We start from the raw sequence: 72,089 nt of genomic DNA, 5'->3' as shown, positions 1-72,089 counted from the left end.
AGGTTGCACACAAGGTTTTAGTATCAGAATATAGTAAGTGCAGAAAGCAAAGAGGAAGTAAAGAGCTTCTTGATGAGGGTGAAGGAAGAGAGTCAAAGAGCTGGGTTAAGACTAAATATTAAAAAAAAAAAAATCTAAGATCATGGCATCCAGCTCCACTACTGCATGGCAAATAGAAGGGGGAAAGATGGAAATAGTGACAGATTTCCTCTTCTTGGACTCCAAAATCACTGTGGACAGTGACTGCAGCCATGAGATCAGAAGACAATTGCTTCTTGGCAGGAAAGTGATGACAAAAAAGCAGAGGCATTACTCTGCTGACAAAAGTCCATACAGTCAAGGCTATGGTCTTCCCAGTGGCCACAGTTGTGGCCAAAGAAGGCAAAACGCCAAAGAATTGATGCCTTTGAACTGTGGTGCTGGAGAAGATTCCTTAAATTTCCCTGGACAGCAGGGAGATCAAACCAGGCAATCTTAAGGGAGATCAACCCTGAATATTCACTGGAAGGACTGATGCTAAAGCTGAAGCTTTAGCATTTTGGTTATCTGATGCGTACAGATGACTCATTGGAAGAGTCCCTGTTGCTGGGCAAGATAGAGGGCAGAAGAAGAGGGCATCACAGGATGAGATGGGTAGACGGCATCATCAATGCAATGAACACGAACTTGGGCAAACATGGGGTCGGGACGACTGGACAACTGAACAACAACAACAAATAGTAAGTACAACACTGCCATTGCATCCATGTTATACATTCTACTACTAGTTTTGCTACAATCACTAGTCCCATTCCTATTTTTCCTGATTTGTCTCCAAAGAATAAGTTTCTCGATCTACCTCTCTCTGTGTATTTATCTTCAAATCTACCATTAGAGTTGTTAAAAATGGTTTATTTAAAGGTCTGGGCTGGATGATCTTGTCCTCAGAGGCTATGCTGATCTCAGTACTCTCCATTCCGGGGGAATCTGAATTGCTGACACCCACGTTCTTATGGTATGTTCCTTCATAAAAAGCAGGGCACCTTGCTGTATATATTTACTAAGGTAGTTCCTTAGTTGCCTAGAATATTTCACTATTTGGATTTGAACAAAACAAACTCTATTTTCTTACAGAACACACGACTCACATTTTACGATATTTTAGCAGATGGATGAACGTGGTTTTCCAACTGCAAATCTAGAAGCTTGCCTAAACATAAATACTTTCTTACTCAGATTCAATACTCATATCTTGGTTCAGATTTAGTTTTAATCATTTAAGCTTATTCATTTTCTTTTTGGGCTTCCCTAGTGGCTCAGTGGTAAAGAATTGGTTTGCTAATGCAAGAGACACAGGTTCAATATCTGGGTTGGAAAGATTCTGTGGAAGAGGAAATGCAATCCACTGCAGTTTTCTTGCCTGGAAAATTCCATGGATAGAGGAGGCTGGTGGCTATAGTCCATGGGGTCACAAAGAGTCAAACATGATTGAGCACAGCAAACACACACACACACATACACACCCGCCACACATTTTATTTTAATTGTATGTAACAACCATACTTTTTCACAAATATGTTCTCAAAGACACAAAGTGAGAATTTTATTCAGGAAACTTTCTCCTATCTTGACTTTCCTAATGTATTTTATCTACATCTCTTTCAAGATAAGGGTCCATCCTATCTTGTGTTGTGTTTGTTTGTATGGTTGATCACTCTAGCTTTCCACATGATCAGCATCATCATTTGGTTGTCTATTTGACATGTAGCTTTCAGCCATTCCCTTGGAGACTCTGATACACTGGGGTTTCGGTTAGTGCTGGGGAAACAATATTTAGACAACTATTTAAGGATATTTATGAAATACTGGTCTATTTTTTTCTGTGGATTTTAATTGCATACAATGTGTGTCTTCACCACTAGAATAACCAGCATACTTTGTGCACTGGGATTTCCTGGAGTAAAAGAAGAATAACCACAACAACAATAGCTAGGACTCATTACATACTTACTATATATTCCATTCTTTAGGCACATTACTAAATCTCATAATAATATACTATATCAGAATGTAGATCTCCAGTTTAGAGATGTGGGAACTGAAGCTCCAGGTAGGGGTTGTAATTATCTCAGTATACACAGTTATAAAGTAGCCAAATACATCTTTATATCTAGGTGCATCTGACAGTGAAGCCCCTGTGACTTGTGAAGTGGATTGGACATATTCTCCAGCTACTGCCGCTTGCCCTAGTTAACATTCTCCTTGAATGACCTACAAGGTCCTTAACTTCTCACTGGCATAAATGTCTCTGATGCTCCCAGTTTAAAAACTGCAATACACACATAAATAATTCAAGCAAACAACTTGATATAGTGGAGTGCATTAGGGCTAAAATAACCCTCCCCTTTTTGACTAGTTTAGAAAACCATCATCATTTTCTAGAAATACTCTCTGGGCTTCATGTGGTACATGGTACATTGAATTTGTTAGCATTTTGCCAGCTCTGCCATTCAAAAGGAAAAAAAAAACACTCTGGAATTGCTGCAAAATCAGCGTAAATGCAGATTTAATTGGCTTTGCCTCACAAATAACCTTCTTCATGCCAGCTTTATTTCAATGGCTGGAGAAGAGCCTATCTTTTTCATCAATATACTGGCTGTTTCTGTTAACAACATTCATAGTCAAAATCTGAGAGGTATTTACTGGTAGGCTAAGGGCTAGGTGGTTTGTCTTTAAACAGAGGTATTTTTCTCCCCATCTACCAGAGGTTTATCTTGATAGATAGATGGGTGGATAGATTGATAAATCAATCTGTTTTTATCTCCAACCTCATGTGTCAACTCCTCCTTCCTTGATCATTCCCTCTACTTACATAAGGTGTCATCTCTGAAGTCTTCAAACATCCTAGATTTTTCCAGCCTCTAGTTTTCACTCCCACTATTGCCTATTTCAGGATGCCCCTTTGCCCTCATCTATTTATGGGTGACTTCTTCCCATCCTTCACACCTCTGCTAAATTTCACCTACTTGAATAGGCCATTCACTCCTGGAACTCTCTCTCAGATGGTCTACTCTCCATTGTTTTGAATCTCTACTTGTTTCATTCATAGAAGGGGTTGGTAAACTTTTTTTCTGTGTAAAACCAGATAGTAAATAAAAAAGGACACTGGCAAGATTCAGCTGCCCAGTATAATCTCCTGACCCCCTGCTTCATGGTATCAATCACAAGTTTCAGTTGAAACATTTATTTTGTTTTATGTTTGTTTATGATCAGCATGCCCATTATGGACTTTCCTGGTAGCTCAGACAATAAAGACTCCACCTGCAATGTGGAAGACCTTGGTTTGATCTCTGGGTTGAGAAAATCCCCGCAAGGAGGACATGGCAACCCACTCTAGTATTCTTGCCTGGAGAATCCCATGGACAGGGAAGCCTGATGGGCTACAGTCCAAAGGGTTGCAAAGAGTTGGACACGACTGAGCGACTGAACACAACAACACATGCCTATTATAATAAAAGCTTCATGAGGACAGGAGACATAGTGGACTTGTTTATTATTGTATTAACACTGAACACAGTAGATGCTCAATAAATATATCTTGAAAGAAATAATTAATTAATTAAAAGTCAAGTTTGGTTTAAATATTTAGCCTTAATATTTCTCTATAGCCTACAAGATTAACCCTGATCTATTACAACACATATTCCCATAGATTCTTGACCCAGTGAAATTTTTAGTGCTAACATTCACTACCATCTTTACTGTCATAAGACAAGAATTGCAGTTCACTCTTCCATTTACTCTTTCATTTAGTGTCATGCACAATAAATAAGGTGGCTCATGGTAAAGAATCCACCTGTCGATGCAGGAGACACAGGTTTGATCCCTGGGTCAGGAAGATCCCCTAGAGAAGGGAATAGCAACCCACAGTAGTATTTTTGCTGGAAAATTCCATGGACAGTGGAGCCTGGTGGGCTATCGTCCATGGGGCCACAAAAAAGTCAGAAACCACTTTGCAACTAAACAACAGCAACAACAAAGTGAAATGATATTCAAAATCTTGCACTTTGGGGTCAATCAAAAGTGGAGACGTGACCAAGGTGGAAAACTTATTAAAAATAAAATTATATAGTGATGCTTTTCAATGAATTAGTGAATCTGACCTGGTGCCTTGTTCTCTGGTACAGAAAGTCATGCCGATTTTATTTCAAATACATTATATTATAGGACTTTCTGCATGGGATTAAAAGTTTCACTGACTTATTTGATGTATCTGTTTGAGGACTTAAGTACTAAACACACAAAAGTATAAAATTCTACAAGTCAAAATGACCCTTTAGAAAAGGCATAAAGCTATGTTTATTTATACTTATATATTGACTTCAAAACATTTCTCTTGTAAAACTGTCACTGCTATACAAAATAACCCTGGAACCATCTGAATAATCTCAGTATAATACAAAATAATGTGCAAATGAAATGGTAGAGTTTCAGAGACAGCATGAGCTGTTTTTTTTTTTTTTAAGTAAGTGATAGAAGGACTGCAGATATGAGAGAGAGCCTACTCAAATGGACAGTTTTCATGTACACTCAGTGATTTTGTAGAAAAAAAAAAAAAGACAAGTACTTTAAAGCAAGTGGCAGAGTTGAAATTCTGCTAAATTTTCCTTATCTATTTTCACTTTTCCCAGAACATATGTTTCACAATAGTTTTATTAGCAAGTGGAGAAGACGCTACTGTCCAAAATATGTGGTGTGATTAGCGTTATTGAGTGGCACGTTTTGTGTTACTCATGTTTATTTTATGCCTTTCCAAACCATCTGCTTTCTTGCGTTATGTCTTACTAAGATAATGAGAAACAGTGACTGTGGAGGTGTACAGTGCTACTACAACTCTAACATTTTCTGACATTTTGGGTTTAGGTTTCTCTTTTTCTGAGAGTCCTAAGGAAAACTGAATCATGTGGTCACTTCTTGGGAAACAAAGCCTACACATAATTCACTCATTCATTTGACTCAAATCTGAGTATTTATTCAGTGTCAGGTAGTAGACAAGGACCTGCGGTTACTGAGATGACAGTCTAGTCAGGGAGATAGGGAGGCAAACATTGTAGTGTGAGAAGGACTATGATAGCGTTAACAGTATCATGGCATCAGGAAGAGAAAGTGAAAACATTTATTCCAAGTATACACTGGAATCTTGAACAGTTAATTACCAATATAAAAAGAAAAAAGCTACCAGAGAGTATTACAGACCAAAGCACCTACATTGGCCATGGTATTCATAAAACTGTGAGAAAAATTGCTGTGGATAAATTTTAGTTACTTTGGTTTCACTGGAATGCAGGGTATGCATATGATATCAAGAGAGGATCATACTTTGCAACTTGATAATAATCTCTGGTACCTATTGATTCTTTAGTACCTAACAACTATTGTACACTTTGTTTTAAATTTAATCTTTCCAACAAATCATTTGATTGAAACAATTTTCCCATTTTTCTTATATTACACATTAGAAGGACGAGTTTCAGAGAATTTAAGCAGCATATTGACTCAGTCAGTGCCCCCACAGACAGTCAAACTGAGTAATTCTAGAGTGTTTAATACTGATACTACTTATAAAGCTGTAGACATGGTTTAAAGCAAAAAGAAGAGACATTACTTTGCCACCAAAGGTCCATCTAGTCAAGGCTATGGTTTTTCCAGTAGTCATGTATTGATGTGAGATTTGGACTATAAGGAAAGCTGAGCACTGAAGAATTGATGCTTTTGAAGTATGGTGTTGGAGAAGACTCTTGGGAGTCCCTTGGGCTGCAAGGAGATCGAATCAGTCCATCCTAAAGGAAATCAGTCTTGAACATTCATTGGAAGGACTGATGCTCAAGCTGAAACTCCAATACTTTGGCCACCTATGGGAAGACCTGACTCATTTGAAAAGACCCTGATGCTGGGAAAGATTGAGGGCAGGAGGAGAAGGGGATGACAGAGAATGAGATGGTTTGATGGCATCATGGACTCAAGGGATATGAGTTTGAGTAATCTCCAGGAGTTGTTGATGGACAGGGAGGCCTGGTGTGTTGCAGTCCATGGGGCTGCAAAGAGTCAGACCCAACTGAGCAACTGAACTGAACTGAGACATGGTTTAAACCAATGGATCTTGAAGTATTGCCCCTAGATTTTTGTTTTTTGCATCAGATAAGAATCTGTCAGGAATGTAAATTCTCAGGTTCTATCCTAGAGCAAGTGAATCCAAAACTCTGGGGATGAGGCCACACAATCTTAAGTCTCACAAACCCTACTGGTGATGCTGATTCATCCTTAAGTTCAGAACCTCGGATCTAGAGAAGTCACAATGGACGGCACAGTGCTATGGAGCTGGTAACACAAGGGAAGATGCATCACCCTGATTCCTAGAAGAAGAGAAGGTAGTTTTCAGAAGCACAGATACTCTTAAGCCTTTTGGAAATAACCTTTGCTTACAAATATTACTAGTTGTGATTTCCATGACATAGTTTACTTTTTTTTTCTTTCCTTATTTCTGACAATAAATGTAAGGTTTCATGGATTCAGTAAAGAGATTCGAATTTGAAGTTAAATTTAGCATGTTACTAGCTATGTAATCTTAAAAAATCTCCTTATCCCCAAGCCTAAATTGTTGTTATTTTTCATCCATTAATATTAAAATAGAGCTTAATAGTAGCTTACTGCATAGAGTTTTTTTGGTAAAACTTACAAGATTTAACATTTAGAAAAAAATTTAGAATTTCCTGTGTAAAATGCATGTAATATGTCACTTGCTATTAATATTAATTCTTTATTGCCACTGTTGCTATTATCATTATTCTTTTTTCCTCTGTTTTTCTAAGGATTTTCTACTTGTGGTATTTCACTTGAAATCAGTTTCAGCTTTTCATTTTACAGACATAGCCCAATTATTTTTACTAGTATCTTTTCTGTGGTATCCCTTAAGTCATTATCTTCAGCCCCACTTATCTTATCTTCTAAACTTTTTTTGTATAACAATCCATTAGACAGCTGACACTGCTTATAAAATATGCAGCAAAAAAAAATCTATAATCAATCAAGTAATCAACAATAAATAGTAAGAAGAATCCCCATTCACTTACCTGCCACCTGTGACACCAATCTGGGAGGCTTTTCGTGCTCCTTCTTCTGCCTACAACTAAGTAATCTATAGATTTTAACAAATAAGTCCCACAGATTTTAATAAATTAGCCTCTTCTGCTATCTTTATTCCTGTAGCCAGAATGTTTTGTTTTGTTTTCATCTCTGCTGAGTTAGCACAGAAGATTTAAACACTACTTTCTTCCTCTTCCTCAGAAATATTTCCCAGTCCTACTGGTCTCCATCCTTCACTCTAGTTAAGTGTACTTTTTTCGCAATCCAAAACAAAATTCAGACAACCAATACTTAAATAGATAAGAATATAACTGCACTATCTAAAACTCACTTAGGGTCCATATTACTTGTAGGATACATTCTCTACTGCTTAGTGTGACTTAGAGGGTCTTTCTCTGACCCCAGCCTACTAATATAAGAGGTTGTATGGGGTAATGGTCGAGAGAAGGCTTCCAGAGTCATATTGCCAGCATTTAAAACATGCCTTCACCTCTTCTTGCTTGTCATCTTGGGAAACTTCTGTTTATCTCTCCTGATCTACATCACATCCTTTACTTGCTCTGTGCTAGGAGGCTGATATGTCTGGACTTCAGCAGTTACTTTCTGTGTCCTCTGGTATCACTTGGACTTAGCCAATAAAGGCCACCATCAGGAACTCTGTAAAATAGCAAGAGAGGATTCACTTCCTATTGTGTTGCCAAAGGTTGATAGTGCCTGTCTACTGAAGGCTATGGCCCTTGTAATATAGACCTCCCAAAACTGCCTTTGCTGGGTTCTGTTAATTATCTTCTTTTCTTTAGAGCCTAAGGGTTACAGCATTTTCCCCTAGGTTACCAGACTCTATTCACTTTGAGTTTTTCTTCAGATCTGATTTTTCCTTTTTCTCTGGGAAATAAATGGGTTTCTGATTTAGAACAATGCCCATTAAACTGTTTTGCTTTTGCCATACTTTTCAAGAACCATATTCTTTACCTTGAACCATAGTTCCTGAAGTTCATCATTTGTTGTGACCCTTGCTATGAGGCTGACTCCCTGATACAATGACAGTCAGGTCAATTAAGCTGTTTAATAGCTGTGATACTGATCCCTGACATTCTTGGCCTTGTTCTTGTCACCTCCCTCTAGGATAACTGAGCAATGGTTTGGTTTCAAAGTCTCCACTATTAAATTGTCTAAAGTTGTCATGTTAACCTGCTGCTACTGCTGCTGCTAAGTCGCTTCAGTCGTGTCTGACTCTGTGCGACCCCAAAGACGGCAGCCCACCAGGCTCCCCCGTCCCTGGGATTCTCCAGGCAAGAACACTGGAGTGGGTTGCCGTTTCCTTCTCCAATGCATGAAAGTGAAAAGTGAAAGTGAAATTGCTCAGTCGTGTCCAACTCCTAGTGACCACATGGACTGCAGCCTACCTGGCTCCTCTGTCCATGGGATTTGCCAGGCAAGAGTACTAGAGTGGGTTGCCACTGCCTTCTCCAGATGTTAACCTAGTCAAGTTCTAAGCGTGAGAAACTTCATCTCTGGATGATCTTTTTTTAAATCATTCATTAGAATTTTGTTATTTTTTAAAGACTTTATTGACTATGTGTATACACACACATACACACACACACACACACATACACATATGCACGTGTTTTTCCCTTGAGCTCTCCTTAAGGAAGGTAGAATTTTTTTTTTTTTTTTGCATTTCCTTCTCTTTTTCCTCTCTTCCAATAAACAACTTAGTCAACTTCCCAAGGGAATTTTGGAATTATGAGAGTCACCTCACTTCACCTTAATCAAAAACCTATTCTGTTTTCTACAGATGTATTCCCAAGCCCTTTTTATTCACTTTATATCATTTAATCTCAAAGAAATCCCTGTGAGATTGCCATCACTAGTATCCCTGTTATACAAATGATAAAAGTGACACTCAGAAATGTTATGAAATTTGCCCATGGGCCCAGAATCAGCTAATGACAGAGGCAGAATTCTAAGCTTTCTCTGTTAAAGACCAAAGTATGAGATATTTTAATATAGTACTTCTGTTTAAAAGAATACAAGCTACAATATTTCAAACCAATATGCAGCTTTACATGTTTAAGTCCAAAATCATCTGGCTCAAGTCTGTTATAAAGAGTAAACACTCCTTGTATTTAAAACACTGAATTCCTTCTTCAGTTATGGGATGTTCAGGGTTCACAGAGAATAATCCAATGTGTCATTTGTTTCAAATTGGATATGAAGTCTTGGTGTTATATTTTATTCCTAATTCCAATTTCTTTTGGTCAGCTCTGCACTTTGCCCTGAGTTAGGCACCATCAGAAAAATGTCTTTGGCACTCTCCCTCCAAGAGTAAACAGCTAAATGGGGAATATGTTTATGGTGTGGAGCCTCATCTTGGACATGTCTGGCTCATTCCATAGGTCTGGGATTCTATTTAAGTCTCCATGACTAAGGTGATGGTTCTTCTTTATTGTAGAGATCTATCCAGAATTCTCTCTAATACATGCTTGTGGCCCTCAAGCATTTTGCCTATCTTTAAAAAATTCTCACTACAGAAATGAATGTTTCCTGTTATCATTGAGTCCCTCCTCCAAAGAAGTTGATACTTAGAACTATGGAATTTCACCATTTAACCAACTCTGCAGATGATTTCATGTCACAGTTGGTTCAGTAATCATATAAATCTGGGAATGGAGGAAAGGAATAATTTTCAACAACATTCTACCTTTCCCAGAAAAAAAGAGATGTGTACCAGATCCAAAGCGAATCCATCTAACCAACCATTAACTTCTCATCCTCTTCATCATCTTGTGTGTCAGTTGTCTTATTTTCCTGTTATACAGGCATCTACTCTTCATTTTTATGTCTGAACTTATAACTTGTATGCATATTCTATTTTAAAAACACCAGAACCCACAACAAAAGTATTTCCTTTTAACCCTGAATCCTATTAGCTTCTGCCTCATCTTTTTCACTTTGTTTACTACCAATTTCTTGAAAGTACTGGTTGAAGCACAAGCTGGAATTAAGATTTCCAGGAGAAATATCAATAACATCAGATATGCACATGACACCACCCTTATGGCAGAAAGTGAAGAACTAAAGCGCCTCTTGATGAAAGTGAAAGAGGAAAGTGAAAAAGTTGGCTTAAAACTCAGCATTCAGAAAACTAAGATCATGGCATCTGGTCCCATCACTTCATGGCAAATAGATGGGGAAACAGTGGAAACAGTGACAGACTTTATTTTTTGGGCTTCAAAATCACTGCAGATGGTGATTGCAGCCAGGAAATTAAAAGATGCTTGCTCCTTGAAAGAAAAGTTATGACCAACATAGACAGCATATTAAAAAGCAGTAACATTACTTTGCCAACAAAGGTCCATCTAGCCAAAGTTATGGTTTTTCCAGTAGTCATGTATGGATGTGAGAGTTGGACTATAAAGAAAGCTGAGCACCAAAGAATTGATGCTTTTGAACTATGGTGTTGGAGAGGACTCTTGAGAGTTCCTTGGACTGCAAGGAGATCCAACCAGTCCATCCTAAAGGAAATCAGTCCTGAATATTCAGTGCAAGGACTGATGCTGAAGCTGAAACTCCAATACTTTGGCCACCTGATGGGAAGAGCTGACTCATTTGAAAAAAACCTTGATGCTGGGAAAGATTGAAGGTGGGAGGAGAAGAGGACCACAGAAGATGAGATCATTGGATGGCATCAATGGCTCTATGGACATGAGTTTGAGTAAACACCGGGAGTTTCTGATGGACAGGGAGGCCTGGCCTGTTGCCGTTCATGGAGTCGCAAAGAGTTGGACACGACTGAGAGACTGAACTGAACTGAATTGAACTGAACTGTTTGGTTGAAAACTTGGTGTTTCTGCTTCCTTTTCATGTCAATCATCTCAATACCCTCCTGGCTCCCCTCTGAAGATATCCCTCAGTGCAGACACTTCTCATCTAGAGCTCTTTGAATTTACTGTTTTCAACAACACTAGCCCTGGGACACACTGCCTTAGATAGGGCAATTAGAGTGCCATATTCTTCTGGATTGAGTGGGACACATTTGGAGCAGTCTGGACTATGTGATAATATTTTGAGTCCTCTCTTTTGCATTGCAACATATTTCTATCAACAAAAACTCCTGCTGAGAGAAATGGGAAAATTTGAGCTACATGGATTTCAGCTACTTATGTTCTACCATCCTCGTTAACTTTCTGTATCTTATATTTGAATGATTTCATGTATTTTTTACTAGAGTACAAACTATCTTCTTAACATCAGCAGTAACATTACATCTTAACTTCAGTAAATAGAGCCCTAAAGAAATCCAAAACATTGAAAATAAACATCTTGCTGAAAATGTCCAAGATAAATAATGATATTATTCTTTTTTAAATAACAAAAACAATTGGCTTCCAAAGCAAAATAAAACAGGCCTAAGAGGAGATGGTTAATCTGCCTGCCAGTGAAGGAGACATGAGAGATACAGGTTCAATCCCAGGGTCAGGAAGATCCACAGGACTAGAGAATGGCTATCCACTCTATTCTTGCCTGGAGGATTCCACGGATAGAGAAGCTTGGCAGACTGCATTCCATGGGGTTGTAGAGGAGGACACAACTGAGTGACTAACACTTTCACTTCCAGATGAGGTGAAGGAAGTGAGAAAGTGGCTATCATATAAACCCTTATGACCAGCATTCGGTTTCAATATTCACCATGATTTCAAATTTCTACTCTTAATAATATTTCCCCCAGTCCTATTTTCTTACTCCCATTAAATATATATATATATATATATATATATATATATATATATATAGCAGGCCTTTCTGCTGTAGCAACAACACTCACTAGGGGAAAGTAAGACAATGAACAAATAAATACATAGTTCAGTTCAGTCGCTCAGTCGTGTCTAACTCTTTGCGATCCCACGAATCGCAGCACGCCAGGCCTCCCTGTCCATCACCAACTCCCAGAGTTCACTCAGACTCGTATTCATCGTGTTAGTGATGCCATCCAGCCATCTCATCCTCGGTCGTCCCCTTCTTCTCCCTCTCCCAATCCCTCCCAGCATCAAAGTCTTTTCCAATGAGTCAACTCTTAGCATGAGGTGGCCAAGTACTGGAGTTTCAGCTTTAGCATCATTCCTTCCAAAGAAATCCCAGGGTTGATCTCCTTTAGAATTAACTAATATAAATGGAAAGTTTTACTCTTCTAAACATCAAAGCAAAGTGACTTATGGCAGCATCTTCCTGGGTGGGTTTGAGGAGTGAGTCTGAGGTGGTCATTTGAGGAATATTTGTATGAGGAAATGCCCTGGGTGGATGTGGTGCTCACTTTATAGGAACAGCAAGAACACAGAATAAAAATAGTTGGGAGGTTGAGGCATTTGTGTCTATATTTTTTACATAGCAGCTCTGATGTTAAAACTAAGCATAATGTTATGAAAATCACTTACTTTTCTTGCAATAATTTGTTTTCATTTATTTTCCCTCTTGGCTCTAAGAAGGTACCTACTTTTTATTTTTTAAGCTGCTCTGAGGAATCTTGCACCCCAGACCCCAAAAAGGTGGTATTGCTGAAATGCCTTAGAGTTGCCCCCCTCGTGTTGGGAGGGGGAAAAAAAAATCAGTATTCCAATCTCAAAGGCCTATGAGAGTAAAAGCTTTACTATGATTCATCAGCCAGGCCTTAGATTAAAATGTGGGCCTGTTTCACCATTTCATTCTTATCTTTGAAAAGACATGGAGAGGGCTGTAAAAGTTAGTATCCAAATGAAATCCTGAGTTAAAATTGTGGAGAGTTACCTGGTACAGTAATTAATCTGAAATCATTACTTATCATTTATCTGGTTCCCTGAGAATGCATTCAGGGAGTGCTATTAGTACCATTAAATATTTCTCATAAATTCAATTGGCTAAATCTGAACACTTCATTTTAATAGAGTCACTGACAATTGAAATGTTTCCATAGGAAACAGTCCTGTGATCAAGATACCAAGTCTTATAAAGAACAGGTTAAGGGAATTTGCAATTTTGAATCACAAAGAGATTAAATCTCTTATCAACACTGGAAGACGGAAGATCAACAAAAAGAGAAGGAAGTTGTCCAGGGATGTGGTGCTAGTGATGGCAAATCTAGAAACAAATTACAGAGTTATAAAAAGGCACACTTAAAATCACTGAATGATAACCAACTCTCTGCAATGTGATAGGCTGACTCTAAGTCTCTGTCCCCAGTGGATGATCCCAAGACAGTGGTGTCAAAGAATAACTCCCACTCCAGTAGCATAATTGCAGATGCCAGTGAACCTCGGCTAGGGGCAGACCTGCCCATGATAACTGTAATATTCTCCCTTTGATGGTCCAAGAGACTAGATTCACTCAATAATATAAAAGGCCAAAAATCACTTCTATCAAAAGGGTTTATTCATTCATTCAGAAATAGAATGGCCTATGCCAAAAGAAAATGGTTTTCCTTATTTGTGTAGTATTCTTCATAGATGGATTTAAATTGACTTTCTTTTTTTTTAATTTAAATTTATTTATTTTAATTGGAGGCTAATTACTTTACAATATTGTATTGGTTTTGCCATACATCAACATGAATCTGCCACGGGTGTACACGTGTTCCCCATCCTGAATCCCCCTCCCACTTCCCTCCCCATACCATTCCTCCGGGTCATTCCAGTGTACCAGCTCCAAGCACCCTGTACCCTGCATCGAACCTGGACCAGTGATTCGTTTCATATATGATATTATACATGTTTCAATGCCATTCTCTCAAATCTTCCCACCCTCTCCCTCTCCCACAGAGTCCAGAAGACTGTTCTATACGTCTCTGTCTCTTTTGCTGTCTCGCATACAGGGTTATCATTACCATCTTTCTAAATTCCATATATATGCAATAGTATACTGTATTGGTGTTTTTCTTTCTGGCTTACTTCACTCTTTATAATAGACTCCAGTTTCATCCACCTCATTAGAACGATTCAAATGTATTCTTTTTAATGGCTGAGTAATACTCCATTGTGGACTTTCATAATGTAAACTGAGACTAACAAGGAGTCTAATTCCAGTTATTCTCATTAAAGATAATTATCAAAAGTCACAGTTTGGCAGAAAGTTGCTTATTCAGTGAAGAAGTTGATGAGGTAAAGAATGGCATGACCCAGGAGGCAGGTGAATGTGCTAATTATCTATGCTTTGGCCTTGTTAGAAAAACCTCCATTCATTTTACAACTATCTTTTCACAGTATATCCCAGACACCGTGATGTGTTGGGTACTAGTCTGTGCACCTAATACAGGGATAATAGTGTCCCTTCTTTCAGGGACTTACCACACCTGAGGGAGAACCCTGCATGCAGACATAAAATTTCCACTGAAAGAAATTGCTGAAATTTTAAGTGTAGAATGAGCAGTACCTTGCCCTCACAGTACCTCAGTTTTTCCATTTGTAAACAGAGTATTGGTACTTTAAGAAGGCTTTCCCGTTCTGAAATGATTATGACTAGTACTTGATCATCAGCTACCTGGAGCTACCACCTGAACCCTCACTGTTAGGTGGGCTTCCCAAGGTAATAGTAGAATCCCACCACAGCCTCCAGGCACATGCTAGAACAATGAATCTCTACCAGTGTCATAAACTTTCTGTCTGTTCACAATGGTAAACATCTCACCACAACAGTTGACTTATGCCTGCTTTTTTAACAATTGCAACAGATGGTTGACACTTGAACAGAATATATAACTAGCTTTGCAATCTAACACTTCATTCTTATTTGTTCTTTCTCAAAGGAGAGAAGCTGTGCCTTATGCCATTGGGTCTAATCTGTTAGTTTAATCAGAAGCAACACTAGGAAAGCTCTCAAGAGAGATGAGCTGTGGGAGGATTCCTAATCCCAGCCTTTCGAGGACATTAAAAAAAGCTGGGAGAGGGTGGAGAGAGAAAGCTTAGTACTTTTTTTTAAAACTGACGCCTCATTCTCATTTGTGTTCCAGATGAGGAAAGTTTTTATACATGTTTTTCTCTCATTTCTTCCACTTTACCTTCCTTAGCCTCAATTGCTTTATCTGGGTTTGCAATGCCTAATTCAGGGGCTGCTCTGATAAGTAAACAGAATAACTCCTGGGAAGACTTCGCATAGAGTTTGGCACATAGTGGACACTGCACAAATATCGTTATAGATGAATTTAGGTGAAACTAATGGGTCCTCACTTCCTATTTGTTTTGACCCTGTTAATATGATTCAAGACCTTGCACCTGCCGATAGAATCAGTGACCTTTCTCAATTGCACGTTTCAGGAAGAATCCTCCATCAACATTTCCTTCCTCTTTCATGGAATCTCTTCTGCAAACACTGCTTCTCTGCACTCTTAACCAAGGCAGCTCCTAGGCTGGCATAGGTCCCTGGAAGTCCAGAAATCAATATACTTTTCTTTACCCAACCATTCTTATTCTTCATGTGAATGTATTCCAAATTCCATTCCCTTTCCTGTTTCAAGAAATCATAAATCTAATACGGCACTCCCTCCAAAGGTTAAATTTATATAATAGAGCTACTGTCACCTTACTTGTTACATGTGTGATATATTCGTGGGGATTTTGATATTCACCTATCTCAATCTTGTCAGTGAATTATGCTATTTAAAGAACAGAACAAAGTCTAAGATTGAAAGGCATGGGTTGTTAAAAAAAAAAAAAGATGGAATTTGTTGTATCAGAAGAAATTTCCACTTCACCCAAAATATCCTAAAGTGTTCAGATGATCCTTGACCAGAGATAATGCCATAATTATTCCAAAAAAGATTACATGCCATCAGAGTCTACAGTAAACTTTGGTGATCCAATGAACTTTGGTAACTTAAGAAGGGAATGGAACCTTAAAGTCTTTAGAGAAAGGGCAACAGAGTACAATTTAGAATAATTTACAAAACCTAAAGAAAAGAAATTAGGTAACATAAAATATATAGAAAGCTAATGGGAGGGGTCTTAAAAATTCAGTCACCATAGAAGAGAAATGCATTCTTACTGAGTTCTATGCTTAGTAATCTAGATAATTCACATACTAGAAATGTGATAACCTATGTAATGTTTTTTGCATAGGGGTTGCATGTAGTGACTGTTTACTAGAGGCTGAATACTATTATCTCCATCAATTTCAGAAACATTTCTGTTTTGCAGAGGAAGAAAATTGGTATCTGAATATTTGGGCAGCCAGGCAAACTTCACAAAGAGAGAATGTGGTGAAATCTGGATTCTAAGTGAATCTTCCGGACATTAAATTTTATATCCCTTTTTTCCTGCGGTGCTACATGACTTGCCATTCGAGCTAAGAAAGAGGATTTTTCTTTCGAATAATGTCCTAATACTCATCCACATCCTATCTTAGCAGATACAAACATAATTCTATCACAGGTAGGGGACACTTTAAATCTGCTTCCAAGTGGTACTTAAGCCCACTGTGAGAATTTTACTGCACTTCAAATGTATTCACTCATTCAACAGATATATAATGAACACCCTACTGGTGTGTCAGGAACCATTCTAGGTATGGGTAGTACCATGGGAGAGAAAATATTTACTATCTATGGAATGAGCTGGACTATCTATTGCTGTTTAAAACTTGTGACTCAGAGTAACAGTTCCTATACTAGTCATTGGTTATACTCATTTTTGGGATAATACAGACTGTAAAAGATCCCATGCATACTGAAATCCAGTGATAACAAAAACAAAATTCCTGCATTTGTTTATTAAAATATATATAATCATGAATGAAAATTATGCAAAGTCTAAGACATAAATACAAAAACTTCCACAGCCCCAGCATCCTAAAGCAAACACTTTTAATGTGTTTGACATATTAATATGTTTAATATAGTTCTAAATAAGTAAATACCCTCCTACACACATACTTAGGATTTATAAATCATTCTATACATTGTTTATGGTTTGTTTTTAAGTAAGATTTAACATGCAATATAGCAGCACGGGCAAGTCTATGTGCCTGAGTTTCCAATAACTAGATCAAGGACATTTGAAGCACAACATCCAGAACACTCCTGCTCATCCCAGTCAACAACCTCTCCAGAGAAATTGGTATTCTGATGTATCACCATATATATTAATTCTGCCTGTTCTTGAACTTCATAAAATTTGAATTAGATGGGTTGTGCTTTCTTGACTGGTTTGTTCCAACGATATTTTATGCTTTACTTTTAATTTAGCATTACATAATAAATGATTTCCTTCAGCAAATTTCATTCAACAGAGATTTACAGGGTGTTAACCAGGTGCTCTGCCCTGATGCAGACACCATGCAGAAATATTCACTATACCCATTATTATTCAACAATATATTGAGGTTCCAACAAGTGAGAAAAGAAGGAACATTTTTAAAAAAGATAAAAAACACTTGAAAGGAAGAGATTAGAATAATTTAAAATAGAATACTAGAATTAGTGCAATATTTGATAATGTTGATGAAGATAAGATACATTTGCAATAGTCTTTTTCTGTTGTAATAGTGCACTTTTAAAAAGCACAATAAATTTATTAATTTTAAAGATATTATTTGGTACTTACATCCATGTATTTGCCCTCTGTGAAACACAGGGATAAATAAGTTAACAACAGACATAAATCCCTTGACCTCATTAGACATATATTCTAGAAAGGATAAATAAAATACAATCAATAAACACAATCAATAAGTAAAATTGTAGTATAGGTTATAACTTGAAAAGTATGTCAGAAGTGGGAAATTAAGCAAGGTGGGGGGAAATTGTCAGCACAAAGGGGATGCAGTTCTAATAGTGACCATATTCCCAAACTACCTTAACTGTATCAGTATAACACTGGATGGAGAAAAAAAAGGGTTATGGAAAAAGAAATGAGGATCCAGTCTTGGCTTTAAATATGCATCATAATTAAACGTATAATAGAGATGCTACTTTAATTCAGAGGAAAGAGGTATGTTATTTATAATCAGTTCTAATGAGATGGATAAAACTGGAGCCGATTATACAGAGTGAAGTAAGCCAGAAAGAAAAACACCAATACAGTAGACTAACACATACATATGGAATTTAGAAAGATGGCAATGATGACCCTGTATGCAAGACAGCAAAAAAGACACGGATGTGTATAGCGGACTTTTGGACTCAGAGGGAGAGGGAGAGGGTGGGATGATTTGGGAGAATGGCATTGAAACATGTATACTATCATGTAAGAATCAAATCACCAGTCTATGTCCAATGCAGGATACAGCATGCTTGGGGCTGGTGCACTGGGATGACCCAGAGGGATGTTGTGGGGAGGGAGGTGGGAGGAGGGTTCATGTTTGGGATTGCATGTACACCCATGGTGGATTCATGTCAACGTATGGCAAAACCAATACAGTACTGTAAAGTAAAAGAAAGTAAAAATAAAAATTAAAAAAAAATTTACAGCTTGAACCCTTAAAAAATAAATAAATAAAGCTGAAAGAACCACCATCCATCTAGTGGATCCTCTATTCATTCACTTATATTAAGTGGACCAGTCTGCTATATTATGCAGGAAAATAAATACTATTTAGGATAGAGACCAAACCTAAATGTAAAAATAGTGATAATATAATACTAAAATAATGTAAGAGACTCTCATTAAAAACTAAAAAGTGAATACATCCTTCATTCCTACCTATTTATTGAATCTTACTTATATTCAGTGTTTGAGTTCATCAATGTACAAAACACAGAGTTCCAAGTTTAATAAATAGCAGACAATAAATAATAAGCAAAATAAATAATTATATCATTGATTTTATAGAAATAACACATGCTATAGAAAAAAGGAATAAAGAACATACAGCAACGAAAGAGAGGTTGTGTATGATGAAGCCAGAGTGGGTGAATGGACAGTAGGTTGGATTATAATACTAAATAATGCCTACCATAAGGTAGGACTGAAAAGGAGGCATTGGAGAGAAGACTTGAGGAAGGTGAACTACCTATTCAGGCCGGTTCCTTGGGCAAAAGAACCCTAGACAAAGTTGAAAGTTGTTTGTTATAAAGGTTCCAATGTGGGAGTGTGTCTTGGACATTTAAGGAAAAGCAAGGTAGGTATGTGGGTATAAGAAAGTGAGTGGGATGAGGCAGAAGGATTAAGAGATAGAACTGAATCAGTCACATAAAGCACTGTAGCTCCTTTTAAGAACCACATATAAAAACTAGAAATCAAGCCCTATTTGACAAGATAGAAACTAGATATCATTGATTTGCATATTATTTAAAAAGGAATAGATAAAACAATAGATTGGGAAAAAAGTATCTGCAGTACCTAATATTCACTAAGGGCTTCTCAAGTGGCGCTAATGGAAAAGAACCCACCTGCAATGCAGAACACATGAGACTGGGCTTTGATCCCTGGGTGGGGATCATCCCCTGGAGGAGGGCATGGCAACCCACTCCACTATTCTTACCTGGAAAATCCCATGGACAGAGGAGCCTAGTGGGCTATAGTCCAAGGAGTTCCAAAGAGTCAGATACAACTGAAAGGACTTAGCATGCATGCAAGATTTACTGTATTTATGTGAAGGTGAAAGTTGCTCAGTCATGTTCAACTCTTTGCAACTCCATGGACTATACAGTCCATGGAATTCTCCAGGCCAGAATATTGGAGTGGGTAACCTTCTCTCCAGGGATCTTCCTAACCCAGGGATCAAACCCAGGTCCCCCTCATTGCAGGTGGTTTCTTTACCAGCTGAGCCACAACGGAAGCCTGAGAATACTGGAGTCGGTAGCCTGTCCCTTCTCCAGCAGATCTTCCCAACCCAGGAATTGAACTGGGGTCTCCTGCATTGCAGGCGGATTCTTTATCAACTGAACTATGAGAGAATATATCCATTATATAGACTAAATTGAAAAATGCAACAAGAGTACTGAAGACAATTCACAGAACAAAAAGTGGAAGAGTTCAACATATTAATGAAAAGTTAACTATCTTTTTAGCAGTTAAGTCACTGAAAGTTAAAATAGTGACTTATGGATATATGTCTGTAAGCCTGAGATAAATTAATATTAATAAAAAGCTATAATCCTAATCACTGGCTAAGATTCATAAGTATACTCTGTATTGGACATATAAATTAATGCATTATAAAGCAGTGTATCAACATCTAGTAAGATTAATGCCATTTATGGAAACTATAATTTCAAGTATTTGCTTTTGCACCTTCGAAACTCTTTACTCTTAGTGGCTGGGATAAACACAATGGTGTGTTCATTCACCTAGAGCCAGATATCCTGGAGTGTGAAGTCAAGTGGGCCTTAGGAAGAATTAATATGAACAAAGCTAGTGGAGGTGATGGAATACCAGCTGAGTTATTTAAAATCCTAAAAGATGATGCTGCTAAAGTAATGCACTCAATATGCCAGCAATTCTGGAAAACTCAGCAATGACTACAGGACTATAAAGGTCAATTTTCATTCCAATCCCAATGAGTGGTAATGGCAAAGAATGTTCAAACTACCACACGATTGCACACTCGTTTCACATGCTAGCAAGATCATGCCCAAAATCCTTCAAACTAGGCTTCAGCAGTACATGAACCAAGAACTTTCAGATGTACAACCTGTATTTAGAAAAGGCAGAGGAAACAGAGATTAAATTGACAACATCCATTGGATCATAGAAAACCAAGAGAATTTAAAAAAAAAAAATCTACTTCTGCTTCATTGACTATCCTAAAGCCTTAGACTTGTGTGGATCACAACAAACTGCAGAAAGTACTTAAAGAGATGGGAATACCAGACCACCTTACCTGTCTTCTGAGACACCTATATGCAGGACAAGAAGCAACAGTTAGAACTGGACATGGAACAGCAGACTTGGTCAAAACTCAGAAAGGAGTACATCAAGGCTGTATACTGTCACCCAACTTATTTAACTTATATGCAAAGAACATTACTCAAAATACTGGCCTGGATGAATCACAAGGTGGAATCAAGACTGCCAGGAGAGATATCAATAATTTCAGATATGCCATTGATACCACTTTAATGGCAGAAAGTGAAGATGAATTAAAGAGCCTCTTGATGAGGGTGAACGAGAGTGAAAAAGCTGGCTTAAAACAACATTCAAAAAACACAGATCATGGAATCTGATCCCATCACTTCACGGCAAATAGATGGGGAGAAAGTAGAAACAGTAACAGATTTTATTTTCTTGTTCTTCAAAATCACTGTGGACAGTAAATGCAGCCTTGAAATTAAAAGACACTTGATCCTTGGAAGGAAAGGTATGGCAAATCTATATAGTGCTTTAGAAAACAGAGACATCACTTTGTCAACAACGGTCCATACAGTCAAAGCTTTTTTTTCCACTAGTCATGTATGGATGTGAGAGCTGGACCATTAGGATGACTGTTGCTGCTTCTGCTGCTAAGTCGCTTCAGTTGTGTCTGACTCTGGGATTCTCCAGGGAAGAATGCTGGAGTGGGTTGCCATTTCCTTCTCCAATGCATGAAGGTGAAAAGTGAAAGTGAAGTCACTCAGTCGTGTCCGACTCTTTGCAACCCCATGGACTGCAGCCTATCAGGCTTCTCCATCCATGGGAGTTTCCAGGCAAGATTACTGGAGTGGGTTGCCATTGCCTTCTCCGTAGGAAGACTGAGGGCTGAAAAATTGATGTTTTTGAATTGTGGTGCTGAAGAAGACACTTAAGGGTCCCTTGGACAGTATGGAGATCAAACCAGTCAATCCACAAGGAAATCAACCCTGAATATTCATTGGAAGGCCTGATGCTGGAGCTGAAACTCCAACATTTGGCCACCTGATGTGAAGAGCCGACTCACTGGAAAAGACCCTGATGCTGGGAAAGACTGAGGACAAAAGGAGAACAAGACAACAGAGGATGTCATGGTTGGATGGCATCACTGACTCAATGGTCATGAGTTTTAGGAAACTCAAGAAGATAGTGAAGGATAGGGAAGCCTGGTGTGTGGCAGTTCATAGAGTTGCAGAGAATCAGACATGACTGAGCAACTGTACAACAGCAAAGTCATTTTATCATAATCAGTTCAAATATTTATATAAAATTTAACTCAACAACGTGATAGTGTATAAAGGTATGTTTGTGTGTGCACAAAAGAGAGCATAAATGCACACATACTCATATAGGTGTTTTTGAATAGGCTGAACACTGGAAGAACGATGCCCAGTGATTTTAGTTTTGGCTCCAGAACCCTGGTTTAGTCATGTACTTATCTGTTTTTGTTTATACATAATTGTAGATGTATAAATTTTGGCATAAAAATTTAAGCTAAAAAAACAGGCTTTTAAACTTCCAATATTCTTTTTTCTTGTTGTGGAAACAAAGGCCCAAAGAAATATCCAACTTTACATAGTCTGTGAATAACAAAGCCAACACAGCTTTTTTTCTTTTTTTTAAAAAAGCATTTCAATTTTCATTTTGGAAAAAGAGTCTGAGAAGTTTGAATTAGATGTGTTCACATAATATAAAGCCTGCTTTTCTTCTCTGAGCCCACTCTAGATTTTTTTCACTGTAGTCCAGAGACTTCCAAACTATTTAAAGCTATGTTTGAAATAAATTAACATGGAAAAGTTCTCTGTACTGAGAACAGATTTGTTCTTGATTATTGTTTTATAATATTTCCAATTATAGGAATATCAGAGAGAAACATCTAGACAACAAGTGGCCATGGAGTGGAAATGAGGAATTACTGGAAAATGCATGCAATTCTGTGGGCAAGGGATGAAGGATTCTGGAGGCACTGATGACAAAATATTCACATCAGAAAAGAGCAAAAAAGAGGTTTTTGTCCCAAGATTTTCTAAAAAAATGACAAATACAAATATCAACAAAGGTCTGTAGATGTTTTAAATTTTATTCCAAGTGTGAAAAAGTTTTCCACTTTTGTTCAATACTTTCTTTAGGCAATAAAGCTTACATTTAATTAACAACCTCACATTTACTCATCCTGATCTGTCTAGATTTATATAAAGAAAATAACAAGACCAAGAGAAGTAACTTGCCTAAGGTCACACAGTTAGTTATCAGCACTTTTAGAACTAGACTTCTATATTTCAATCCACTCATTCTCGCATTTCTTCCCTGACAGAATAACCTGGGGTGAGATACTGAAGTGAAGTGAAGCGGCTCATCCGTGTCCGACTCTGCGCGACCCCACGGACTGTAGCCTACCAGGCTCCTCTGTCCGTGGGATTTTCTAGGCAATAGTACTAGAGTGGATTGCCATTTCCTTCTCCAGGCGATCTTCCCAACCCAGGGATCGAACCCGGGTCTCCCGCATTGCAGACAGACGCTTTACCATCTGAGCCACCAGGGAAGTCTGAGATACTGAATGACTGCATAAAACAGAGAATCCACAGTTCCAGCGAAATAAAGGTAAAACAAAAGCATTGATAAAGACATATACCTACTATAACTCAGTAGAACCTATGTTCAGTTTTTTTTATTTCTGAACACAGATAAAAGTTACACGCTATATACACCACCTCTGACGTAGCTTCTTGAGGGTGGAAGACAGATGATTCATCTACTACTATTCTGTATGTTTTTTTTTTAATTTAATAATACTTATATTTGTTCAGTGAGCTTTGAACACCTTGAAATAATGAAATATATCTTTAATCTTTGGTCCTTGGGTCAAGATTAATATAATGACAAAACAGGTGTGGGTGAATGAATGGATGTGTTTCCAACTTGTAAGTGGAAAAATACTTCTACCTGTGGACATGTGACCTCAGGAAGTTGTTGGTGATTCCAAAATCTTTAATCACTAAAATCACGTATTATCATATACATGTGTGTATGTGTGTATGCACACTTTACATTCTGGTATGACTTCAGAATAAATTTATCTTCTTGAGCCATTGATCATCTTTGATATAAAATATAATTTGGGATTTCTTTGGTATGTCTGTGTAGTGTATATATTGATAGTTCTTTGAGATTTTATCATCTGAATAGATCTTCAGAATAGAAATATAGAACTGTCCTGTCACTACTAAGAAACTTCTGTGCTCCCTCTTTATAGCCACACTCACTCCTTTTTACCTAACCCATTATAATTATTGAACTCTTCCCCATTGCTGTAATTTATGGCATTTCAAGAAAGTTACATAAACGTAATCATGCAACATGTAACCCTTTAAGACTGTAATTTTTTACTCTTGAAATCCATCAAACTTGTTGGATTTCTCTGTAGTTTGTTCCTTTTTATTGCTGAGCAGTATTCCCTTGCATGGATGTACCAAGTGTGTTTAGCCAGATGCCTAACACTTTTATTTGATTTTCCCGTTATCTATTATTACCACCTAATGCTTATACCTCTCACAGATGACATAGTTAATTTTTTTTTCGTCCCCAGGATTCTTTGTGTAAGTGCTTCCAATCAGCTTCTTTTCTATCTTAGCTATTTTACTAAATCTTAAGTCCTTACTGTGCCAGCAAAGAATGACTAGATACCTAACTTGGCCCTCTAGCATTCTCCAACCCTGCATCAGCAACAGTTCCTTCCCAGTAGTAAGGACATAATATTTATAGACTCTTGGCAAGAGTTTGGAACTGTACAGGTTCATAGTAAGTAATTTTGGTTAATGTTCTTAATTCATTCTAACTCCTCTTGCACACATTCATCTTTTACCCAGGGTTTTTTTTTTTTTTTTTTTTGGCAACATACTTTTAGATATCATAAAGAATTTCTTCACATCTAAACCATGAATAACTCAGAGAGTCTGAAAGTGTGTACCTTGTGGGGAAATATTTTTTAAAGGAAAATCAGTGATATTTGAAACAGCTATTGCAAGAATTGAATTTAACAAATCAATAAACACAGTCGCACTGATGACAGTGGGAAAGGCGGGGATAGCCTTTACTTACTCTAAGCAGTGGGGTGGGCATTATTTCAGTACAATAATGATTCAACCACACAAAAGGAATATCCATGATGCTAAGTAAGGAACATTTTGTGTTTTCTTTTCTTTTCCCACTCTCACCCTGAGATTAGGGCAAAGAATGGAAAAAAGTAAGGAGAATCTTACTTGGTAAGAGCAAAGTGCTTTCTCTGTTAGGAGTACAAACAGACATCCCCAGGACTCTCGTGTATATTCTGGAAGGAAAGCCTGCTTCAGAAATGGCAAGCTTAACCTCCTCAAAGTTTCATTTTCCTGAATTATCAAGGCTCAATCTTGTTCTTTTGTTACTGAATACATCTCCTATAGAACTCAGCCTTTTGCACTGACCGTGATACTGAGGGTAGAGGCAGCAAACGAGTGGGTGAGGAGGGGGCCAATGTATTTCATGATTCTTATAATAAGTTTATTTCAGGGGCTTCTTCTGGGACTGCCTGATCCCTTCACAATAGTTCTGCTTCTGATCAAGGGGGGGAAAAAATGTGATCTCATAGTCTCCTTGTGGCTCTCCTTCATGGAAGCAATTCTCTTGTACTGAAACCAAAATGAATTCTAGGGCATGGGTGAAAAGTAAGCATTCTTGGCTTGTTTTCAATTTCCTCATCCCCAGCCACAACTGGAAAATTGTTAAGCAGTCTTTCTCATTATTTTCTTTTCTGTTTTTACTATTTCAGTTTCCTTTATATGAATCATTTTTCATTGCAGGAGAAAAAGTGAGGGAGGGAAAGGTAACAATGCCAGGGAATATAATGTTGGTCTCTGTTGAGTGCTCTAACTCAGATGGCTAGTTGCAAGCACTTCTAGGCTGGATTTCTGGCTGGAAAGGGATTTTAAAAATTAGAGAAACTGGAAATAGCTCTCATGATGATGACTAGGATTAACTAGAAGCCTGCAAGAATGTTGGGGAAATTTCCAGAAAAATTTTGCCCAAGAAACTTCTCACTTGTGATTTCCAATTTTTTAAGTTTAAGATTAAAATAGATATTTCATAATCTCTAATATCTGTGAAACGCTTTATATTCCATAAGAGGATAGGAGAGACACAAAATCGTGGAATTTTCTAACTCCTGGTGCATGTAGTCAGTAGAATTTTGACTTACAAGAACTGGATTTTGTAGATAGGCCTTACTATATTTTCTCAGCGTATTATGCATCAGTTGTTGATTTTTAGAAAAGCCCTATTAGTGTTCTGATATGGGACACTATAATGCTATCTTTCTTACAAGGTTGTTGTGGTATTATGATGCACACAGTATATCTAGCCCAGTGCTTGGCACATGGGGCTCAACAAAATGTAATGTCCTATTGGAAAAGCTTAGATCTAGTGCAGACCTTAAAAACAGTCTACTTGAGTCTCCTCCATTTACAAGCAAGAAATCAAAACCTAGAAACATGAATTTACTAACACAGAAAGTTAGTATTAGAGACCTTCTGACTTTGTGGTTGCTATATGTAGAATATTTTTAACTCACATTTATAACTTCTATGTGTACACTTTTAAATATTTACAGTACATGGATAGTCTATAATGAACAGTTTTAGTGTAAATTTGGCACATATCTAATAACACAAAACATAAACACAGGTAAATGATGATGACTACTCAAATGAGAATAAAACATTCTTCTAAGATCCAAATCAAAGACTGAATTCAATATGAGGTTACAACATGAGCTCGCTTATTTTTATTATACTCAGCCTATATCTGACTTTGTTATCCAATACATGTTATGCTGGGACTGTTATGTAACATCCCTGAATTCAGCTGCTGTTTCAGCAGATGACATTGAAACTCCTTCAATTACCCTTAATATAACACAACAAATGAATTTCACTTCCTTAGAATTTCTGGCAATGATTGAAAACTTATTTAACATATGTCTAGAAAGAAAAGCTGCAAAAAAGGCCAGAAAAATGATTATTCAATTTATTAAGTATATTCTTAAACTTACTTCAAAATAATTCAACTGACAGTTCCTACTGAGTGATAAGACACTTATGGCCCATTCCCTTTGACCTCCAGAATGACTGATGGAAAGGTCAATGTTGGCTATACACATACACAGAGGTTGAGGTAAAAATAAATGTTTATTCATGTCTAATATGTGATTTAACTTTTTAAAATGCATCAATTACATGATACATAAGATATATACCTATATCTTTTCTAAATCATACCACTTAAAATAAAATTTTAGACTTGTAAATAGCTTTCACAACAACTTAAGTGGACTGTAGGCCATGAGATTATTTTTTTACCTTTTTAACAAAAGTTGAAGTTTATAGTACAATATTAACTATATGTACATCATTCTAAAGCCAGTGTCTAGAACATTTTCATCTTGCAGAACTAAAAATGTACATACACTGAACAGCAACTCCCCATTTTTCCATCCCTCTACTCCCCAGCAACCGCCATTCTACTTTTCTCTTCTAAGAATTTGACTACTTTAGATACTTTATATAAAGAGAACCGTGCAGTATCTGAAAGAATTGAGATCAGGATCTCGGGGAGATACTTGCAATTCTCATGTTCATGGCAGCACTATTATAAGCAAGAGATGGAAAAAACCCAAATGTCCATCAGTGGACTAGTGAACAGAAACATGGCATATACACACAATGGAATTTTATCCCGCCTTAAAAAAGAATGAAATCCTGTCCTATGTTCTAACATGGGCAAACCTCAAAGAAATTATGCTAAGTAAAACAGGTGTTACATACAGAACAACAAACTAAAAATGGTTGAAAGTGCAAGTTGCTCAGTCGTGTCCAACTCTCTGCGACCCCATGGACTATACAGTCCATGGAATTCTCCAGGCCAGAATACTGGAGTGGGTAGCCATTCCCTTCTCTAGGAGATCTTCCCAACCCAGGTCTCCTGTATTGCAGCTGGATTCTTTACTGTCTGAGCCACCAGGGAAGGTTTTTCACATGCCATATTTTAGCATTATGATCTATGTTTTCTTATGAAATGAATATTTTTTAAAAGATAAACCTAGATGTCCATCAGCAGATGAATGGATAAGAAAGCTGTGGTACATATACACAATGGAGTATTACTCAGCAGTTAAAAAGAATTCATTTGAATCAGTTCTGATGAGATGGATGAAACTGGAGCCGATTATACAGAGTGAAGTAAGCCAGAAAGAAAAACACCAATACAGTATACTAACACATATATATGGAATTTAGGAAGATGGCAATGACGACCCTGTATGCAAGACAGGGAAAGAGACACAGATGTGTATAACGGACTTTTGGACTCAGAGGGAGAGGGAGAGGGTGGGATGATTTGGGAGAATGACATTCTAACATGTATACTATCATGTGAATTGAATTGCCAGTCTATGTCTGACGCAGGATGCAGCATGCTTGGGGCTGGTGCATGGGGATGACCCAGAAAGATGTTATGGGGAGGGAGGTGGGAGGGGGGTTCATGTTTGGGAATGCATGTAAGAATTAAAGATTTTAAAATTTAAAAAAAATAAAAATAAAAAAAAATAAAGTCTTTGCTAATAGGCCAAAAATAAAAAATAAAAAAAAATAAAAGTAATTTCTCATTTTCAAAAAAAAAAAAAAGATAAACCAATGGTACACTCATTTGGACAGGGAAATTTAGAGACATTGTCATTAATTAAACAGAAGTTTACTTAGACTAATTATCTAAATGCTTCTCATGAAAGATTTGAGATTAACTTCTTACAGAAAATGTAGAAATGATCAGGAAGAAACATTCAATGTTTTATTAGTGTTTCATAATCTAAACAAGAACTTTTCCCTCTTTGGGTCTTACTTTCTTACTGACAAAAAAGAAAAAGAAAATCGTGTTAAGTGATTTATGTACATTATTTTGTACAATCTTCCTGAAAACCCTATCAGATGAGGATGTGTATTCTTGTTTTACAGATGCAGGTACTGAGATGTCTACAGCCATGGAACAAAGAAAGGACCTGAGCCCAAAGGATTGACTGATCTATCTATCTACCCATCTACCTATCTTTATGCCTATTTCTGTATCTATAAAATAATTTAAGAAAATATAAAATCCAAATCTTATGTTCATACTGGTGAATCTATGTCAAATAAGAGAAAGAGTTCATTACAAGTAAAATTCAACCTCAGGATCATGTGTGAGAAAATAAAAATAAAAGGAGGAGGGAAATAAGAAAGCTGAAATAATTTGTTGCTCTAGTAGGCTAGTATTTCCATGAACAATACTAACAATAATAATAACAAACATGTTTATAGGCTTGTGTAGCTCCATGGAAGAGATTAAAAAAATAAAAGCAGGAGTACAACTGAGTATACATATGAGGTACATGTTAACACTTAAATCATACTTCACTAGAATAAATCAGTTCTAAGTAATTCCTCAGAACAACGTATCTTAGGAATAATACAGATGCCTCGGCAGTAAGTTATTTGCACTATGGCTTAGTTAATGACTGTTGGAAGAAGACAGAACCTGACCATGTAAAGAGAGTCATCACAGTCTGTTACCTTTGCCATCAAAAAATTTGTCTACTAAGGCTAAAAAAAATAAGTATATGTATATAAACATATGTGAGGAATATTCAGAGAACATAAATAATTCAGCATGAAGATGTATTTGTTCAAAGTCCATCCTTTTTTACGAAGCCTACCTATTATTTGAGTTTTTTCCCTCCTTCCTGAACTCTGTTCCTCAGAACTCACTGTGTGTCTCAAGTAGTCTGGATCCTTTCTCTCCAGTTTGGCTGGAGATTTTTTAATAGATATATGTTTCTCAAACATCACCATAGGTAGGCAAAATAAGTCCTAGACTTTAAGCATTGTTCAAGCCAGATTCTGAATTATGGAAGGAGACTTTTTTTTTTTTTTTTGGAAACGCTTTCTTTACTTCTCTGCAGTTTCTGGAAATCTTAAGTAATTTGGCATCTTGTCACATCTTGAAGGTCAGACTGACAGCAATGGACATGCTCAATTTCTTTCTGATTTCCCAAGGAGATTCATTGATGTACTATATTTTTAGTATGTGATTATGTCCCTCATACTAATAACGGAACATAGGCCATCTGCAATTCTAGTTATTATTCTGTCTTAGAAAAATGAAGGGATTTATTTAACTAGTATTGAAGAACTAATTTGAAATTGACTAGCAATTCATTTTTCCTGATTACACATTAGATTACAGATCATTGGATTTGAAATCAGCCTGGATCCTTAATTCACAGGTGGAAAAAAAACTGCTATGAAATTACCTATAATTAGTCTAAAATATAAAAAGATATATTTCTCAATTAAAATTAAGGAGACATTATTTCCTGAGTTTCTATTGAGTGAATTAATGTTAGATTCTAGCCCCTTCAAGCAGATGCACAACTGTAAATATTCATGAGAATGCAGGGGGAATAGTACACATTTTAGAATCAGAATAATAGAAGTTCAAATCCCAGCACTGTCTTTTAGTTACAGCCAGACCTTGGAAGACTTATGTATTTAACTTCACTTATTCTCAGTTTCTTCATTTACAAAAATGAACATAATAATTTTAGACTTACAGGGGACTTTTCACCTTTATAGCTATCAATCACTTCTTATCCCATTCTCCTCTCTGCTAATGTCCCCAGGGATGAGTGTGTATATGTGTGTGTGTGTGTACAACTATCTTAAGGATTTGTAACATCATGAACATAGGTTTGATATAAAAATATAAAGAATTATGTTTGTAATACCCTTATACCTGATGAATGATATGCTGAAGAACAGAGAAGGATACAGAGAAATGAAGTTTATCATTTTTTTAATAAGAAAGTGGAAAACTTATAAACAGGGCATGATTGGTGGTACTGTTCTACAGGTAAATTTAATTTATTTATTATACAAGGGATAAATTATTTGGTTTCTGAGAAATGTACATTCTAAGAGTTTTGTTATATAGCTATGCATGGAATATATTCTGCTTTATAGATACTATACAAACAAACAAAATTTTTGGATTGAAGCATGATAAATTGGGAAATGGAGAAGAGATAGTTTTGGCATTATTGCTAACACAAAAGAGGAGTAATACACTGAAGCCTTGGATAAGTCTGTGCAGGAAGAAAATTAAATCTTAAGTAGAAAATGGGCATTAAACAATCTCCTTACCTTCTGGTTCTCTGCAGAACTTGTAGCCAACAAAGATATTCCAATTGTGTGTGAGTGTCTTTGGACTCATGAATCCTGCTTGCTGGTATCGCTATGGATGGAAAATCTGAGGTAAGAGATGTTGATCTTCTCTTTTAGGAAACCTCTAGATTTTGGTGGAGGTTGACTGAGGAGATCCTAGACCTTCAGTAGGTATCCTTGCACCTGGCCAGGACTAGAGAGGACTCAGCCTTGCCCTTAGTACCTGGGTGTGTGTCTGTGCGTGTGTGTTTAGTCATGTTCAACTCTGTGACCTCATAGACTGTAGCCTGCGAGGCTCTTCTGTCCACAGAAATTTTCAGACAAGAATATTGGAGGAGGTTGCCATTTCCTTTTCCAGGGGATCTTCCCAATCCAGGAATAAAACCTGTGTCTCTTGCATTTCCTGCATTGGCAGACAGATTCTTTACTACTGAGCCACTAAGGAAGCCTCCACATTACCCTTGATCTTAGCAAAAGGGCCAAGAGTCTACTGCACTCTAAGCGACATATTAAGAGTTCTTCTTGTATTTAGTTCTGCTGACAAGTGGGTTGGGCTTCATCAAAGATCTATTCAGTGAGAAAGAAGAAGACAGAGAAGTATTTTGGATGGACTAAAAAAAAAATGCAATCAAAAAAACAAAAACAAAAAACACAAAAAACAAGAATTTGTGATGAGTCTGCCATCCCTCTGCCTACTAGAGATTTACTGTATCTGCCTTTTAGAGTCAATTATCTATCAAGTACCTTTTACCGCCTAGCTGGGACCACCATTACTTGTTTATTTAAAGTCTTCAGTAAGTGGCCAATTTCCCCTCATCACTTGAGTTATCTTATGTAATAAATGCTGAGGCCAATATGCTTGGCCTGCCTCTTTCTGGGTTTTCCTTTTTTTATTTCATTTTTACTAAAAGAAAAGATTGGAACTTTCCCTGACTCTATGTTACTTAATACCAATTAGCATGTCAGCAATACTTTCTCTTTAAAAATACTGCATTTTAATTCATTCCTGGAGGCTGTGCTAGCTGAGAGAAAATATTTGCAAGAGAACTATAATATCTGATCCAAAAGGGTTATTCTTGGTTGCTACTATTCATATAGTTTTCAGTCAGGACTATTATCCTCTGGTAAAAACAATCTCATTAGTATAGGCATTAATCCAGATTGTGTTAACTATTGACTGTTCTAGAAATTTTCTCACATGAACTCATTTCTGTACACTGGAGAACTGAATAATTCCTATTCAGTTATGACATTTTTCATTGCTCCAAACAGGTATATTTAAATACAATTATAGTTCATCTCTTTACTTAGATATTTACTATATTTTAGCTTCTCTAAATTTTGGTCGTTTTCTTGTAATAATAAATAACAGAAGAAGAAAAATAAAAAATAGTTATAGATGAAACATAAAAGTAATGCTAATACCAATAACTGCCAACAGTTGCTAAGCATCTACTATGTGCTAAGTATTTGGTTAAACATGTGATGCTCCATAGCTAATTTAATCATCATATGGCATATGAATTAGAAATTGCAATTTTATTCCCAAGTTTCTATTGAGGAAATAAATACCTGGAAGGTTAGGTGTTAACAGCAAAATAATACACAAGTTTGCAATATATAGAAGTGGGTGAGCTTAGACCTCATACTAGAATCTGTTCTATGTCATGTCCTAGCGTCTGCTTTTACCTTTGTCCTGGATTTTGAATTTTCTCTGGGTCTTTCTATCACTCAGTTGAGATTTCAATCCTGGGCAGAAGTAACAACTTGCTGCATACAATGGTCAGTTTCCTCCCACGGCCCCTTTAGGGCTTGCATAATAAAGAGTGTTCTAATAAATGCTAACTGTTTTATAGTTAGTACCTAAAAGATTATCTATTTTAAATGATTTTTGTTCAAATATACATTACTTTTTTACTTAGACACACAGTATGAGATTAAAATACCTGTAAGTTAATGGTTTTAATAACATTGAAGAAAGTTCTGCTTATTTTTGCTATGGGAGAACAAAGTTACAGAAAAGTTTTATGTTTACAATTCTGTTGATGATGTTAATAGTTTATTTAAAGTACTATAATTAAAATCTCTGGTGTCTGCCATCAAACAGTAATGTTATTGGGTATTTTGAGTAACTGAGAATAAATCTCTACACCATAATGCTTTTTATGAAAGTGACATTATCTTCTTTAAGTTTTTAAGCAAACAGTGCTCTCCTGGAATCTGCTTCTTTTATGCCTTGTGCTATTGCACCATGTACAGTAAAATTTTGGACAATACAGTGTTAAAATCAATTAATAATGGGCATTTTAATCTCAGCTAGAGTGTGTGTGTATAAAACTCAAAACTTTTGTATCAAGACAGTATTCTGGGAGTTGATGATAAGGATGATACATTAATCATATCTGTGCCAACAAAGTACTGAAAATGTGTGTCCTCCTAAGTGAAAGTTATTGGCAACATATACTGCTATTTTGTCTCAAGAGCTTAAATATTTGTATCAAGTTTTTGTTTGTGGACAACAAAAGACTCAAGAGGAAATTAAGTTTAGTAGAAGGATATTAGCTTGTTCCTATGGAAGCAAGGATTGATGCTAAAGCTGCAATACTTTGGCCACCTGATGCAAAGAGCCAACTCATTGGAAAAGATCGTGATGCTGTGAAAGACTGAAGGCAGGAGGAGAAGGGGATGACAGAGGATGAGATGGCTGGATGGCATTACTGACTCAATGGACTCGAGTTTGAGCAAACTCTGGGAGAAGCCTGGCATTCTACGGTACATGGGGTTGTAAAGAGTTGGACACAACTGAGCAACTGAAAAACAAGGGAAGCAAGAGAACCAAAGAGTTTGGTCTACAGCCACTGTAGAGTTCACCACTATTTCTGCACCTACTCCTTACCTCAAGAAATGAAAGCTGCTGCCATCACTTCAAAATGAATTCTAAACTGTCTCCATGCTTCATATTCCTAACTCAAGGTCCCAAGTTCTAGAAAAAAACACTGACTTGCTACAGTGAGGGTAGGTCATCTGGTCATGGTCTATCTACCATGAAAGTGTTGGACTTGTTGGCTTCTGAGATCAGAGCAGCAGAAGTACAAAGAGATAGCAACTGTTTCCTGGGAAATTATTACATAGGCTTAGTTTTTAATGATCAGTGACAGAGTATTTTCCATTGAAATAAGTTAATTGGTAGGAGGGTGGAGGAAGGCAGCAATATAAGGACAGAAAACCTATGTTCAAACATATTCTTTGCTACTAATTAACTTTGGGATCAAAATCATGACAACTCTTCATTAAAAATGATAAAGGTCAAACTACAGAACACTTTTTAAGTAGCAGAGATTATGTCAAATTTTCGTTAGCAAACTAAATGGACAGGGCAGATTTATCACAATAGTTTTGAAGTTTCTTTTCACTTGTATTCCTAGCCCCTACAAGATAGAAGAAAAGCAAAATCACACTTTTATATTAACTGAGGGCCTCCTTTCTGCAAGTTTGACACCTGAGGTCTTAAAAAAGATTTCTGAGAAAACTGAAATCAGAACCAAATTCTATGATATAGCTGTTACAGCCAATTTCCCCCAGCCACACTCTTCAGAAAAGCTAATGAATCTAATAAAATCTTATATGTCTTGCCAAAGAAACAATACATGAGTTGAAAGTTGAAAAAATTCTCTTAAAAATGATCAGTTGCATGCCACAGAATCTCTAGTAAACATCCCAGAGGTGGGTATGAATAAAGTTAAATGCATATATTGGATTTGTTTACTCTAATAGCACTTTGGTTGCTTAGAGGTTTTCAGAGTTACAAAACAGTTTCTTCTATCTTAACATAATCACGGTAGCAGTGATTACATCAATAGTCAACATTAACTTGTCTTTGCTGTATCAACTTCATAACCATTTTCTTCATAATGATATGAGGAAGAATGAATGATATCCCAAAATATCTATGCCTTTAAACTAACCCAAAATATACAGGTCCCTAATGCCCTACTGATAACAATCATGGGCAAGCCTGGTATCTTGCCACTCTAGGAACAGAAACAAGCAATAAGAACAGTTTCCAGGGGAATGACTATTTTGTTGTTGTCCCTGTTTCTACTCCACTTAACTGAACCACTTGCAACTAGTTTCATTTACTTTTTCCACTTCTGCCATTTTGGACATTGTCCTCGTCTTGATTTCCATGGGGTAGTCGTGAAAGTCTCTAAGACTCATATTTACATTATTTTCCTTTTACCATTTTCTGCTCTGATAAGCAGATTCCAGAAAAATATAACTTCTAATCCCAGCTAAACAACCCTGACATCATTCCTGGGGTCCAGATGGGTAGATATTATTATCCTTTCTGGAGAAATGCAGTAACAGAAATTTAGTGGGTTAAAGTCACTTGCTCCAGCATAACTTTTCTGCTATTTTTATATAAAAATCTGCTTTTAAAAAATCCCCAAAGGAATATAAATGTAGGAAAAAATTCACAGCTTCTATGACCCATAATCTTAAGTTTCACTATGCATTTTTTAAAATAAATGAAAAAAATAAAGCAAAACAAAAATAAATTATAGAAAACCTGAAGAGTTAATTTAAATAGTATGAATTCTTTGAAGTTTTACTCATGATCTTTGTCATTCTATATGATTTCCTTTTTTCTGGACTAGTGTCATAATCTACTAACTGATCAGGCTATCTGTTGCATCTTCCCATCCAATTAATGCTTTCCACTTTCTAAAATAAGAAGGTAAACATATTTCACCTCATACACAAACACACACACATACTTAAAATGATGAAATTAATCCCAGTAGTGTAGTGAAAACTCTAAAAAGGGCCCTTCATGATTATTTCTCTTTCTACCTACATTTTAACTACCATTAATCATTACCAGTATTTTTGACACTGTATGTATATGTGTATGTATGTGCATGTACTCATTTCATTTTCTTTATATATATCATTACCACTGCAGGGAATGTCCCCAAAACACCAAACTAAATTAAGCAAAGCAACTTATCTGACTTTATCATATAATGTTGAACACCTCTTGATTTTAATCATTATCTTGGATGGAAAATATTTGTTTTAGAGATTAAGGCTACAAATCAGGGTCTGGTATAGAGTAAGCACCATTCACTAAGTGTTATTTTATACTTAATGGTTGTAATTTTATGCCTAGATATAATTTTATACCGAATGGTTCATATGTGACTGAAGAAAGGATATAGAGATATGCCTTATCTCTTGATGTACTGGACTTTTAAAGCATGAGTTTTGGTCTACTATCCTTAAATAGTTGTACTGATCTTCACAAACCTTTAACAAATTGAATTTTAAATTTGAGGAAGGAGGTTAAAAGAAAATGTAGGAGATTTGACAAGAAAAGATTTGACAAACTCTAGAATGAAGAAACTTCTTATTTCTGAATTTGTAAGATTAAGGGAGTGCTATTTATGAAGTACAGTTTTCTATAAAAATAGCCTCATATTGATTTTGATGACTTTTCTTTTTTATCCCCCATCTGGTGAATGTTATTGTTGTGTTAGAGCTTGGTGCCACAATACAGACAGAAACTGCAGTTCAGTGGGTGAGCCAGACCTCTTCTGAATCAAGAATGCTCTACTGTAAATCTCAAAATAACAAACATTCATCAAAGGTTTAGTGACATATTTTTTTTCCAGTTTTACTTGTGCATTTCCTACAAGGAAATAGTGGGTGAAACCTATTGTGGTATTTATCAGACAATATGATGCACTTTCATATTGTGAGAATATTTATACTACGTTTAAGTTGTGCCATCCTAGTACATACCAGATTTATAGCATACATTTTATTTAGAAGTAGAATATTCTTTTAAAAACTAAATATGTCTCTTTCAATTCTGGTTTCCTCAGTGTGTATGCCCAGAAGTGGGATTGCTGGGTCATAAGGCAGTTCTATTTCCAGTTTTTTAAGGAATCTCCACATTGTTCTCCATAGTGGCTGTACTAGTTTGCATTCCCACCAACAGTGTAAGAGGGTTCCCTTTTCTCCACACCCCCTCCAGCATTTATTGCTTGTAGACTTTTGGATCGCAGCCCTGACTGGCGTGAAATGGTACCTCATTGTGGTTTTGATTTGCACAACCTAGATGTCCATTAGCAGATGAATTGATAATAAAGCTGTGGTACATATACACAATGGAGTATTCTGCTAAATCACTTCAGTCGTGTTCGACTCTGTGCAACCCCATAGAGCGCCTCTTACTAGGCTCCCCTGTCCCTGGGATTCTCCAGGCAAGAACACTCGAGTGGGTTGCCATTTCCTTCTCCAATGCATGAAAGTGAAAAGTGAAAGTGAAGTCGCTCAGTCGTGTCTGACCTCAGCGATCCCATGGACTGCAGCCTTGCAGGCTCCTCCGTCCATGGGATTTTCTAGGCAAGAACACTGGAGTGGGTTGCCATTTCCTTCTCCAATGCATGAAAGTGAAAAGTGAAAGTGAAGTCGCTCAGTCGTGTCTGACCTCAGCGATCCCATGGACTGCAGCCTTGCAGGCTCCTCCGTCCACGGGATTTTCTAGGCAAGAGTACTGGAGTGGGTTGCCATTGCCTTCTCCATAATGGAGTATTACTCAGACATTAAAATAATACATTTGAATCAGTTCTAACGAGGTGGATGAAACTGGAGCCTATTATACAGAGTGAAGTAAGCCAGAAAGAAAAACACCAATACAGTATACTAACACATACATATGGAATTTAGAAAGATGGTAACGATAACCTTGTATGCGGGACAGCAAAAGAGACACAGATGTATAGAACAGTCTTTTGGACTCTGTGGGAGAGGGAGAGGGTGGGAGGATTTGGGAGAATGGCATTGAAACATGTATAATATCATATATGAAACGAATCACCAGTCTAGATTCGATGCATGATACTGGATGCTTGGGGCTGGTGCACTGGGACGACCTAGAGGGATGGTATAGGGAGGGAGGAGGGAGGGGAGTTCAGGATGGGGAACACGTGTATACCTGTGGTGGATTCATGTTGATGTATGGCAAAACTAATACAATATTGTAAAGTAATTAACCTCCAATAGAAATAAATAAATTTATATTTAAAAAATAAAATAAAAACTAAATATGTTTGGAGAAATATCAACATATTTTGGGGTAGTGATATGCTAGAAGTATTTTTTTCCTATTTTAATGGAAACAGAATATAAAACAATATTAGAAAATACTTGAATTTTGAGATTATTTAAATTTTAGGGAAAAAACATTTTTCTTTCCTCTACTGGATATAGATGTAAAACCTGGACAAAAATAGAATTTATTTGAAGACTCTAAAATCTAAAAAGAAGCAAGCAGATTGGGGAAGAAGAGAAGAATTAAAAGCAAACAACGAGAGTATCTCTTTTCTTCCCCTCTCTGATGTCTCTCAGCCTGTGGTCAAAGCAGTCCCAAATCAGAAAGTGAGCCTTAGACAAGGCAGAGAAGGATGAAAAGGAAGCCCTCCAGTTCTCATGTTGAAGATCAGAAAGGCATCTCCTAGCAATCATAGAGAATGGAAGAAATCTTCCGTTTGCTATAATTTTTATTTTTTTATATATTTATTTTTCTGCCCAAGACAGTGCACAGGTACCTAAAGCTCTCCAGAAGAGGAACTCTAGATTTCAAGAGGTGGGATGAACCTCCTGATATATATTTCTTACCTACCTCTTAACTCTTGCCAGTTGTTCCTAAATGCAGGTGCATTTGCAGGAAGGATATGGCAAAATAAGACTGAAGGACACAAAAGAGAACCCTTGGGAACCATTAAGCATAGAGGATATTGTGAAGAGGAAAGGATTTAGGACAAAGAATAGCATATAATTGTTTATGAACTCCTGGCATCACCCATGAGCTGTTCTTGCATGGGCTTAATCTATAAAGCATTCATTAGATTTTAAAAATCTGCCCTACAGGATAGACCACTAGCTAGCTTTCAGTCTGGACACCAGGTAATAGACAAAGGGAACCATTTCAAATGCCTCTACAAAACCTCTGAAAACGAAACAGACATTTTAAATACTACTTCAAGTTTTAAAATGATTATAGATCTAGTCAAATTAAATAGTTTGTGGTATTTCAGGAAATGGTCTATCACATGCAAATTATTAAGTCTGTGTGTAGATTGTTTGTATATTCTTTTAAAATTCTATAATGTCTATGGGGTCCATCCTGATATCCTTTCTTTCATTTTTAATATTTTTACAGTTTTACTGAGGTATAATTGATATATAAGAAATTGCATATATAATATATATATTTTGATATGTTCAAATGTATGCATACACTCATATTAATTCCATCCCACAACCAAGGTGCTAAATATATCCATCATCTCCAAAATATTCCTTGTGTCCCTTTGGTGATTTTGTTTTTATTTTGTTTTGTGGTAAGAATACTCAAAGTGAAATCTACCCTCTTAAGTTTTTAAGTGCATGGCACTGTGTTACTATAGGCACATTGTTGTACAGCAGATCTCTAGAACTGATTCACTTTGCATAACTGAAGTTTTACATGTAATGAATGACAACTTCCCGTTTTCTTCTTCCTCCATGCCCTGGGAACCCCCATCCTATTTTCTGCTTATATAAGTTTGACTGCTTAATACACCTCATGTAATGGAAATCATGGACTACTTGTCCTTGTATGACTAACTTATTTTGCTAAATATATTATCTTTCAGGTCACCCATGTCATCATAAATGGTAGAATATCCTTTTTTTAAGGCTGAATAGCATCCCCTTATGTGTGGGTGTGGGTATGTGGGTATATACACACACACACATACACATATCACACACACACACACACACACACGCCACATATTCTTTATCTATTCATTGGTCAATAGGCATCTAGGTTGCTTCCACATCATGTATAGTGTGAATAAAGCTGAAATACACGAGGCACTGCAGATAATACTTCAAGATCTTGATTTAAATTCCCATCCAAATCAAAATAGCAATTTTTACAGCAATAGAATATAATTCTAAACAGAATATAATTCTGTTGTTGATATTGAACAACAGAAGACCCAGAATAGCTAAAAGTGATCTTTTTTTTCCCATCTTATAAAATTTATTTCAGATTTCAAATGTATTTCTAATAGCTTTTAGGTTACATTCACTTTAAATTATTGTCCCTAAATACACATCATCCAAATTTAACACTTATGAAATTGTTAACATATCTTAATTTTGTTGAAAAGATGATAGTCAGTTTTGCTTTATAATTATTAATACAAAACATTTTCATTTTCAGATTTAGAAATCTTAGTTAGAATGGTTAATATTTTTGTTGTGTCATCTTTTTTTTTTTAGTTTTTTATTTTTTAAATTTTAAAATCTTTAATTCTTACATGCGTTCCCAAACATGAACCCCCCTCCTACCTCCCTCCCCATAACATCTCTCTGGGTCATCCCCATGCACCAGCCCCAAGCATGCTGTATCCTGCGTCAGACATAGAAGTGATCTTAAGAAAGAACAAAGCTGAAACATCACACTTCCTGATTTCACATATAAATATGATATATATATTAATATATATCTGTTAAATAAAACTGTATGATACTAGCTTAAAAACAGAAATATAGACCAATAGAACAGAATATAAAAGCCAGGACTATGCACACTGACCTTTGGCAAGGGTACCAAGAATAACCTACTGTAGGGAAAGAATAGTCTCTACAACATTTGATGTTTGGAGAACTAGATATTCACATGTAAAAGGATGAAATTGAATCCTTAATTCCATGATAAAAATTAGCTCAATACTGATTACAGACTTAAAGTCTAAAAATTTTAAATGTATAAAAGAAAAATATGAGATTCATTGCATTGATCTTGACAATGATTTCATGAATATGGCACCAAAAGTGTAGGAAACAAAAACAAAACCAGAAAAGTGTGACTGTGTTTGTGCTCAGTCACTGAGTTATGTCTGACCCTTTGCAACCCCATGGACTGCAGCCTGCCCGGATCCTCTGTCCATGGAATTTTCGAAGCAAGAATACCGGACCAGATTGCCATTTCCTACTCCAGAGGATCTTTACGACCCAGAGATCGAACCCACACCTCTTCTTTCTCCTGCCCTGTCAGGCAGATTCTTTATTACTGTGCCACCTGGAAGCCCATGACAAGTGGGGCTACACCAATTTTAAAAGCTTCTGAACAGCAATGGAAACAATCAACGGAGTGAGAAAGCAATGTACAAAATGAGGGAAAACAAATATTTGCAAACCACATATTGACAATAGTTAATTTCCAAAATATTTAAGGGACTTTCACAATTCAAGCAAACATACACACAAACACACAAACACACAAACATGTGCACACGTGCACATGCAAATAATTCAATTTAAAAAAATTGGCAAAGTGCTTGAATAGATATTTCTCTAAAGACATACAAAAGGCCAACAAGTATATTAACAGGTGCTCAAAAATCACTGATCATCAGACAAAACAAATCAAAACCATGAAATATGACCTCATAACAGTTAGAATGTCTATTATTGAAAAATAAAATAGCAAATGTTGGGGAGGATAGAGAGAAATTGAAAACCCTAGACACTGTTGATGCGAATGCAAAATGGTGCTGGTGCCATGGAGAACAGTGTGGAAGTCCCTAAAAAATGAAAAGTGGAGCCACCATAATCTAGCAGTCTGACTCTTGGGTATAGTTCAAAAAAATTTAGAATCGTGCCTAATATTTATAATTTATTTCTTCTCTCTTTTATATCAGTCTGATAGATGTTTATAAAATTCTTTTTTTAAAAAATAATCAAATCTTACTCTCATTAATTCTATTTTCAATTTTATTTCATTGATTTTTTAATCTTATACTTATTAACTCTTCTATTTGCTTTGGATTCACTTTTTTTTTCTCTAGTGTTTTAAGTGTTGGAAACCTATATTATTGATTAGATATATATTTTTCCCCTAAAATAAAACTAAATGCTCTCAATTTTCCTCCAAGCCCTATTCTCTTAACTCACAAATTTGACTTGTTAATTTTTTTTTTTTTAGTTTAAAATATTTTTTTTGAGCAAACTAGTTCCTTTCGGGTTTCTGGAATGAGAGCTTCAGTTTTTCTCTGGCTGTTGGCTGAATACATCTCCCATTTTCTTGCCATGTCTGCTTTTCCATAGAAAAGCTCACAGTGTGGCAACTGGCTCCCCTTAGGATGAGCAAAAAGAAAGCAAGGGAGGTTGAGGAAGATAGAAGCCAAATTCTTTTTATAACCTAGTCGTAGAAGTCATATCCCCTTGTTTTTGTGGTGTTTTTTCCTTTAAGAGCAAGTCACAAGCTCTAGCCTAGACTTAAGGGGAAAGGATCACATAAAGGTATGAATATCAGGAGGCAGGCATTATTGGAAGACAATATTAGAAGTAGCTGTTGAAAACAGACAACCAACCAACCAAACCGAACATAGAAAAGGCACTGGAAAATGAGACAATGAGGTCCCAGTCACTGGTGGTAATCTAAGCAGGCAGACTGACCCTTCTGTCAACATGTTATCAAAGGCGGTATCTGTGTTATGCTGCACTGGAGTAAAGCCTCATAGGAATATTAACTCTTAGATTGCTGTTTGCCTTTTTAGCCAGAGCACAGGCCATTTCCCCAGTCTAAGCAACAAGAGAAATATTGCACTTGCTTGCTTTCTGACTTTAGTTCAGGAGTTGGCTTAGCCCCACTTTATTCCATTTGATAGAAAAATTATTGCCTTCCAGACTATTTTTACCTACTTCCAAACACTGGTTCTGAGTCAGAGAAAACACAACTATACCCCTGAGACACAAGGAATAGGACACAGCTACTGAAATTCAAATAACTTCTCTAACCCACATGCAAACAGAGCGCAAAAGCTTCTGCAGAGTCAGTGAAACTGCTCTCCAAAGCCACATAACTGGAAGATTCCAAATGAACTTAAGAATAACTCCTCCTTAATATTTCCTTCTAGCGGATTTTGGACAAATGCTATCGCATGGAGACAACTCTTGGGACTTCTGTGGATTTTCTGTAAATGCAATCTCATTTTCAAAGTTTAGCTTGTATCTACATTAAAAACACACACACACACACACACACATAACAGAATATTCCACCTCCCAAGTACTCACTTCATGCCATATATTTGTCTTTATATTTGCCACATGCTATCTAGAGCCAGACATCCTGGAATGTGAAGTCATTTGGGCCTTAGAAATCATCACTACAAACAAAGCTAGTGGAGGTGATGGAATTCCAGTTGAGCTATTTCAAATCCCAAACGATGATGCTGTCAAAGTGCTGCACTCAATACGCCAACAAATTTGGAAAACTCAGCAGTGGCCACAGGACTGGAAAAGGTCAGTTTTCGTTCTAATCCCAAAGAAAGGCAATGCCAAAGAATGCTCAAACTACCGCACAATTGCACTCATCTCACATGCTAGTAAAGTAATGCTCAAATTTCTCCAAGCCAGGCTTCAGCAAATGTGAACCACGAACTTCCTGATGTTCAAGCTGGTTTTAGAAAAGGCAGAGGAACCAGAAATCAAATTGCCAACATCCGCTGGATCATGGAAAAAGCAAGAGAGTTCCAGAAAAAAAAATCCTCTATTTCTGCTTTATTGACTATGCCAAAGCCTTTGACAGTGTGGATCACAAAAATACTGTGGAAAATTCTGAAAGAGATGGGAATAACAGACCATCTGACCTGCCTCTTAAGAAATCTGTATGCAGGTTAGGAAGCAACAGTTAGAAGTGGACATGGAACAACAGCCTGGTTCCAAATAGGAAAAGGAGTACATCAAGGCTGTATATTGTCACCCTGCTAATTTAACTTATATGCAGAGTACATGATGAGAAATGCTGGACTGGAAGAAACACAGGCTGGAATCAAGATTGCCAGGAGAAATATCAATAACCTCAGATATGCAGATGACACCACCCTTACGGCAGAAAGTGAAGAGGAAATAAAAAGCCTCTTGATGAAAGTGAAAGAGGAGAGTGAAAAAGTTGGCTTAAAACTCAACATTCAGAAAACGAAGATCATGGCATCTGGTCCCATCACTTCATGGGAAATAGATGGGGAAACAGTGTCAGAGTTTATTTTGGGGATGCTTCAAAATCACTGCAGATGGTGACTGTAGCCATGAAATTAAAAGACGCTTACTCCTTGGGAGCAAAGTTATGACCAACCTAGATAGCATATTCAAAAGCAGAGACATTACTTTGCCGACTAAGGTCTGTCTGGTCAAGGCTATGGTTTTCCCAGTAGTCATGTATGGATGTGAAAGTTGGACTGTCAAGAAGGCTGAGTGACGAAGAATTGATGCTTTTGAACTGTGGTGTTGGAGAAGACTCTTGAGAGTCCCTTGGACTGTGAGGAGATCCAGCCAGTTCATTCTGAAGGAAATCAACCCTGGGATTTCTTTGGAAGGAATGATGCTAAAGCTGAAACTCCAGTACTTTGGCCACCTCATGTGAAGAGTTGACTCATTGGAAAAGACTCTGATGCTGGGAGGGATTAGGGGCAGGGGGAGAAGGGGACGACAGAGGATGAGATGGCTGGATGGCATCACTGACTCGATGGATGTGAGTCTGAGTGAACTCCAGGAGTTGGTGATGGACAGGGAGGCCTGGGGTGCTTCAATTCATGGGGTTGCAAAGAGTCGGACATGACTGAGCGACTGAACTGAACTGATACTACTATTCTACTCACTGCGTGCTAAGTCACTTCAGTCGTGTCCAACCCTATGCGACCCTATGGAGTGAAGACTACCAGGGTTCTCTGTCCATGGGATTCTCCAGGCATGAATACTGGAGTGGGTTGCCATGTCTTTCTCCAGCCTATATTTACCACCATTCTGTAATTCCTGTTTCAGAGATGAGAGTCTGATGTTGCATAAAGTTCCCCTGTGTGTTAGAGCAGAGCTGTGCCATGTTTCTCATTCCAGGTGTGTCTAATGCTAAAGTTTGGATTTTCCAAGAGACTTAAAATACACATTCTTAACAATAGATCATACCAGTAGGTAATTCACTCTTTTTAATAGATTTTATCGATGCCTATTATTTTCCAGGTATCATGTTATGAAATGGGGATACAAACGGGAATAGATTTCAGTATAATTGTTTGAAATTTCACAGTGTAATGGAGTCAACTTATTTAAAGTATTATAACGCATTGTATTAAAAGCTAATAAACTGTGTTCAAAGTATTATAGGAGTATTGAAAGTTGGAAGAAGCTTTATAGGCATGGCCAGTTTTGTTCACAAAACCTCTCCCACCAAACTTTTTCTTTTCAAATTCTGAAGTAATAAAGATATGGACAAACATCCTTCCATAGGGGCTGGAGTAATTTTCCTGTATTTTAAGAAGTAATTGGTTTCTGATACACCATTTTATTAAATGAATGAATAAATGAATAAATAAGACGTTTATGGTTATGGCTCCAGCAGTTACATGAGAGGTAAGTCCTGAAGCGGTATAAGTTAATTACAATTATGCTTATACCAAGCTTACCTAAATAAACAACTCTAACATTTTTAAAAGATGTCTGATTAATATCTAAACACAAGCAGCTCTTAACATGCTAATTAGATGTCAATTGTTCTGCAAAAAATAAATACAAACATTTGTAATGGTGATTGAAGCTGAACTTTCTATGATTATTTATTAATTCTAGTTTTCAAACATGTTAATTGCTGTATATAAGGCATATTCCAATTCAAGATTCAAGAGGTCCCATTAACCCATCTTTAGTCACTGATTATGTATTTTCTATAAGATGGGCTAGCCTGAATATTTTTACTGCTTACTGCTGAATATGTTTAATATCTTATTTCTGGAACAGGTAACTGAGTGGATGGCCACCAATAGAATAAAGAGATTTGAAGGAAGTAAAATAAAAGATACTGGGCAAAGGTATTTTAAATCTACTTTCAATGAAGCACTCGTTATAGAAGAATGGTAGTTTGTGCATTCTTTCATAGCCTCAAGGTAAAACTGATCTTCAATGGTCATCTTTCTAGTTCTACCTAACTGGAATCAGCCAATTTGCTTTTCTGAACTTTCACAGGAGATTGCTTAGAATTCAGACACTGCTTGTCAGATCCCACTGCTTGTCAGATCCTGAGTCCTCCCTTGATTTCAGGAACTTAAATTATTCATATTCTTGAGTTGATTAAAAAAAAAAAAACAGGGGGAGAGATACTTGGCTTATGTATGTATTTCATAAGTATGTATGTACTTTAAGTATGTATTTCAGTATTACATAGGGGAAAGTAATAAGTCATTTTAAAAAGGGGTTATTTTTTTCTAACTTTCTTAAATAATGCATAAAACTTAACTATTAATGTAACTTTGATTACATTATCAACCACCCAAACATTTAAAGATCTTCTAAATGGATTATGAGCCCCATCTACTGTTTTTTGGATACAGTTATAAGATTATTAACCCTTTTTTCAAAACCATGTATTTCATTTGTCCAAGTCTGAATTTCCAGCAAAAACATTATTCTGGCTTTACTCCTTGCTTTGCTTACTTTTTCAAAGAGCAATATGGTTGGAAGCTTGAAATGGGATCACATAAAAGAAAACTTGTCTCAACTATATATTGTTGTTGTTGGTCAATCGCCCAGTTATTCATGTCTGACTCTTTGTGACTCCCCTGAATTACAGCACACCAGGCCTCCCTGTCCGTCACCATCTCCAAAAGTTTGCCCAAGTTCATGTTCATTGCATTAGAGATGCCATCCAACCATCTCACCCTCTGAAGCTATATATTATCTGTCTAAAATTAGACAAGTTAAAATAATATCTTAAACCAAGTATACTCATCCATAAAGTGGAGATGACAACAGCCTTCCTTCATAGGATTATACTTATAGGATTAGGTGGTGTTGTTAAAGCACTTAATCCAAAATTTAGTAAATAATAATAATTAGGGCTTCCCTGGTGGCTCAGGGGTTAAAGCATCTGCCTCCAATGCGGGAGACCTGGGTTTGATCCCTGGGTTGGGAAGATCCCCTGGAGAAGGAAATGGCAACCCACTCTAGTATTCTTGCCTGGAGAATACCATGGACGGAGGAGCCTAGTAGGCTACAGTCCACGGGGTGGCAAACAGTCAGACATGACTGAGCAACTTCACTTTCACTTTCACTTTCAGTAAAGGTAAACACTTAATTAGCCTTTGCCGCATTCCATACACTGTACTAATTGCTTTCCCTATATTAAAGAAAAATGCACTCCATGTAAGAATCTCTTTCTAAACATGAAGAAACTTTAAGCATATATAAGTTAACTGACTTGCCCAAAGTAATAATGATAACTGGCAGAACTGGAGTTCAAATGCAAAGACTGTGGCTCCAGATTCTGGTTTTTATCTTGATATATGCTACTGATACCAATAGAGTCACCTCTAGATATCACAGTCATTAATTCTTTATATTTTTCCTTCAAACATTTCCAACTGTATTCTTCCTGTTATAATTCATTATATAGTTTATTTTATAAACATATTTCTTAATAAAAAAATCAACTTTTGGACTATGGCTACATCTTAACTGCATTTTTCTGTGGTCCCTGAACAGAGTCCTATATATGATGGTTTATTGATAAATATTGTAAATAAATGACTATATACATAATATAGCTGGTAGTATACAATTTATAAATCTATAAATTTGTACCACATAGTAATTTGTTGAGCATAGCCCATGTATGAAAACTATGTCATTTGTCATGCATTGAACTATGAAAAATCCTACACATGCACTGATCAAACGAATTATCTGAGTTATGATGCTATAAGCACCAGGAAGAGCTAGATTGTGCTCAAGTGGAATGGCAAAGGCATCTTTCATCCAAGGTAATATGTATGACTCATACCATGTAATCCTGGAAAAGAGGCTTACAGAGGTTATGTTACTGTCTAATGTGTGTTAAAGGACACAGCCATAATTTGAACTCAGGTCTCTGCATCTTTTTGTATGTTTCACATGGAAAACTATGTTACCAAATTTCAAACCTCAGATGAGCCTCACATTAAACTTTGAGTTTGAAATAGTCTTGTGTGTGTGTGTGTATGTGTGTGTGTGTGTGTTACTCACTCAGTCAGGTCCAACTCTTTGCTATCCCATGGACAGTAGCTGGGAAATAGTGCTAGAAGAACATTTAATTTACCTAGTTATATCAAACAAAATACTCTAGTCCACTTAAAGTTATTTTATTTTGGATTGGGGTTTGCTTTTATAATGTGTATTTTGTTTTTTTGCTATACATGAAAGGTACACAGCCATGGAATCCAAGGAAGAGTTCTTTTTAACATATTGTTGATAACTTAAACATAAGCAGTACACACATAGGTGCCTACAGAGAGCATCTCTACAAGGAACAAATAATTCTGCTAGATAAATGCACCGAGAGACAGCTAATGATTTCATTGTTTCTGGCTCTCTCTTCTGTTTTTGTATCCTTTATTTCTTCCCTTGGTTAAGTAAATTGGCCTACTTGCTCAACACAGACATGGCCACATTCAGCGTCTGGCAGCATAATTCCTTTAGCCTTTTCTTAAGTTCTTACAATTACTTAGCAAGACGCTTTGTAATTAATTCACTTCCTCCCTCCTTCTACTTGACCTTTTCTTTCCCAAGAGTTAATACACATTTACTACTTAGTAAGTGGACTCATAATTCACCCCTATACCTAAACCCACCTGCAAATAGAGCACTTCTTTCCCTAGATAAAAGCACTTCAAATATTATTTTGCACAAAGTTTAATCATGTGGTTCAGGGAACTGACTGCCTTTAAACTTTTTCAGAGTTTCCTAAATAGATTTAAACATATCTTTTGTCAACTATCTTTTAAAAGTGAAACAGGCATATTTTTCTGTTTGCGCCCTTTTACATTAGATACTGTGTTAAGCATCTTACTCATGCAATGCCAACTCACCTTTGAAAATTCTGTGAAATTCTGACGATTGTGCCCTTTTTTTTACAGATGAAAGTGAGAGAAGTTATGTCACCAACCTAGTAGAGCAGGCACTGTAGGAACCTCACCCATATTTACACGACATGGGATCCCAATGCAACTCCCCACCTTTGAGCTTTTGCTCATCTGTTCATTGGTTAGACCAGAAGTGCCAGGGTGTTAATAGTCTCAGGAATATGACTCAGACAATAACAGATGGACGTTGGAAGCATAAATCTAGCTTCTTTGCCCTTCTGGTGGAGAACAGTAAAGCATGATCCTCACTGTCTCTTGGTTTCCCCATGAAAATGAAATGAGTTACATTTGCACATAACTCTAATCTATTGTATAATGCATGCTTAGTTGAATCTTTATGCTTCCCAGTGTCTCTTGCTCACTCCCCTACTGGTACTTCCTGGAATCTCCTTTTCTTAAATCCTTTGTCAGTGTCTGCTTTCACTAGAGTCCAGACTAAAACAGCACTAAAAGGCAAAACCCAGATATACATACAGGTCTGCCTGCCTGCCTGCCTTAACAACCTCTGTGGTTCTCCAGGGAACATTTAGTGATGTGTTCTGGTAATTCTTCCCCTGGCACAGAACTGGCACTGACAATGTTCTGATGTGGTGCCGCCTTATAAAGTCCTGATTGGTGACAGCATTTAATTTTCCTTTTTTAATTTGATTCTGCCAGATTCTTGTCCTTGGCAATTAAAAATAAAAATTCTTCCAATAAGCATAAAGGTCTTCCTTTGAAGCTGTAAAAGGGACATGTATCTGGTTCCCAATTTCTTGTTTCCTTAGGTAACCTCTGTGAAGAGGCACTCAGATAAGTGCCCATGCAGCCTTAGTTGTTCTCTGCTGTGCACTGAAACCTGTAACATAAGAGGAAATGGTCCTGCTGGCCCATTCAAATAAGCACTGAGCCAGCAGCAATGGAACTTTGCTAATATTGCTATGGGAACATTCACTGGGAGCCAGTGTTGCTTTTGAACTCTATGAGTTTGATAGCAAAATATAGATATATGGGCATACAGAGATAGAAATAAAGCAACAGAGAGAGAAATAGGGTGCTGTTTTTTTTTTTCTTTCAGTTATTCAGAACTGAGGAGCTGTTCTCACAGGTTTCAGGTCATAATTTAAAATATCTTCAGAATTTATATAAAACAGATAATTTGAAGATCAACAGATAATAAAAATATATCTGAAGAATATGTTTATCCTACCTGTATGTTTCTCAACAGCTAATGTATATGAGCCATAGTGGTAAACGTGGGACAGATAATATAAAAATGAGTGAAAAAGAGAGAACAAAAATGTAGAGTGAGTTTGAGTCTCCAGATGGAGCATGGGAGAATGTGTCCCTATTTGCTTTGGAACAGGCTGTGGAAGAAGAAAGAAATATGATGTGCGGAGCCCACATAAGAGAGGATAAGCCTGTGCAGGGCAGTGTGAGACTCTTGGCCTCACTTCCAAAGAGACGTGAGAGCGGAAGTACAGAATAATGATTGATAGGATGGATTTTAATACAGTGAAGTTCAAATTCAAATTCTGGTGGTGTCATTTATATATAATCTATATAGCCTTAATAAAATTTGCTATCCTCTCTGTGTTCACTTATTTGAAAGTAGAAACAATAGTACCGATCTCACAAATGAAATGTACTTTAAAAAAAAAGTAATTTAAAAAACCTCTTCTTAATCTTTTTGTTTCCAGTAGAGAATCAGACTCATCCATTACTCAAGCTATGATGAAAATGATTAATCCTAATAATAATAGTTAATAATTTTAATTCATAATATACTTGCATTTAGACTAGAGAAAATATTCTGTGTGAAAATAACACAGAATTAATCAGAGAGGTAATGATATTACAATTTTACAGAGCATATGCTCAAAGATCTCAAAAGTGTTAAAATGTTCTCAACAGATTCATACCAACTAGTAAATTAAAAAATAAACTGGTAGGTATAAGAGCTGATGCGTGAAATTTTTAGTTTATAATGACTCTAAGTAAAAAAAAAAACAAAACTAAGAAAAGTCAAAACTAAATAAGGTATACTTGGCTTGCTTCATTCAAGGGATGACCAATAAGTTTGGTATGGCTTTACTTTGATGGACATTTGGTCGTGGCCAAAATATCCACAGACATTTGGTCCATGAGACACCTGATCAATAAAAAATTCAGTTCACACCAAAAGGTAGTTGAAATTGGGCCCTATCCAAAAAGTACATGAGCACATTTGGTCCATGCCAAGTAGTTTTGGATAGGACAAACAACCAAGGACCTTTTGGTATGGAACATATGTCTCTATGGATCTTTTTGGACAGGACCAAATGTCTGCTAAAACTAGCAAGTTCCACTGGAGAGGGATGGGCTACCCACTCCAGTATTCTTGGGCTTCCCTTATGTGTCAGCTGGTAAAGAATCTGCCTGCAGTGAGTAAGAACTTGGTTCAATTCCTGGGTTGGGAAGATTCCCTGGAGAAGGGAAAGGCTACCCAGTCCAGTATTGTGACCTAGAGAACTCCATGGACTGTATAGTCCATGGGGTCACAAAAGAGCCAGATAGGACTGAGTGACTTTAACTTTCACTTTCAAACACAGCTATAGGCAAGAATACTGGAGTGAGTTGTTTTGCCCTCCTTGAGGGAATCTTCCCAAACCAGGAATTGAACCCGTGTCTCCTCACTGCAGGCAGATTCTTTACTGCTGAGTCACTGAGGATGCCCATACATCAATTATATATATATATAAAATAAACTAAATATTTGAACTTAATATATAATAGAATATATTTATAGAGAAAATCTTTTGAATTTTAAAAGATAAGTTCTATAATGAATAGTGTTGTAATAAATTTCTAAGTACAGAAAATTGTATCCATTGTAATATTCTTTTGGATGAGAAAAATCATAGGTAATTGTACCTTTAAATATTTACCAATGTTTATTAGCAATTATATAATGCATTATTTCATTATTCATGTCTTTAGTTAATCATCCTTTTTTTTTCCATTTAAATTTAAATTTCATGGGAGACAGTGTACAGTAGATTAGTCCTTGGTCTTGATGTTACTTGTGCTCATGAGGGTAAAAGGAAGATATTTTTAGAAAAAAAAAAAAAAAGTACCTCTCTGGCCTTGTATTTAAAGGATTACAACTTGAAAATACTTCAATATAGGAGAGAGAGATATTGTAATGATTAAACTGCATGTTTCTTCCAACATAAGATTTAGGAAAAAGAAGTTAAATTTTAAGGGACAGATTTCAATTCATAATATTAAAAACAACACCCTTTAGGCATGTGTGTATGCATGTGGGTGCAGGTACACCAGAAAATGGAATAGGCTGCATCAGATGCTATGAGTTCAGTGAGACAGTTTTAAGCATAGAACGATCACTCACTGGATTAGTCTGCTATAAACAGGCTTTTAAAGTCCATCCAGTGTAGCATGACATGACAACCATCACAAACTCATCCAGTTCAAAAGCTCTGGCTCCAGGAAATATAATAGTATACCAGTATATGATGCTAGAAAGAAAAGTCCATTCATACAGACAAGTCAACATCTATTTATTAGGCGCTGACTGTACACCTGGCACTGAGGCATCAGAGATGAAGAAAGTTCCCTCTTCTCTGTAATGAGATGATAATCAATGAGATCACTATATGGGAGAGGAGTGATGATTAAGAAACCAAGAAGAAATAAATTTGAGTCCCAGTCCATCATTTATTAATATGTGATCTTGACCATTTTTTTTTTTTTGGTTCTCAAATCTTCAGGTTTGCTGAAAGAAAGAATGAAAAAACATTCACAGAGGCTATGCAACAAAGCAGATGCATAGACAGCTCTGTGTCTAAATTTGCATTTCTGATAAAGTTCCAGGCTGAGTGTTGAAATAGCACCATTTAGAGAGAAATAGTGCATTCTATGCTTCATTAGTCAGACAATCTAAACTCATTACATATTAGCTAAAAAGAAACAAGTATTTCCATAGGACCTCCAATTCTGCATACCACATGGATTTACTATGCATTAGCTCACCAGCCAGAAGTACATGTGTCTAAGGCTGAAGGAGAAAATAGCAGATTTTTTATCTTAAAGTTTACTTGTGGAAATATACATGCACTGAGCTAGGTTTTTCTGACTATGTAGTTTATTCGACAAACATATAAACAAACAAAGGTCCTAAAATAAGTGTAATTTAATCAGAAATAACATAAAATGTTAACAGATTACATTCAATTTCTGTCTATTACTTAATTATAGAATGCTAGGAAAATTACTTGACCTCTCCTATAATTAGCTTCTTTATCTTAAAATTGGGGATCATTCCCCTTCCCCATTGAATTATTATAAATATTAAATGAGATAATCAAAAGCACTTTATGAACTATAAAGATATATATATACACATATAATTATATATATACTACACATGTGTGTACATATATATTATATATACATATTTATTAGCATCACCATAGTATCTGGCACATAATAGGCACTCATATAAATTTTGAATGAATGAATAAATGTACTGTAGATTGTAATCATACCATCATTTAATGCTTACATCCAACAAGCAATTTTGAGTTTGGAATACAGGCAGAGGAGTATTTAATCTACTGATTGCTTTCTTATTCCAGAGGAATTAGTCATTTCTATGTCATTAGGCTAGAGAGTCAACTTGGAAACACATTAAGGATAAAAATACTTTAGTAGACAAAACAGCATATTAAAGTTAATTTTTATTTGAAAAACTAAGGCATTTTTAAGTTTAGTAACTAAAAGCCATGGAATAGTAGTATTGGGGGACAAATCTTGCTACCACCTTCTTTAGATAAAGAAGCAAGGGAAGGGAAGTTTATGTGTCCTACCTGAGTTTTACATGGATGGAGAGAATGTCTTGGACATAAAGACAAAGATGATATTATTAAGTTAAAGATTGTGTCAAATGCAAGGTAAAATATCTCAGGAATACCATCTCTAGCTGTTCTGATAAACAGAGATGGAAAACTCTTATGTAAACAAGAACACTGTACATTTGAGATGGTAGAGAACCCACTCTCTATTTTATTTTAAATATAAACCATATATGTTCCTGGAAAAAACAGTTTTGGTGAGAAGTATATAGAATCTGTAAACTTGCTGAATTCTAATTATGTATCAAACATATTATTAAATATTTTGCATATACTATGTCATTTAGTTTCCCTTATAGTCCGATGATGTAAGAATTATCATTGCCATTTTACCAAAAAAGGAAATGATTTAACAAAATGAAAATCTGACATTTAAAAAATAATATGTCTATGATTATATTGTTCAAAATACAGTACTGGGATTTGAACCAGGAATGTCTGACTCTTAACCCTACTGATCTTTTATTTTTATTGAGAAGACTATATACCTCCCAGCATGTACTTGTAATCAGTGGCCTCTGACCCAGAAAGGAATTTAAATGTAGGACTTCGTTGTTGTTTTCAAAGAGGGTTTACGCTGATACAAGTCCTGGAGGAAGGAGAGACTTGAACACATGACACATTGTCAAGGAAACTTCATTGGTATGCAAATGTCACAGGGTCCAGGGACATAAAATCACTTGTTTGTGGACATAATTATTTTTTTGATCAGTTTACACAGCGAGGAGGAGATATCAGATACTCCAGAATCTTATAAAGGCAAATCATAGAGTGAACAGAAAGTTTTCAGAGCTTAATTTGAATGTTCAGGGATTTAATGCACTCTCCACCCTGAGAAATTGGACACTGTTAATTTGAATTTTCTTCTGAAATTCTAGAGAAAACTGCTTTGAGACGATTAACTTCAAAACTTCTATGGAGCCTCAAGGCAGCCTTCAACTCAAAGTTAAAAAAGAATAAGATTCTTACTCTAAGAGGTTCAGGCAGGCATGCAAGTATCTTTTAAAACCTAAGGAGCAAATGTATACAATGACTTAGATACTAGATGTCAGGTACCATTCACTTGAAGTAGCCACAACATGTGCAGCAAAACCTACGGGACAATCTGAGTAACTTCATTTAGGCTTACTTTCCTTTCGGCTATAGGCAGTGGGTATCTAATTGAGAAATTCTGTCCCTAGTGCATTGACTACAATGACCTTCTGGACATGTTTTGTTGGTTCATTTTAAATATTTTTCTCTAGAGATAAATCAAGAGATTTCGTTCAGTTCACAATGTTAACACTAATGCCCACTGTGATTCTGATGGTACCATCCCATACCAGGGAATTTTTAAAAACATTATGTAACCACCTGTAATTACAAAATCTCTTTCTGTTCTCTGTGTAGACCTTTGAACTTCTCTTTAACAACCTGATACTCTTCTCTCCCCCAAATATACCATGTCTCACACCATTGATTTTACAGTGGCATTTTTTAAAGTCGGTATTTAAGATCAGTTCTGTTCAGTTTAGTCACTCAGTCATGTCTGACTCTTTGGGACCCCATGAACTGCATCATGCCAGGCCTCCCTGTCCATCACCAACTCCTGGAGTGCACTAAAACTCATGTCCATTGAGTCAGTCATGCCATCCAACTATCTCATCCTCTGTCGTCCCCTTCTTCTCCCACCTTCAATCTTTCCCAGCATCAGAGTCTTTTCAAATGAGTCAGCTTTTCACATCAGGTGGCTAAAGTATTGGAGTTTCAGCTTCAACATCAGTCCTTCCAATGAATACTCAGAACTAATCCCCTTTAGGATAGACTGGTTGGATCTCCTTGCAGTCCAAGGGACTCTCAAGAGTCTTCTCCAACACCACAGTTTAAAAGCATCACTGCTTCAGTGCTCAGCATTCTTTATAGTCCAACTCTCACATTCATACATGACTACTGGAAAAAACACAGCCTTGACTAGACGGACCTTTGTTGGAAAAGTAAGGTCTCTGCTTTTTAATATGCTATCTAGGTTGGTCATAACTTTTCTTCCAAGGAGTAAGCATCTTTTAATTTCATGGCTACAGTCACCATCTGCAGTGATTTTGGAGCAAAAAAAAAAAAAAAAAAGAATCTGTCACTGTTTCCACTGTTTCCTCATCTATTTCCCATGAAGTGATGGGACCAGATGCCATGATCTTCGTTTTCTGAATGTTGAGCTTTAAGCCAACTTTTTCACTCTCCTCTTTCACTTTCTTCAAGAGGCTCTTTAGTTTTTCTTTGCTTTCTGCCATAGGGTGGTGTCATCTGCATATCTGAGGTTATTGATATTTCTCCCGGCAATCTTGATTCCAGCTTGTGTTTCTTCCAGTCCAGCGTTTCTCATCATGTACTCTGCATATAAGTTAAATAAGCAGGGTGACAATATACAGCCTTGACGTACTCCTTTTCCTATTTGGAACCAGTTTGTTGTTCCATGTCCAGTTCTAACTGTTGTTTCCTGATCTGCATACAGGTTTCTCAAGAGGCAGGTCAAGTGGTCTGATATTCCCATCACTCTCAGAATTTTCAACAGTTTATTGTGATCCACACAGTCAAAGGCTTTGGTACAGTCAATAAAGCAGAAATAGATGGTTTTTTTTTTTTTTCTGGAACTCTCTTGCTTTTTTGATGATCCAGTTGATGTTGGCAATTTGATCTCTGGTTCCTCTACCCTTTCTAAAATCAGCTTGATCATCTGGAAGTTCATGGGTCACATACTGCTGAAGCCTGGCTTGGAGAATTTTGAGCATTAGTTTACTAGTGTGTGAGACGAGTGCAATTGTGTGGTAGCCTGAGCATTCTCTGGCATTGCCTTTCTTTGGGACTGGATGAAATCTGATCTTTTCTAATCCTGTGGCCTCTGCTGAGTTTTCTAAACTTGCTGGCATACTGAGTGTAGCACTTCACAGTATCATCGTTTGGGATTTGAAATAGCTCAACTGGGATTCCATCACCTCCACTAGCTTTGTTCATAGTGATGCTTCCTAAGGCCCACTTGACTTCACATTCCAGGATGTCTGGCTCTAGGTGAGTGATCACACCATTGTGATTATCTGGGTCATGAAGATCTTTTTTGTACAGTTCTTCTGTGTATTCTTGCCACCTCTTCTTAATATCTTCTGCTTCTGTTAGTTCCGTATCTTTTCTGTTTGTTATTGAACCCATCTTTCCATGAAATGTTCCCTTGGTATCTCTAATTTTCTTGAAGAGATCTCTAATCTTTCCCATTCTATTGTTTTCCTCTATTTCTTTGCACTGATCACTGAGGAAGGCTTTCTTATCTCTTCTTGTTATTCTTTGGAACTCTGCATTCAGATGGGTATATCTTTCCTTTTCTCCTTTGCCTTTTGCTTCTATTCTTTTCACAGCTATTTTAAGGCCTTCTCAGACAGCCAGTTTGCTTTTTTGCACTTCTTTTCCTTGGGAATGGTCTTGACCTTGTCTCCTGCACATGAACCTCTGTCCATAGTTCATCAGGCACTCTATCAGATCTAGTCCTTTAAATCTGTTTATCACTTCCACTGTATAATCCTAAGGGATTTGATTTAGGTCATATCTGAATGGTCTAGTGGTTTTCCTACTTTCTTCAATTTAAGAAATTGAATTTAGCAATAAGGAGTTCATGATCTGAGTCACAGTCACCTCCTAGTCTTGTTTTTGCTGACTGTATAGAGCTTCTCCATCTTTGGCTGCAAGGAATATAATTAGTCTGATATCAGTGTTGACCATCTGGTGATGTCCATGTGTAGAGTCTTCTCTTGTGCTGTTGGAAGAGGCTGTTTGCTATCACCAGTATTTAAGTTGCTGATAAGTCACTTCAGTCATGTCCGACTCTGTGCAACCCCACAGATGGCAGCACACCAGGCTCCCCCATCCCTGGGATTCTCCAGGCAAGAACACTGGAGTAGGCTGCCATTTCTTTCTCCAATGCATGAAAGTAAAAAGTGAAAGTGAAGTCACTCATTCGTGTCGTGACCTCAATTCCTCATCTCCCCTTAGGCAACTAACTTAAGCTTACATTTCAATTACAATGCTTAAAGTTTTTCCAAGAACATGAACTATTGGTTGCCTCTATTAGCCACTGTACACAAACAGAAAGGTCTGGAATACAGTCTTCTTTATTCCTGTGTTTTTGCCATATAACACCAGTAGCCTCCCAAAACTTCTTCTCTATAACTGTTGTTTTGCACTCTGTTTCTCTAAACACTAGTGTTGTTGTTGTTTAGACCCTAAGTCATATCTGACTCTGCAAAGCCATGGACTGCAGCCCACCGGGCTCCTTTGTTCATGGAATTTCCCACGCAAGAATACTGGAGTGGGTTGCCATTTCCTTCTCCAGGGAATCTTTGTGACCCAGGGATTAAATGTGCATCTTATGCACTGTCTGGCGATTCCTTACCACTGAGCCTTGTGGGGAACCCAAAATCTAGTATAGTCTCTGAATTTTTAAGACATGAGACAAGAACTTTAATTCTAGCATTATTTTTCAAGAGGCCTATTTCCCCACTTTTTAGTGATTGATTCTATCGTATTATGATTGTATTCTCATCATCTTCCTCAGCTACTATATCTTTAGACATCTTGCTCAACTATTTCACATCCATCTCAGTGAATATTAAGAAAAAAGTTACAAAGCAAAGGAAAATCCTCTCTTGTGGGCAGCATAAAATTAGAAAAGTTTGGCAGATAGCACAGTTTTAATATATTTATAGAATGTGTTTCATAGTGCTCACTGCACAATTGTGCATACAAAATCTCAAAGCGCAGAGCAAATATATCAGCAATAATTTCATGGAAGCAAGCTCTGACTAATATGTGCAGAGTCTTACATTACTTTATCAAACTGTCTCTTTGTAATTAGTCTGTCTGCAATGCCTGGTATATAAATTAAGCATCTAATTTATCTTGACTGGCCTCCAGATCACTTGATCAGTCCATTCTGCTTCTGTGGCACTTTAGTGAATGCCAAGTGCAGAGAAAGACCCTCAGGAAGCATAAGTGTGTAAAAGCTGAAACTCCCTGAGAGGTCAGAGGCAATTTTCAAATTTACTCATCACTGACATCCGAGTGGAATGTATGCCATTCCTTCCAATGACAGTGATCTTCGTAAGGGCATTATTGATGTCCCTGTCCCTGGTGGCAGGTTACTTTGTATCATGGCTGGTAAATAATAAATAACTACAACTCAAGATGTTAAGTCAGATTTATGAAATTAAAAGTAAATTAAACTTTTCTCCAATTCAACACCATTTCTCATAAGCCACTTATCAATACCACAGCAATCTGTACAATTGTAAGAGACAAGTTACAGCTATTCAATCCTGATAAAAACAAAATAACTCCTACAGTCATAATCATTCCTCAAGAGCATTTAATTTGTTGGTTCTTGCATTATTCCTATCAAAACAAAATCTTGCAGTTTTATTGGAATACATAAATCTCTTTGATTTAAGGGTACTTTATCTCTCTTTTCCTCAGATGAATTTGAAATGGTACGGAGTTAAATTTTTATGGAGTGATTTCTAGGGGGAAAGGCTGACATAATTTTCACTATCGGACATTCTGCTGACAACTCAGAAAGTTTGAAGCCATATGTTTAGCTCGCTAGATGTTTTTTGTCAGAGTGTTCTTTCTTCTTTAGTTGTGAATTCACACCCTGTATGGATATGTCCTTCCTTCTCTATATGCTAATATACATTCACTGTGGATGTGTGGCCTCTTTTTCTATGTGAATAGATATACAATAGAGGAGCCAGAGGCCTGAATTCATGAAGGAAGGCTCTTCTGATAAGTATCGTGTCACTTTCTACTGCTGAGGATTTAGCTTTTAAAAGCATCCCACTGATAGTCTATGTTTGAAAGTGAATTTATCAGAAAGTCTGTTTTTTCTCTAACTTTCCTAGAGGATGCTGACGTGGATCTGCGGCTCCATGGCTCAGCCAAACAAAGAGGAGTTGACCAGACATTATATCTCAACTCTGGCATTACTGATTTATATTTAACATGGCAATCCAACATCTTTTTTTTAATGTAGTTTTTTTTTTAAATATAAAGAACAAAAGATACACTGGCTCTAAATATATTCTGATTAGGTATCCACTTGGTGGAGGCTTGGGACTCTAAGACTGATACCTTTTTTTTTTTAATGGAAGTGTGCTCATATTCATGCTATTCTGACCTTAAAAAAAAAAAAAAAAGTTTCTCAGTGCTAGAGGATCTGCCAGCAATGCAGAAGTTGCAGGAGACACATGTTTGATCCTGGCGTAGGGAAGATCCTCTGGAGGAGGGCATGGCAACCCTTCATTAGTCTTGCCTGGACAATCTCATGGACAGAGGAGCCTGGTAGGCTATAGGCCATAGGGTCACAAACAGTTGGATATGACTGAAGCCACTGAGCATGCATATATACATTAAATCCCCCACATACAAATGAGTACCATTCTAAGAGCACATTTGTAAGTCTGATTGGTTCGTAAGTCCAACAAAGTTAGCCCAGGTACCCAGCTAACACAATTGGCTATAAAGTACTATAGTGTACCATTTAAACTAGTAAATAATAGGTTGAAAATAGTTTTCACACAAATAATACATTAAAAAAACACAAAAATAAAGAGAATACTTTTAATCTTACAGTACAATACCTTGAAAAGTACAGTAGCACAGTACACCAGCTGGCATACAGGTGCTGGCATCAAGTGAACGGCAAAAAGAGTTAATGCCTGGAGGAGAGAGAGGAGGTGGGTGATTGTAGAGCTAAGGATTGTTAGCAATAAGTTACAGGGCAACTTGATGCTGATGGAATGCATGTATGCATCTTTGAAAGTTCACAACTTGAAGGTGTATATGTAGAGGACTTACTGTATAGAAGTATAGTATATGTGGAGGGTAGGAGCAAAAGAGATTTGAAATTATGTAGAGGTGAGTTATGGTCACATATGTTTACTATGTTTACTATTGCCATGTAAACATAAGATGGTCACTTCTTTTCTAAGATAGATGCATCAGTAAAGAATGGCTATCATCAATTTATTGAAATGCCAAATTTGCCTTCACATTATTTGAGTCATAGAAGATTGAGTTAGAGGATCCATTTTAGATCACTAAGTCTAGTGACCAAATGTGAGCACTGATACCTATAATACCAAGTGACCTTCCGAAGGTCACAGAGCAAATTTACAGTAAAAGGAAGACTGAACCATAGAATTCTTGGTTCTTTCATTTTAACTTTGCTTTATTTTTTTATGTATCTGTGTGTCAGGCACTAGGTCAGGGCTTGAAATTCAAAAAAGGTAAGTGAAAACAGATACAATCTCTTTTCTAGTGGTCCTAGTCTATTATGGGAGCCAAACATTAATCAAATAATTACATAAATTTAAAAAAAATAAATTTTATAGAATGAGAATGCAGAAACATATAGAGCCATAAGGTCAAGAGTGGAATTTTTTTTCAGGCATATAAAAAGAAAAGAATGTATGCGTGCATGATGAAACAACTATTTTTTTGACATAGGTTTTCTCGTAAGCACTACTGAAGTTACATCTTAGAGGCAAGTCCTTTCAAGGCTCTGTGATTCTCCCAAGGTTACATAGATGCAATGTTTTCAGTGATCTTGTTTGCATATATTCTCGACTACCAGTTCAGATTAAAATGGTTTGCTCTGCCTTTCCTATTATACCATGATCCCATTAGTGGTAGGTAATTGGATCTTGCCCATTATTTGATCTATACATTTACCTGGATCATATTTTTTATTTAGGCAGGAAGAAAAGAAAAAGCAAAGAGTAGGATCGGAAGAAGAGAAACCTGTTGAAGGCAGATACTTCTTGAGTTTCACAACACATTTCTTAGCTTATCTAGTTCCACCACAGCTATGAGGGACAGCATTTTAAATCTCCCAGTATCTCATCTCAAGAGACTCAATGGAGACTTTTATGTTTTCTTCAATGTCAGACAACTGCTTGTCTAATGGCACAGGCACAGCCTGACAGTGTGTGAAGAGGGAAACTTACCTAACATCTCTAGAGGTAACCCATAACCAGTAAGCTACAGGAGTTATTGGATAATTGCCTCATATTCTGATCCTCTAAAGAAGTGATTAGGTGGGACATTTTACATGGTTTCATACAGGGTCAATAATAGGATAATGTCCCATTTTTCATGATGATAAACTGTTCAAGGATGCATTCTTTAATCACTTTTTTCCTTCAACTGATCATTCTCAGTCTCTATTCCCTCCTTTCTGAGATAACACTGGGGAAAAAAAAATGCTTGCATCCAAGTCTATGTCTCAGGCACTGAGGAGGCAAGAAGAGGAAAGAAGCAAATGAGGTAAAGTTTCAAGGCGAGAAAAGAGTAACTAATATAAGGTTGGGTAGAAAGTATGACCAAGTTTAATGTTTAGAAAATAAGCATTTGGTGGATGCTAATAATATTAAAGAAAGCTGGTTCAATTGGATTGTTAAGGCACTGTAACATAAAAACTATGGATTAAGATACAAGGATTTATGTATAACTGTAACTAACTACTGTTAGTTCTCAATCTTGACTGAATCAAAATAGTGTTGTTGTTTAGTTACTAAGTTGTGTCCAACTCTTTTGCTACCCCACGGACTGTAGCCCTCAAGCTCCTCTGTCTATGAGTATTTCCCGGGCAAAAATACAGGAGTGGGTTGCCATTTCCTTCTCCAGGGGATTTTCCCAACTCAAGGACTGAACCCATGTCTCTTGCATTGCAGGCAGATTCTTTACTACTGAGTGACCTGGGAATCAAGATATTACAAAGGCTTAACAGTTTTCAGTACTCCAAAACTTCAAATAAGAATTTCTCCAAAGTTGGATAGCTAGCACATAGATGTTAAAATATGTGTAACAGAGTTAAAAACCACTTGAGCCTTATGACTATACACTGGAAGTGAGAAATAGATTTAAGACACTAGATCTGATAGACAGAGTTCCTGATGAATTATGGACGGAAGTTCATGACATTGTACAGGAGACAGGAATCAAGACCATCCCATGGAAATGAAATGCAAAAAAAGCAAACTGGCTGTTTGAGAAGGCCTTACAAATAGCTGTGAAAAGAAGGGAAGCAAAAGCAAAGAAAAAGGAAATATATACCTCTTTGAATGCAGAATTTCAAAGAATAGCAAGGAGAGATAAGAAAGCCTTCCTCAGCCATCAGTGCAAAGAAATAGAGGAAAACAATAGAATGGGAAAGACCAGAGATCTCTTCAAGAAAATTAAAGATACCAAGGGAACATTTCATGCAAAGATGGGCACAATAAAGGACAGAAATGGTAGGGGCCTAACAGAAGCAGAAGATATTAAGAAGAGGTGGCAAGAATACACAGAAGAACTGTACAAAAAGATCTTCACGACCAAGATAATCACGATGGTGTGATCACTCACCTAGAGCCAGACATCCTGGAATGTGAAGTCAAGTGGGCCTTAGGAAGCATCACTACGAACAAAGCTAGTGGAGGTGATGGAATTCCAGTTGAGCTATTTCAAAACCTGAAAGATGACACTGTGAAAGTACTACACTTAATATGCCAGCAAGTTTGGAAAACTCAGTAGTGGCCACAGGACTGGAAAAGGTCAGTTTTCATTCCAATCCCAAAGAAAGGCAACGCCAAAGAATGCTCAAACTACTGCACAATTGCACTCATCTCACATGCTAGTAAAGTAAAGCTTAAAATTCTCAAAGCCAGGCTTCAGCAATACATGAACTGTAAATTTCCAGATGTTCAAGCTGGTTTTAGAAAAGGCAGAGGAACCACAGATCAAATTTACAACATCCACTGGATAGTCAAAAAAGCAAGAGAGTTCCAGAAAAACATCTGCTTTTGCTTTATTGACTATGCCAAAGCCTTTGACTGTGTGGATCACAATAAACTGTGGAAAATTCTGAAAGAGATGGAATACCAGACCACCTGACCTGCCTCTTGAGAAACCTGTATGTACGTCAGGAAGCAACAGTTAGAACTGGGCATTGAAAAACAGGCTGGTTCCCAGTAGGAAAAGTAGTATGTTTAGGCTGTATATTGTCACCCTGCTTATTTAACTTATATGCACAGTATATCATGAGAAATGCTGAGCTGGAGGAAGCACAAGCTGGAATCAAGATTGCCAGAATTATCAATAACCTCAGATATGCAGATGACACCACCCTTGTGACAGAAAGTGAAGAAGAACTAAAGAGTCTCTTGATGAAAGTGAAAGAGGAGAGTGAAAAATTTGGCTTAAAGCTCAACATTCAGAAAACTAAGATCATGGCATCTGGCCCCATCACTTCATGGGAAGTAGATGGGGAAACAGTGGAAACAGTGTCAGACTTTATTTTTTTGGGCTCCAAAATCACTGCATATGGTGACTGCAGCCATGAAATTAAAAGACGCTTACTCCTTGGAAGGAAAGTTATGACCAACCTAGATAGCATAATCAAAAGCAGAGACATTACTTTGCCAATAAAGGTCCATCTAGTCAAGTCTATGGTTTTTCCAATGGTCACGTATGGATGTGAGAGTTGGACCATAAAGAAAGCTGAGCGCCGAAGAATTGATGCTTTGAACTGTGGTGTTGGAGAAGACTCCCGAGAGTCCATTGGGCTGCACAGAGATTCAACCAGTCCATCCTAAAGGAGATCAGTCCTGCGTGTTCATTGAAAGGGTTGATGTTGAAGCTGAAACTCCACTATTTTGGCCACCTGATGTGAATATTTGAGTCATTTGAAAAGGCCCTGATGCTGGGCAAGGTTTTGGGCAGGAGGAGAAGGGGATGACACAGGGTGAGATGGTTGGATGGCATCACCAACACAATGGACATGGGTTTGGATGGACTCTGGGTGTTGGTGATAGACAGGGAGGCCTGGTATGCTGCAGTTCATGGGGTCGCAAAGAGTCGGACATGACTGAGCTGAACTGAACTGAACTGAGTAGCTGTTTAAACAAAAATGTTGCAGAGAGAAGTGTACTAGAGTTTCACAAAGTAGCATCAAGGATAGATCTTAATACCATATTAATCAGCAAAAAGCTTTTAAATGTTGTTAATGTAAATTTAAAATATATTCACACAATTTTAACAAATATACATTTAAAATTTTAGAATCACTGTCAATAGAAGAAGAGAGATATGTGAGGAGAGAGATGAAAACTGATCAAACCAGATGGGGGACTTGCACAAATAACAACCAGTATGATTAACTCATCCTGTTTTATCAATGCTCCCTTCCCAAAAATATTTGCTGAAAACTGGAAGGGTATATTTATCATAGATAATGTTAGTTCTAGTATGTGTTTCAAAGTATACTTACACTGACACATGCATATTTAGAAGAGGGGGATTGAAAGCCCAGTGAATTATTCTGGCTAAATGACAACTGCAAATAATTAATAATCAGTATTGACTAAAACCTTTTTATCTCCTGGCTATGTAAGGCAATCACTTATGCTGATGATTAGTCCATGTTCCCCTGTTAAATAAACTAGCGGTAGCAAGAGCTAACGCAGAGCCAAGACTAAACAAAAAAGGCAGTAAGATAAATTAAGTGACTGAATCCCAGTTTTCATGCTAATAAACTGGGCAAATATCTGAGACGGCAATGATGTAAGAGGAGAGACACAATAGAATATATTATTCTGCATGGGAGGTTTCTAAGAGGAGACAGGGACTGTCTAGCATATAGAATTCAATCATATAATGCATATTCCTGTGTGCTTGATCTTAGTATCTGCTCAAGGTTTACAATCCCTTTCTTCTTTACCCAAGTTCAGGGAGTTAGAGACTGTCAGGTTTGAGTGGGAATTTGTTCAGTACCTGACAACTTACTTGACTTCCTATCTGCTCTATGGATGGGCTTTCCCAGGTGGTGCTAGTCGTAAATAACCCTCCTGCCAATGCAGGAGACATAAGAGATATGGGTTCAATGCCTGGGTCGGGAAGATCTCCTGGAGGAGGGCATAACAACCCACTTCAGTGTTCCTGCATGGTGATCCCATGGACAGAGGAGCCTGGAGGACAACAGTCCACAGGGCCGCACAGAGTCAGACACGGCTGAAGAGACTTGACATGCATGTACTACTCTATCAATAATTGTTTTTTAACAACATAACATTTTTCCTGGTGAATATAGTTCCTCACAAACATAATCGCTAAAGTGAAATTCTCAAGAATGTCTCAGCTAGTTATGACTAACCATCGAATGAAAAAAAAAAAGATAAATATGGCTATACATTTTCAGAAATAGCTTTTCCACACATGAAATTATATGTGTAAACAGTTAAATAAGCAGATAATTCCTCTCAGTTCATTTGACTACTCTCTTTTTTGGCTTTGGATAATAGTTTAGGTGTGGCATTTTAAAACAGAAAGGAATACATGAAGTTTAAATATTAGTTAATTTATTTGGACCCACACAATTTCAGCTTTTGTGCTGGAGATAGTCACATGCAGAACACATTCTTAAACTTATCATATCCAAATTTTAGAATATTTTCAATCACTTAAAAAAATGGTTTCAGCCTAGGCAACTGCTAAAGACAGCAGCAGGGCAGGTCCTGGTGCTAGATGGCTGAGATCGCCTCCTGAACCACCTGGCGGCCGTCGTGGTTCTTCCAGGTCAGTAAGAAGGCTGTGTTTGTGTGCTGTGAGGGCATCAACATTTTGGCAGTTTCTACAGAAATAAGTTGAAGTATCTGGCTTTCCTCCACAAGTAATGAACACTAACACCTCTCGTGGCCCCTACCACTTCTGAGTCCCAGCCTTGGTGGACATGCTGCTCCACAAGACCAAGCAAGGCCAGGATGCCCTGGACCACCTCAAGATGTTTGCTGGGATCCCGCCACCCTATGACAAGAAAAAGCAAATGATGGTTGCTGCTGACCTCAAGGTTTTGTGTCTAAAGCCTACACAGAAGTTTGCCTACCTACGCTGCCCAGCTCATGAGGTTGGCTGGAAGTACCAGGTGGTAACAGTCACCCTGGAGGAGAAGAGAAAGGAGAAGGCCACGATCCATCATCAGAAAAAGCAGCTTATGAGGCTATGGAAGCAGGCTGAAAAGAATATAGAGAAGAAAACTGACAAATTCACAGAGGTCCTTAAGACCCACAGTTTTCTAGTCTGACCCCAATAAAATTGATCATTTATTCCTCAAAAAAAAATATATATATAAAATGGATTTAGAGGAATGTCCATTATTGTGCTCTCATACATTTGAAACTTTTTTAGTATCCAGATACTCAATTAAGATTAGAGATGTTATGGGGAGGGAGGTGGGAGGGGGGTTCATGTTTGGGAATGCATGTAAGAATTAAAGATATTAAAATTTAAAAAATAAAAAACTAAAAAAATAAATAAATAAAAATTAAAAAAAAAAGATTCCAAACAATGATTTGGTACTTTTCCCAACCTCAGAACAGTATTGAGCACTAATAAGAAATTACTGGGCATCAAATTTTAATAAATAAAAACATAAAAATTTCTACAAATGAAGTCATTTTTCTACCAATCAAATTCCTAAGAAATATTGAATATGGTCACATGCTACCTTTATCTTAAGGTTTCTCTAAAAATAACCTATTTGATAGTTGCACTTTTGCTTTAAACTAGACTGATATAATATATAATATATTATATGGCTCAATTAAGGAGGAATGGTTGTTTGGGCATATTTTACTTCCAGTTTCATTCTGTTACTAGTTCCATTGTATTAGAGTCTACTGCACACACTATCCTAGTACCAAGACAAAGATCAGATGAACATTGTCAATTTCTTAAGAACTCTGAAGCATACAAGTATAATACAGTATTAAAAATTGTGCATTATAGTCCACAGAAAGTTACTTCTTCTTTCAGCAGCAGTAATACTGAGCAGGAGAAAAAGTACCACTTCAGTTGCAATTCAACCAGATTTCCATGCATACCTTAACATTAAGCAGACCCATGTGTGGATTCTACAGAGAAAGCAAAAAAGAAGTGACTGTGAAATATACTGATTTGACTGCAAAGTAGTTTCACGTGCACAACAGCTTACTGTTGGTTAAGAATTTAGACTTGTAGCTCCTCCACAACTACTTATCTTGTGGCTCATCTACCAGGGAAGAAGTATCTCAGACTGTGAAATTTAGCCAGGCTCTCGTTCACAGAGGCAGCTTAACCTTCTTATGACTCAGAGTTCTTGTCTGTGAAAAATGCCTGTGATGATCCTCAGAATTAAATAAAACAGACAATCAGAAAAACCAAGAAGAGAGCTCTTCATGTGAGCCTTCAACAAATGTTAGCAATTATTTTTCAATACAGTATTTAAAATAAATAAGAGTCTAGAATTTGCAGATAAACTTGGAGTGCACTGGAGATAGGTTTGCAAATTTCTTCAATGCCAAGCAAATAATAATAAAGTCTCCTCTATTACAATCTCTTTTAATTTCAGTCCTTATATAGTATGTGCTAACCCTGATAAAACAAAAAGAAACCTAAATTTTGAGGTTGTTATACTGTAGCAAATGAGCAAAGAAGCTATATTTGTCCTAAACTGACAGTGATTACACCTATTTCTCTGAGTTTGTAAACTGATCCATAATATTTGTAGTTTAGATTAGAATATATCATTATTAGATATTCCAGGATATGGGACTTACCTGGTGGTCTAGTGGTTAAGACTTTGTACTACCAGTTCAAACAGGAAGAGTTCCATCCCTGGTCAAAAACTAAGATCCCACATACCAGGTTGTATCCAAATTAAAAGGAAAAACAAAAACAAAACCAACAGTGCACAACAGTACATATTCCAGGATAGTTCCCTATTTAGATGGACAAATTAATATTGTGTTTTATTTTGAATATAAAAGCATTTAATTATTTAGGTAGGAAACATTTGACTAATGTCTGTGAGGGATGCCAAATAAATATATCAATTTTAGAAGCAACTGGTTTTTATTTTGAAAGAATTTCTGTTACTATTTGAGCTGCCCTTTTGATAGAAACTCAATGTTATCTCTTGTATTAGTGGTAGTTGCCTAATATTTAATCGTACCTTTTTAAAGTACAAGATTCTAAATATATAGATCTTGACTTATTTAATCTTTATATATCCAGGACCAGAATAAACTATACCCATGTCTCAGTACTTCTTTGGTGAATGAAAGAATGAGAGCTAATGTCAGATATACCACGATGCTCTCCCAGCACTCTGCTCAGCACTTTACACTTTGTATATCAGAGAAAGTGTTGGGAAATTAATGGATATCAGTACGTCAGAGAGCTAACATGAGGCTTTCATTAGAAACTGTGACACAACTTTTACTAAAGTGCTAACGAATATCACAGAATCAGTAACATGAAAATATGCTATGAAAAAAAATTATGACCTGTTAGACAGACTCTCAGTATTCTAATGAAATATACATTTATAATCTTGGCAAAGGACAAAATGTCTTCATACAGTAGCCCTAGAGTATATAATCCAACTAGGGTGAAAATGAAGACTTATATGTCAATATGTTGAAACAAATGTTATGACCAATCAGCTAAACTAAAGCTTGTAGTCAGTAGTAAAACTTTCATAGAGCTGCCATACATTTATTAATATAATGGAAGCCACGACACAGATACTTCCTGAATGAATTAACAAATTAAATAATAAATAATTGTTTCATGAATACATAATTATTACGTTATCTAGGTCAGTAACTGAGAGAGAATTCCAAAACCCCAAAGTACTCAGAAAAGTTTATTTTTTCTTTTTTTTGTTTTTTATCTTTTAAATTTTAAAATCTTTAATTCTTACATGCGTTCCCAAACATGAGTTGCTTGTTTAAGCTCTTAAAAAAAAAAAATCAAGATTCATAGCCTGAATTTAAGGCTGAAGATCCTTCTACCTGATACTCCTGAATCTTGTAAGAGTTGTTCATTGCCCAAGAAAACTTAGAATCATTGGCCATAAAACTATTTCCTTAGTGTTAAAATCATACTAAGGTTTTGAATAATGGTATCGCCCTAGTGATCATGAAGCAACATTCTCCTTGGAGTCAGTCAGGTGTTACCATTAGCAAAAATCAGTGGCAAGGCACTATTCCCCTGGAGTGGCATTTGCTGCAATCATTTTATGCTTTAACAAGACAACTTGCATTTTATAACTTTGTAATCTCCCACTCCCCTCATTTTTTCCCTGACTTTGGAAATGTCTTTAAATTTATTGTGGAACAAAAATTGTTCCAGGGAGAAATAGCTATTGTTAATTTTTTTAAAAAAAAAAAAGCTAAAGAGAGAGGGGAAAGAGAGATTATACCTTATCATTTTTATTGCAGAATGGATAAAGGCATTTTCAAAGAACTTTAAAATGAAGAGACGTGGAGTCTGGCTCAAGATAGTAAAGCAGAAAGACCAAGTTTACCTCCTTCAGTGGACACACCAAAACTACAACTCCACTCTCTTGAGAGTGACCTGAAGATTAGAAGAACATATTTGCTAGAACTAAAGATATAATGAAGAGGGAGGGAAAGATGGCGGAGGAATAGGACGGGAAGATCACGTTCTCCCTCACAAATTCCTCAAAAGAACATTTCAACGCCGAGCAAACTCTGCAAAACAACTTCTGTAGGCTGGCAGAGGACATCAGGCAACCAGAAAAGCAGACCATTGTCTTCAAAATCAAAATATAAAAGACGAAAAAGGAGACAAAGGAGGTGGGGAGGGAGCTCCGTCCCGGGAAGGGAAGCCCGTCCCGGGAAGGGAATTTTAAGAAGAGAGGTTTCCAAACACCAGGAAACACTCTCCCTGCCGAGTCTGTGGCGAGCCTTGGAAACACAGAGGGCAACATAACAGGAAGGAAAAATAGATAAATAATTAAAACCAAGAGATTACAAGCCCACCAGTAACTCCCCCAGCGGAAAAGCAGCACAGACGCCTGCATCCGCCATTGGGAAGTGGGGGCAGGGCAGGGACGCGCGGGAGGCGCGGGCTGCAGAGCTTTGTAAGAATCGGGCAGGAGCGCCCCACACGCAACCAGAACGATCTAACTTGGGCTAGCAAACCAGACTATGGGATAGCTACCACGCGAAAAGCTCGAACATAAGACACCGCCAGGACCCAGCACAGAACAAAGGACGGAACGGAAAAAGCCGGCTGCAGACCATTCCCCGCCGGGGACAGGCAGCCAGAGCCGTAAGGACTGGAAAGGGGCAATTGCAGACCCGGAGAGACTTTACTTACCTAACTGCAAGCAGGCTCCTTTGCTAAGACTTCTGGGGGTGCTGGACAGTCACAGTCTGCCTCACGGGGTGCGCCAGCGGTCCACCCAGAGAGCTGAGCGGCAGCGGCGGAAAAGGTGACAAGCCGCAGCGATTGCGCTCGCCAAACTCCTGAGCTACTCGGACCTGGGAAGGGCACAAAGCGCAGTCCCAGCCGCATTTGTGCCTCTGAGGGCTGCCTGAGGGCCGAACCTGAGCGGCTTGGACCGGGGAAGTGCACGCAGCCTAGGGCCGGCCCCAGACGGTTCCTGGCTGAGCATCGTAGAGCCAGAGCGGTTTGTGCGCCGCGAGGAAGGACAGGTCAAGCGGGGCAGAGATACTGTGTACACACGACAGTGCTATCTGTTTGCAGCATCCCCCCTCCCCACAGCGCGACTGAACTAGTGAGCCTAAAAACCAGCAAACAGAAGAAGTTAAACAGAGGGAACCACCTTGGAAGTGAGCCCACACGGCCCATAACATCAGAGAAGAGCCAGATATATTTTTAATTTTTTAATATTTTTAAAATCATTCTTTTTTTTTGCCTTTTTCTTTTTTTTTCTTTTTTTTTCCGAGCTTTTTTTAAATTGTTAAATCTTCTATTTCTCCTCTAATTTTTATTTCTATAACCTAGTATTACTATTTAAAAAAAAAAGACTTTTTTTTTTTTTTAAGGCAAACACCATATATACTCTTTGGATGGTTGTTGGTGTTTTGTTTTATTTTTTTTGTTTGTTTGTTTGTTTGT

The 72,089-nt window shown here is 37.0% G+C and overlaps 1 pseudogene; it reads left to right on the top strand.

Moving 5' to 3' along the window:
* The first annotated feature begins 31,270 nt into the window (after positions 1-31,270).
* Positions 31,271-67,314, top strand: LOC101103176 (large ribosomal subunit protein uL13-like; annotated as a pseudogene).
* The last annotated feature ends 4,775 nt before the right edge of the window (positions 67,315-72,089 follow it).

This window comes from Ovis aries, chromosome 14, assembly GCF_016772045.2.
Source record: "Ovis aries strain OAR_USU_Benz2616 breed Rambouillet chromosome 14, ARS-UI_Ramb_v3.0, whole genome shotgun sequence".
Taxonomy (NCBI): domain Eukaryota; kingdom Metazoa; phylum Chordata; class Mammalia; order Artiodactyla; family Bovidae; genus Ovis; species Ovis aries.
The sequence above is the reverse complement of the archived record's forward strand: the minus strand, read 5'-3'. Positions and strand labels throughout refer to the sequence as shown.